Source organism: Teleopsis dalmanni, chromosome 2, assembly GCF_002237135.1.
Source record: "Teleopsis dalmanni isolate 2A chromosome 2, ASM223713v2, whole genome shotgun sequence".
NCBI lineage: Eukaryota > Metazoa > Arthropoda > Insecta > Diptera > Diopsidae > Teleopsis > Teleopsis dalmanni.
The window spans coordinates 229,604,350-229,676,438 of NC_051847.1; the positions used below are offsets into that span (position 1 = coordinate 229,604,350).

Here is a 72,089-nt window from a genome sequence, read left to right on the forward strand (position 1 = left end):
GATAAAAGTCCTTCTAAATTTGTGGAAGAAATAGTTATATTACACATTATGCATTAATGCAGCCAAGAAAAAATTCGAACGCAATCGTTAGTTAAGAATTTTATTATTTCAATACAGTCTAAACAAAAATATAGATCAGTGATTGATAAAAATTTATTTACTTATTGAAGAGAATACTGTAGCTTAGTTACCATAATCCAATAAGTGAAAATGTTTATTGTCACATCTACTATATATACCACTCTGCCAATCTTAAAGTTAATGAACTTATAAGAATAATAATCAATGTCATAACTTCTCTTAATATTAATTTCGTCGCACAATATCAAGGTCAAATAACATTTGGAATAAAATCTAGCTTCAGATCACAGTTTTTTCTAATCTTTTTAAATACTTTTAAAAGTCCATGTGACTCTTTTCAATACGAAAAGAAACTTTTGGCAATCAAAAGAGATTTTACAACCTCCACCCCTCCACCTGTTAGTGTTAGCATTGTCCTTATTTTCACAATGTGTTCTAATCAGAATAGTCACTTAATTTAAATTTACTTTATGCCAACGAATGATAAATACCAAAATCAATATTTACCATTTAAGTACCTTCGACTAAAGACTTTCCGGAAAGTTCTCCTCTTAAAAAGTCCTAATGAGCAACTGTCGCTGTTCTTTATGTCTCTCTGCCATATAGAAGGACAAATAGAGTGAGCAACTGGTTTCTCGATTTAATCCTAGACTTCTCAATTTCGTTCTAAATTCTTAGTAGCTTGTAATAGCAAGTGTGAATTTTTGCTTCATCTTGAAACTGATGTAAACAGTGCTGTTAACATTAATTAACAGTGAAAAAGTGGTTTTTAAGAAGACAAAGTCCTTTTTAACTTCAAAACATTATTTTCAACAGTGATATAAAGTTCAAGACCCTGAAATTGTTGTATTTCATTTGTTTTGTCCTCATTTAGCACAAAATCTATTTGATTTTCCTTTCCAGGACGGTTAGAGAACGCAGCGAACACACTGGATACAGTGTTATGTTTTTTTTATTTATTTTCTAGGTAGCCAACTACGGCTTTTATTAGTATATGAGCTATACAAATCTTATAGATTTTGTTAGCTATAACTGAAACCTTGTCAAAATATACCAATATTTTACATCATAAAAATCAAGTCAATTGAGGACAAATGTAATACGTAAATATATACTTGTATATATATATAATTATATATGTATATAAGTAAATATACTTAATTGTGCATTATTTTAGTTTAATGTATTTTTTGCATAATTCATAACTGATTTCATTATTTGTTTATTCTTTTTGCTACAAGTTTTTAATATTTTCACCAAGTTAACCCATTCACGTAACACACTAAAGATCAGACACTTATAAATAAAATCATAAACTAACTCAATTAAGATTTCTGCCTGAGAGACATTGTATAAGTCTTCCATAGGTGTTGGGGTCAGGGTGTTAAGCTTTTTTATTACAGTAAAGAGAGACTGAAAACTAAATTGCTTATATCTACGCCTCAAATTATTATTAAAAATGCAAAGGTTATTGCTTCGGTTAAGCTTAAAGTTGACATACTTTTTCACAACTTTTTGATTTTTGCTCAGAAACAGCCCAGATTAAAGTACATGTGGCCGGCAAAGCCATGGCCGAGAAGAAATTTGTAAAATGATGAAATATTTCACGATTTTGTTTGGGTTTTTAGAATATTTTATACTCGTAAATTATTAAGAGTTTATTTCATTTTCAAATCAAACAATAAATTTTATCCAAATATCTAACAATAAATTTAACAATAAAAAAGTTAGCAGTTAATTAGAGCTTTTCCAATGCTTAGACACCCTTCACACGAATTTGTTATAAATTTATAACTAAAAGTTTTTCGTGTCATATTAATAGCAACCATATCAATATCTGAACGAATCTGAATGTAACTATGCACAACGATTACAATATTTTTGTATCATATTCACATTTAACTATCTGTTACCATCTGAAAAAAATGTATCGATCTGAGGTGACAAAACATCATGACTGCAAGGATTGATAAGAGACTGGGACTAATATTCCCAACAAGTATCCTACGTTAGAGTACTGATTTTTCCATCTGATTTTTGGAACATCTCAATAAAAGATATTCTTGGATTTATTTGAACTGTTGTGGTGACTACTATGATTGCTCTACTCCATTGTGAAGAAATTAATTCAAAGAGAAAAAAAAATAAGATATACGTATACCTTAATGTTTTAGAGAAACCTTTATTGCGCTACAAATATCTTATTAAACTTAACATACTCCTTATACGCGTAAAGGGTGCAAAAATAATTAACTGTAAAAAATGTGAGTTGAATTATAATTTAGTTGGTAATATGGATATGCCTGATACTCTACTGATTGATAATGCCTTTGTTTTTAATTGTAATTACTTTAAGAAGTTACGTTGTCCTCTGAAATCTTGGATTTGTTTATATGTTTTATATTAAATATATAATTTAATATTAGTTGCTTATTTATTTAATTTCTTAACTCAAATATAACATTTCTAATAATGTAATATTAAGTTCTTAACAATTTCAAAAAGAAATAGTTATTATTTAATTTACGTAAAATGTTTCCAGCTTTGAACACAGGGGTAGAGCTTCATTCTCTCCACCTCTCTCTCTCGTACCACCTCTTTGTCTTTCTCTCTCTCTCTTTTTCTCTTTCTTTCTCTTTCTCTTTCTCTCTCTCTTTCTCTCTCTCTCTCTCTTTCTCTCTCTCTCTCTTTCTCTCTCTCTCTTTTTCTCTCTCTTTCTCGCTATCTGTCTCTGTCACGAAGCAATACAGCCTACTTTATAAACCACTAATAATCTAATTCTCAAACTTTCCGATTTTAAGGAAAGGCGTATAATTTTATAAATACTGTTAATAAAGTACTGAGTTTTTTCTTGCTGTTTATTTTTGGTGGCAAACTGAAAGTGAGCATATGTTATCTACATTTTCTTTTAAATTTAGGCACAATCAAAAAGTACCAAAACATAGTAAAAACACGGAATTGGCAATACTGATGTGACATTCTGCATAACATGCATTATGGGCATAGCCCGAGAGAGCCAATTGCCTTTCCATGTTATGTAAAGTGCCCGAGAGACTCTACATAACATGACCCTTAGTCTGCCTCCTGTAATACAGAGAATGTAAACAAAGAACCCTTTTCTTATATTTCTGATCAATTCCGGCGTAAATTAAAATTAAGTGACCTTCACTTTTCTTTAGAAGAATTTTCATATAGACAATATAATCTTAATGAATATAAAATATTTTCCTCAAAGTTTCGTTAGTTAATCACTTTAAAATGTTAAATAAGATTAAAACTGAAATTAAAATTATTCAAATTATGTTTATTACTTAATTTTATTTAATGTCGCACCTTGAACGTTTGTGGTTTTTTCTTAGGTAATTAAATGAAGAATATTCTGTACGATTGCTGTTGGGCATATGTAAGAGTAATAAAATTGGAGAACATGTTTGATTTGGATAATAGGAAGAGATAAATTTAAATTGCTTTATTTCTCATTTATATATCAACTGACGATTTTGTAAGTTATTTAACAGAGAATCTTAAAAATCAATTAAAACTAAAACGATTGGAGCTCAAGTGAAAATATTTTAATGATTTACCTTAAGCTGAGGTAGGATCTGCTAACATTTTGTCAGACTTTAATGAATTTGCAAAATAGGTTAAGTTAGATTAATCCGTGTGAATGTAAGCCACGCATAGACCTACCTATTCCTTCTCAGCATTTAAGGAGTACTTGAAACGCTATGTCTGAGTCTTTTTTAAAGATATTTGACGCATGTTTTCACACTAGACTGTGTACGATAGGTATAGTGTACACGCACCGTGCTAGCATGCGACCATTCATAATAATACCAATAACAATTGCAACAGATAATTGAAACAATATAATACTTACGTTATACTATAGGGGCATGAAAAATGTTGTGGTCCTTTAGATTTCAGCTGTACGTCGTATCAAAACTATACCAATGTAGTATTTATATGTTTTTATTTACAGATAGATTGCGATTCTTTGCAATGAGAAATCCTTCTTTAAAATTGAAGGGCAAATAAGTTGTCAGCTGACAGCCATAATCAATCAGCTTACAGATTCTAACTAATCATACTTGGTGCTACAACTTGCTACGTTGAATGCGAAGTTTGTGCCAAGTCTAATGTGTAATAGCAATATTTACAGGCACGACGAGCAGACGTACGGAAATCAAAATACTTTAATTCTTCGTACGACTTGCTCGTGTTTTTTCGTATACAATCGGATTTTTATCGGCTTACTTGCAAATTTTATTCTATTTTAAGGGATAGAAGCGAAAACATCGTTTAAATGTACGCATAATTTTATTATCTAGTAGTATGTTGTTATTTTTTGCTGATAAATGTTCAATATAATGTCGGCTGTGTATGATGTGTAATATCAAGTGACGTCGCACCAACTTCTAGCACCAAGAACTATGTGCATAAAGTACCCGCTTTATGGGAAAAATGTATACGATTACTGCTAACGAAATACGAAACAAAAAAGTAAGAATCCTTGAATTTGAATTTTGATTTTGATAGATTAGTTTAGGTTCAGAAGGCATGTGCTGACACTCCACTCGGTGGAAGTCCTCAAAAATTTTTCGGGAGAGGCGAGTTGCTAACCTTTGTTATCCTTCTTAATTGATTTTGATAAATATAGGAGAAATGTTATATTAGCTGTTACAAACATTATGCAGTGTTCGGTATTCAGATTGAAGTTAAGTTTAATTATTTTGTTTATATTTTTATATTGTTCTGATTTATATGTGTTATGGCTCCTTTTGGATTATGTAAACATTAAATAGGATGAAAACACCTACATATTTATATATTATCATGTACTCGTATATTTTAAAGCAAATTATTGTAAAACAATAAGAGACAAGAAAATAATTTTTTGAAGTATAACTTTTGAATTTCTATCACATATAAATTTAATTTAATGGATCAAATAATTCTTAATTAAATAATCTAATCTGTCAATCAATACCATTCAAAAACCATACATATAAACTCAAATTTTTAAAATATCTAGTCTATTGTTTTAGGCAAACAATTAACAAACTGTAAACCATAGCAGATACAAAGTGGTCACAAGCGAAACGATTAATATTGTCTGCGGTTCAAAGCCCAAGATAGAACCTAGGAGAGTGCAACACAAATAATTGAAGTAATCACAAGACGCGATGAGTGACAACGGACTTGCATGAGTAACTTTAGTTTAGATCAAAAAACGGCATTGACCCTCTTGCGCCGTGCAAAACTAAAAATTAAAAAATTATGTTTTTAGCAAATAAAAATACATTTAAAAAAACTTCAGAAAAACACAAAATTTTATAAATTTTTGTTATGTTAAAAAAAATTTTAATTACTATGAACCGCAGAGGAGCCAATATTTTACTTCACATCTTGTATCTCGGCACACATGAGAAGCGCAAAGCTGTTTCGCTTCCTCAATATTCGACTATCGATTTACACTTCAAATATCAATTTGCAATGCTTTTTGTTGTTTTTATTTGTTACTATTGACTTTTATAAAAATATTTTTATTGTTATTGCTTTTATCTTTAAAAATGTATTTTAATATTTCTTATTTTCTTGAATTCATTTCCTGACCAACTTCTTCTGTTTCTTCTTTTTTGCGGCACTGTCAGTATCGCATAGGTCGTCTACGAATGCGTTAAGATATTACCTCCCAATGAGATTGAGCCAACATTGACCTTATTTATGTATTCAGCCATTTCTTATATATTTTTAATATTTATTTTCGGAACGATTTACATATATGTTAAAAGTAGCTTAAACATTAGTTCAAAATATAGTTAAACATATTTTTTTAAAAATAAACATAGATCTATCTTATCTATGTTTTGAAAATAAAAGCTTACGACAGTATAATTCTTTTTGAGGGAAATAAGGACAATAAGTTTGAGATAAAATTTGTTTTCATGTGAACGGATTTTAAGGTTCATATCTTAAATAACTGCAATACTTTTGAATTAATTTAATTTCATTAGGTAGGATTATTATATCACAAACTGTTACTACTTTCAATATCACTGATTCCTCAATTGAATTAAATACTCAAAATATAGTTTGAAAATAATTTGACTGCATCCATAAATATGTATTATTATTATTCTTAACTCAAATTTTTTTTAAATAATTTAGATTTAGATGTATTATTGAATTTAAATAGATTCACATGGCTTAAACATTTTCAACTGAAAAGAATTAGCTGTGCCAAAATTCTTCATCACCTCCAACCGCTATTCAGAAATAAAATTCTCAATGCTAAGAACAGGAAACTGATATATAACCAAAAAATTCGTCCATCACTTCTATATGGATGTGAAGCTTTTAGCAAAGCTTCAAACACTACTATTCCCCAGCTAGAAATTGCACAAAGTCAGGCTCTGAGAAGACTTTTCAAAGTACCATGGTACATTAGGACGAATGACATCCTCAGGGACCTCAAAATTGATCCCATCAAAAAATACATAAATAATAGAGCCCTGAAATTATTTGTGAAAACTGACAAACTGACCAACACCGCGTTATCAAATCTCAGAATGGTTACGCGTTCCTCGGGGAGGTATGCAGATCTGAGGTCACTTATTGCTTAGTCTGATGAAGTGATTAACAATAATCCAGTCAAGGCGTAAAGAGGGGTTTTAAAAATACCTCGAGTTAAGCAAGAGTAAAAATGCTCAAGTGCACTGGCTGAAATAGAAATAAATAATAATTAAATAGTTTTAATTTAAAAATTCTACCTAAAAATTCATCTTCATTAATATAAGATGATCGAAAAGCGGCTTTGCTGGCTTGGTCTTGTCATGCGAATGGCTAGAAAGGTGTTTGATTCGGTACTCCCATATGAAAAACGCGGTAGAGGACGTCCGCATCTTCGGTGAAAGGACCAAGGAACCAATGATTTGGGGGCGCTCGGTATTACCAACTGACGATAGCAGGCAACTAATTGGGCTGACTAGTGGAGACTACTCGTCGCGGCCAAGGACGACTCAGGTCTATAATGGCCAACTATGTAAGTAAATAAGATCTTATATTTCAGTTACAAAAAAGTCCAGAAAAGGACAACTTTGCAAAATATGAATAGATGGAGTCAACAATAACCTACAGAGAATAAGCGTCGGAAATAGACAGAAGAAGCGAAAAATTAAAGACGTAAATAACTACGCTAAGAAAGAAGAACGTCTTAACTCTCGAAATCCATTACACAATTATTTCTGTAAATTTTAAAAAGCATTCAATTAATAAAACAATATTGAAAGAATATTATCGTTGACATTGAAAGAGTGGATGTTAGGACGTTACTCTACAAGTTAACTAAAATAATCCAAGAGATTAATTCAATAGAAAATTGTGATATCCGCAAAATTTACAGTTCGATATGTTTGTTGGTCAAAACGCTTTATTGGCTTTCCAATACTTTGTTTTTTTCAATAGAAATTTATCTTCCCGTATAATGTATATACCATTTTCATAATTAAATAAATTCAATTTAAAAATGAATTACCAACAAAAGTTTTAACTTTCTATTTCAAGTTTTTATTATAAAAAAAAAAGATATGTTGGTTTTTTTTTAAAATACACCAGCAATAATAGAATTAATACCGATAAAATAATATTAATTCTAATTTAAAATTTTGTTTCGTCTTAATATATTCCGCATATTAAAATCTACTTTGACACTGACACAGTGGTTGAAATACGTTTTCGAGTTTCGAGTTCTTGTTCCTCCAATGTACGAGTGCTTCGAGTCTAAATTTAGCGTCGATTATTAAACAATGTTTATGTAATCGCTGTCTGGCAGAGAGAAAAGCATCACAAGATCTTTCGGATCATTTAACACCCAACGAAGTGTGGCTTACACGCTGCTTTTGGGAATTTGTTAGTACATATATTATTTAGTAATTTTGGATATGTAAAACATCTGACAAAGTTTCGATCATTTCGAATTTATGTGCATATGTTCGAAAGGAATCTAAAATAAGAAATGTTCGAATACATGAAAATCTTCAAATATTCTTTGAAAACTCGTTTCCATTTTATTTAAATTCTTAAAATGAGTTTCTTTCAAATCAGCACATGAATTGAAAACAAGTTCTTAAATAATTCCCCGCAAGAGCTTAACATACATAAATGTATTTAGAGAGACCAGTATTCTAATCCTTGAATATAAAAATTGAAATATAAATATTTAAATAATTAAAAATTTTTAAATAATTCTATATCAATGGTTTAACCTTGTGCTATTTAAATAAAAACACTAAATTAGTATTCAAACAGAATACAGAAACTATCGAACATCTAAACCACATAATAAAGAACGGTCAAAATATTTTAGTTCAACGACTGTCAACAAACTTACAAAAATAGCCGTAACAGAATATCTGCACCCTACATATTAGTTAATCGTCTCACATGTAACAAAAAGTAAATGGCTTTTAGTATTTATAGTAATATATATTGCTTCCCCATATCTAACATTATTTACTTAGCACCATGTATAAGCAAACAATTTCATTTCCGCATTTATTAAAAATCTCTCCAAGCCTATATTGACATACTATTAAAAATAATCCCCTAAGTACATGTTGGAAGCGTTGATTATTTACTCAGCTTCTATTCTTAATGAAACATAATATATTGAAGACCAAATCTATTGATTAAATGCAATATTGTCCTTTAAACATGGCATGATATGTTATGATCTATTGTGGGTCTTTGTTGAGGTATCTTCCAGTCGTAAGCCAAGCGGTGAATCAAGCTAAGATATTATATGTTTATTTAATCGACTCTAGCAAAAAGTAAGATTAAGACAATGCAAAAAAAATATTCATTTCTCCTCTATTAAAGAAATAATCCGGACCAAATACTTTTTTGTATATCTTTTAGTACTATATATATGGTAATTATCACTGACCGTGTTGTCATAAAGATCACTGACAATAGAGTGAAAATTTATAATTATTAAGAAGGCAGGAAAAAGCAAATTTTAAATAACTAACATCTTCCAGATCACTTACACTGGTATTATACTCACTTAAATTCTTTGGAAACAGATCAATTCTCACAGCAGGTAATGCGTTTCTGTAGATCATGATCGTGTTATAAAATAAAATAACTATGAAATTATTAACTGTTTTATTAGATTGCGTTTACATTACATGCGAATTTTCTCGTGCGAATTCGTACGATCAATTCAAATGTTTGTAATTATATGTGAGTGGTTACAGTTGCGTTATTACAAAATGGAAGGTGTAAATAGTGAAGTTAAGAGATATGTATTGTTTTCAAGTAATTTTAAGTCTCAAGTTTATAATTGAAAATAAATTTGGAAACATATACTACTTTTATGAAATGGATTACGATTTGCTAATTTCTTTGTTTGAGGAATAGACAAACTCTTCATATTTATACCTTAAAGAATAAAAATCATGCATCCAGATTCATCTTTTGTTATTTGAAATTAATAATGATTGGTAACGAATTTTCCACTAAATATATATCATATTCACTAACCATTTTGATTTCATTTTCAAACAAAACAGATATGTCAATTCGCTAGTAATGTAACCGGAACATGCGATGTGTTCGCAAGACAAAACTCGCATGCAATGTGACCGTAACTTCGCACTTGACTAAATTTAACTATTACCGATTTTTAAATGGAATGGACAAATATTTAAAAAAAAAGTGTTAAGTCACCCTTCAATAGTTTTCCAAAAAATAAATTTTAATAGATCTATACACCAATCGATGTGAAGTGACACCAATCGAAAACATTCTTACCACATTTCTCTGCAGTTTGTTAATCATCGTGTGAAGTTCCTGCGTATAAAATAGTAATAGAAGCACCCTGTGCGGTTTTTGTTGTCATTTTATTTTGAAGAACAGCTGCTTCCCTTAACTTATTTGTATTTGTTGCATCTGTGGGAATTTGATAAAGCGATTATGTTTTTTTTATCAAAACTATTAATTGATAAACAAAGTATTTAGGAATTATGACTGTGCGCGGTATTGAGGCCTTGAAATTGTACTTTCCGCCACCAACAAACAAATCTCAAATTGATGCAAATATAAGAGAAGAAATAGGTCGTGAAACAAAGAAAATCGTACAGGAAGATACGATGACTTCTGTCGAAAGATACAGGTTCGTACTTAACAATACAAATCATATGTAGATTGTGTAAACAAAATAAATGCAAATATTCCTTTACTAAGGCAAGAATGGTGCCAATTACTAAATTATTTAGATGAAAATCCTGAAACCGTAAAGGAGCACGCCTTCAAGGGTGATTTGAAAATATCGAAATTTCGGAGCGTTTACTGGGCTTTGTTGTTGCGAGTCTTGAATACAGATCACAGATCCTGGCAGCAGCAAAGAGAACAACAAAGAAAACGGTGATAGATTACTAATAGTAAATACAAAAAATTAGTTTTCAAAAATTTACTTCTTTTATAAAGTTATGCACAGCTAGAGAAGGAATTTGTTAAGAATCCACATGACATGAATTTATCAAATGATGATCCATTATCACAATCCACACAAGTACTGTATTTTAATTCACTAATACATTCACTAATTCACTAATTACATTCTTTTACAGAGTGTCTGGAATCAATATTTTAGCGATCAAGAATTATTTACAGTGATACGTCAAGATGTTATTCGCACTTTTCCAGGTGTAGATTTCTTTCGTAAATCCATTATTCAGAATGCTATGGTAAGCCAAGAACAAATCTATTTGTTAAACACATGATACTACAATACATTCTAGAGTAATATCTTATTTTACTTTGCCCGCGTACATCCTTATATGGCTTACCGCCAAGGCATGCATGAAATTTTAGCGCCAATACTATTCGTGATGTACGGAGACCATCAATCTCTGCTACATTTTATTGAAATATCCAAAGGAGAAATAAAGTAAAAATGTCTAAAATGTATATATGTGAAAATAATTTTATATGATTTCTTTTAATAGTGCCACACTTTTGGATGTTGCCAATCCAGATTTCTTGGAAGCAGATTCATAGTAATTATATTAGTGCTACTGTTTTGAAAATATACAAATATAGTTTTTTTTAGTTCCATATTCTCACGTTTAATGTCTTCAATTGAATCATATTATCGTATTACACATTCCTTTCAACCTGAAACCAGCTACTTACAACTTCAGCAAGACGTAACTACGATTTAATTATCTTATACTGAGTATTTATTTTAATATTGTTATAGAGCTGCGGTCCGAACTCAACGGAAGTGGAAGTTATTGGTCAATTAAACTTTATACGAGACAAAATATTAGCTAAGGAAGATTTACACTTACATAATTATTTACTTAAACTGGAAATACCATTGCATATCTTTGGCATGTAAGCATAACATAATTTTAAGTGAAATAAACTGATATTCTCCAATATTGTCGAAGATTGACGCCAATTTTTCACATTAATATCCTTTACGAACCAATTAATGACTGAATTGCAGTAAAGAGGAGACTACTTCCACTTATTTGTATTTGGTAGAAAATAAATATACTTCGAAAACGCAGCCAATTTGACGGTATTCCTCCAATTGAGGGATTTGATTGAACCTAAATTAATTACTTTGCAAATAGTTCGTGACTTTAATCGTCGTTATTAAATATGTTAGAAACGAATATCTTATAGATCAAATAACCCAAATGAACCCAACTAAGCAATATAGGTTTAAACATATTTATTTTCTCATCCCCATGAGCGATAGTCACATTAAAGTGCTTCTATTTTTTTATAGACGTTGGTTACGTTTGCTGTTTGGACGAGAATTCCCTCTGCTTGATTTATTGGTGCTTTGGGACGCTATATTTGCGGATAGCGATCGTTTTGAATTACCGAATTATATATTAGTAGCGATGCTTATTCGCATACGTGATAAATGTATGTAAGACTAATACTAAAACAAAAATAAATGTAATACTTCATATATGTATACCAAAATCTTCAATGTATTCTACTTGTTCTTATAGTACTTCTCAGCGATTATACCACTTGCCTGACTTATCTTATGCGTTATCCAACGAATGTGGACGTTAATTTGATACTTCAACATGCACTACATATGCAAATGCCCAAGGTATAGTTCCATTAATATACAACATGAGTAACGATTTTACATTTAATGTACAATGTTTTATACATTTATATAGAAATTTGAAAGGCCACAAAATGCTTTCATTTATTTTACCATACCATCTGCCACGAAAAACAAGCAAGGCAATCCAGCAGGATTGCCAAGGCAATCGGCTGCAACAGGTGATGAAAAAATATCAAAATATATGGATTCTCAAGAAGAGAAACGCACGCGTGCGCGAACTACATCTGTAAGCAATGCGTTACGATTGGAGCAGCGAATAGCAGAATTACAAGCCAGAAATGCTGCTGATGCTGCAACTATAGCAAGATTAGCCACTAGTGCAGACTCTAATCGCATTATAATGGATGGTCTTTCCAAAAATGTACGCTGTTTTTCTATAGCATATTCCACTATAACATATTTTGTAATCTTTTATCTATTATTTATTTCTATATCTATTATTTTATTCATAATTAGAGTCCTGAAGTCCTTCAATTAGAATTAAAAAACGCTCGAACTGTTATCGCAATCGCGCATAGCAAGTTACAACTGTATTTGGACACAGTGCGCAAACACTTAACGAATCAAAACAATATTGAATTAAATCAAGCGCTCGACGGTATCGAAGAGCTTTGCAGTTTTCTGGATATCAAATTCATGTTTCCATTGCACGGACGTACGATCCCAATTGACAAAGCGACGGAAGCCAATGAAGCAAAAAGCGCCATAAACTTTTCATCTGAGAATGTGCCACCAAATTATGAAAACCAAGCAGTTCTAACGAATTTTGAAAACGGTATGCAGGGAACGGTCAACAGCAGCGCAAGCAATCCAAGTTCTGGAGAACAAACCAATAATTCAACAGGAGGCAAATTAACCAAATATGAGAGACCAGACAATAGTTTTATGTTGCGTTCGAACCGAATTTTGGGTCCCGTAAAAGATATTGAATTAATCACAATTGCAAGTGTGGAGAAAATTGTGGACCAACAGTTAGGTGATTCCCCTAAAGGCTGTTGCGAATTACTACAACAGCAAAAAGACAAATAGTAAATTGTCTATAATTTTTAAAACTTTATTATCTAATTTGACTGATTTTTAGCAATAAACCTTTTTAGAGCAGAGTATTTTTTAGATTGTATTCCTGTTTAAACATTAAAATAATGATAGGTCAGAACTTAATTCGTAAACAAATATACAAGAATTCTGTATTTATGTATGAATGCATATATACACTTTTAATAGTATCAAAAATAAATATAATGTATGAAATTATTTCGAATCAAAAAACAAAATTTATGCTTATGTAATATGTTAAAATTTTTTATTTCACATAATTTCTGGAATGGTGTTCTGCAATACATAATTGTTGTTACTTCATACCAGTGATAGTTCGCGACATAATTTACTTGTGTAGACTTTGATCGCTTTAGTTATAAAAAAAGCAATCTCTCTATGCATTGGTTCCTCCGCATTTTTAACAATACATCAATATAATTTTACATAATAACTGGAAAAAAAGATTTAATAAATATGACAAACATAACTGTTACCAACTTATAGTTCGAAAGAACTTTATACAATAACTTTAACTTTACTAATTAAAATTTCGCTCTTTCAAGCGTCAGTGGTCGACTTAGTACGTATCACACCATTTTTAAAGTTAAATAAGTTAGTTTGAAGAAGGTTTGATGTTGGCAGAGATGTAAGCTTAACTGGAAGCACTGCATTTTGTAACATAGACTCTAGACTTCGCGCACGCAAACCTGTGCTGCTTGCTTCAGTCATTTGCCGATCAGTTGGATTCAATTGATTAGAAGTTTGATTTTTACCCAAAATAATTGTCTCCGTTTCTTGGTTATCACCTAAATTTTCGATAGATTCTCCATTTGAAGTAATTCTTAATTGTTGTTCAGATGTCCTTACAAAACTGAGAAGTTTTTGGCTCGATGCCACTGGTGTCGATGATGAAGGTTTAGTAATATGTTTTTGTATACGCAGTTTCAATTTTGAATTAGGATTTACTGGTGACGCCGGTTGTCCTGTAAGTGGAATGGTACGAAAAGGTTGTATAGTGCTTATATTACCAAACGAATTATGACCATCAGAGTTGTTCATTAAATTATGATTTTCATTTTGGGTTATTGAATTTTCGTTTATGGTTGCTGTACTCAAGTTCTGAGAATCTACAATTTCTTGCTCGCGCTGCATTGCACGTACTTCAAGTTCATATATAATACTAGAAACCCGCACCTTGGCTTCAGCTGCTAAATCATTTGGAAGCTTTTTAACAGTTTCACTGACACTATCAAAAAACAAATCATAAGTATTTCTACTTGATTCTGATTTCGAAGAATTGGCATTTGTGCATTTATCTTTATATTTGCAAAGAATATTAATGGCATCATCTACGGATTGATGTGCTTCTGTGTACTTTCCTCGTTTAGCCATTATAGTTTCTTCTGTGTCTGAGTTCTGGATACGTTTTGGATTAGTTTGATAAATACTTCCGTCATCTTTCTCAACCCTTCAAAAATTAAATATTGAAAAATTAACATTATCAACAAAAACTTTTTATTTACTTACTTGATAAAAGGCTCTTCTAAGATTTGAACTTCGTCGTTAGTATCTATGTTTTGCATATTTTTCTTATGTTTGTCAGACTTTGGATCTTCAGGCATCAATATTTCACATTGCAATGATTCACTTATTATGTTATTCTCATTTTCCATATTATCGTAACTGAATTGATTTTCGATTTCTCTTCTATATACAACTTTATTAACTCCTCCATAATGTTTTTTTTCATGCTTCTTAACAGAATCCGAAGTAGGTACGAAAACGCGGTCGTTGCAAATAGTACAAAGGACATAATCAGGCTGAAGTTCTTTAGGATTGTATTGCACCCAAGGGTGATTTTTTTGTAAATGCATAATTTTTACTTTCATATTATTTATATCATTCGACTTTAGAGATTTAGTTTCAATACTCCGCTTAAAAACTCCAAGATGCAATTTGCTCTTACTACATATTTTCCGCGAAAATAGAATAAATAAAATATAGCGAAAGAAATAAAATACTAAATTCTTACCTCTTTAACTGATTTTTACGTTCTTCCAACAAACTACGCTTGACTCCCTGTTGGTGACGAGCACACTTTTCATGTTTGTAGCGAGAAAATGTAGGTAGCAATGGTACCTTACAATAATTACAATATATATACTGTGGATCGTCAGATTTTCGATAGCACTTGTAAACTCTGAACCATTCGTCGGACAGTCGTTTGATTCTCTTTTTTTGGTACCTAAAACATTATCGAAATTAGTTAACTAAATAACTTAGTTTTATAATCGTATATACGTTTTATAATCACTTTCTTCGTCCTGACTATCTTCCGAATTCTCTTCAGATTCGGAATGTGACACTTCATTATGTGTCTCATTCTTCATCTGATTGACACTTTCGTCTTTCATCTGATTGACAAGTTCGACTGGGTTCTGTTTACCATGAGCAATTTTTTCATGCACCTTCAATTTAGTTTCAGAGCAAGGATGGGTAATATCCTTGTTACAAACTTTACACAAAGCCACTAATGAGTTTTGCGGGTCATAAGAAATCCAGTCATACTTCTTCTGTAAGTCATCATTAACAAAGTTATTATTTTCAATAAACGACAACGTCTCATTTTTTATTTTATCAGCCGTTTTACTACAATTATAAAAATTCGTTAATTTTTATTAAAGGATTAGATATACCAAAACACTAACTCTGCAATAAATTCATCCTTGTGTATTAACGATAGAAATCTTAAATGATGACGTGTTCTAGTGTGTCTTTTGAAATTAATTCTTGTTATGAGATAATCACACAATACACAGTAACTCATTTTATTAGATTGTTGGAGGTTAAACATCCAATTTTTCCTAAAATAGAGCGCATATTTATAAAATATTATGATCTAATAGTTAAGAATATTACATAGTAAACACTTCATCACTCTCCACCGATTCATCGTCAGAAGGTTGAACTTCATCCTCTGTATTATAATCTACTTCATTTATGTCTTCATCAGCTTCTATTTCATAATTTTTAACAGCGTCTTTGTGTTTTTGCGATTTTTCATGACGTTCTCGTAAGTGAATATATTTTACATCAAATTTTAGATTACAATATTTACAAAATCCAATGGTCCCTTCCAAACGTTCAAGCCATTTATACGATTCGAACCAGCGATCCCAAATAAAATCAGAGAACTCCTCAAAATTGAATAACTCATTTCCTTTAGGAGGTCCGTTACCAGAATCGACTTCTTTACTTATGCACACATTCGAACTTAAGAAAAAATATATTATGTATTCAAAATTTTTAATAGCGTACCAAAAAATTATTCAATTACTTATTTAGTCCTTTCAATTTCTTGAACTCCAAATAATTTGATTCATACTCTTTATGAGAAATAGTGTTGCTGTGCTTATAAACCCTTTTGTCGTGCACTTTTGAATCACAATATGCACAGTAGTAACCTTTTTCTTTAGTCCAAACAATCCATTTATACTTTTTGCAAAGTGTATCCCAATTTTCAGAATATTCCTTTTCGTCATCGTTACAAATTTCATCGGAATCATAAAACGAATTTACTTCCTCATTATTTAAGGTTCTATCAGCATTTTGGATGTCTGTTTCCTCCAACAAGCCCATTGGGTCTGGAGATGCAGGTAGTTCATCCATTTCAGATTCGTTTATTACCTCTTGCTTTACAACGACATTCTCAAAACCGTCGGCGTGTTCAGTGGCCGAGTTGTCGTTGTCATCCCTACAAAACCATTTTTATTTATATTCGATGTTTAGGTTCAAACAAAATGTGAAATTGAATAAATAAATACTTAACGAAACAATTACTCACATCTTTTTTAATAAAATTATTATTTAGCAATATAATTTAACAAGATATCTCAAACCGCACCAATCCAATCCGCACTCTCGAAACACTACTTTCGCAATGACTCTGGAGATCGCACAAAATGCCGCTGAAGTTTTACTAGGGTTACCATAACTTTTTCTTGGAGTATTTGCTTATACCATACTGTAGGAGGAATATGTTTGAAAGAGAAATAATAATTATTGACTAATAATTAGTTGGCTATATAATCCGTATTCTTAGTGAAATATATTTTTTGGATTTGAGGAAATAATCAAAACTTATTTTTATGGCTAAACCAGAAAGAGATAATAAAAAAAAGAGTAAATAAAACATAATTTAGTGTGAGAACGGATAGAAAGAAAACACACAAATAAAACCTTTTATGAATACTCCGATAACTAAAATATATATAAATAAAAAAAATAATGCATACGTAATAATCTTTTAAATTAATCATATTTGTTATACATTCACCAATAACAAATGAATGATTAACCATGTGTTGTAAAAAGCGCTTGCACATATATGCTGTATATATATGTAATTTTTGCTAGTGACATCTTCTATTTCCCAAACATTCCCCTCTTCGATACATAGTGTTTCTATCGACATGTGTAGAAACTACTGTAAATCATTTTTTTTCATCAACTGTGTAATGTTATATAGGATATGAAACACATTTTTGAAAGTTCAATTACATTATTTTCAACAATAATTATGCAATTAAACCCTTATAAACAATTTTCCGTAAATGCATGTAGATCATTAAACTTAGCCAATCACCAAATGAAACTAGAACGCAACGCAGTGCAATACCATCAAAACATAGTACTTGTAAACCCTAGTATTCAAAGAATTCGTTTGTTTAGCGTCTCAGGAAGAAATGTTCCCTAAATACGTTTTATACTATTCTTAACATATGAATACCTGAAAATATGAAAAATTCTGCCATCCACCTCCATACCAAAAAAAGAAAAAGAAAGAAATTAGTTTCAGTTGAAGAAGGTATAAATTTTGAAAATTACTTTTTTTGAAATTAACAACTCCTATTCGCGTATTTTTAAAGTCCTTCCTTTTATTTCCATATTAAAGAAGAGAATTTATGGTAATGGTAATGAGATAGATAGATATAGTTTATATTTTTCTGTCGGTTATATACTTTATCAAAAAATCTATACATAATGTTTGACTTTGATAAAATGTGAAACATAATTTACGGAAATAGAAAATCACATTATTATTAATATTGCATTACATCACCTAAAATTTTGTTTTTGTGGGATCAAGCAGATTTTAGTCTGAAAAATCCTAGAATCAAAAATTTTTTTTGAAAATTGCTAGAGGAAAAAAGATTAATGTATATATATTTATCACTGCAAAACATTCCTATCTTCTATCGATATATGTATATATGTATGTATGTATGCTTCTAAATGATGGTTTTAAAAATACCAAATTTTTAATCATTGTCGCATGAAGACAATAGAAGGATTCCTGCTTATATAGTGAACATGTAAAGAAAGAGCTACACTGCTTATCTCACAAGAACGGAGCCACACATAAAGTAAGATCAGATGTGTGTACTATAGGACAAATGTAGAGGCGTACGTCGCCATTAAAACTGAAGCTGCAATAATAGTTCTTGTTGCAAGAGAGCCATTTCTGTCCGATGAATTTACAAGTTATACAGGATCTTAAGGAAGTATTAGATAGTCGTCAACGACTTTGGTAGCTTTCTACGTTATTTATGTCTGACGGAAGCCATATGAGAAGAAACATATCAATCATATAAATTCGTTGATTTTATTAAATCAGAATTTAATAAAACTTAGAAAATCAAAAAGAACTACATTGCTGCGGTTATTTGTATATTTCTTCGTCTTATTTAGCGCTACAGTTCATTGGGGCCTTAACCTATTTACACAACCTGCCTCCATTTGTTTCGATCTTCTGCAGTTCCTTTCCAATTTATTAATATATTTTTAAGTGGAATTTTATTTGTTTTTTATTTTAAACACACTAGTTACATTTTACACTTATGCTATTATAATATCATTCGAATTATATAACAATTACTTCAGCTAATCGCTTCAAATTCGTTATCATCCTCTTGGTGTTGTGATGAATGCATAACTAGTGGCGAAGTTACAAGATACGATCCTTCTACACTATTACAGTCTGGCAAAACTACTGTAGCTCCATTACTAGTTTTGATTAAGGATCCATTCTGTGTTTCGTTCGAATTACGCACTTCCAAATCATAAAGCAGTTGAGAAATACGCATTTTAGCTTCTGCAATAAGTTTCGGTGAAAAGGACTGTACAGTTGAGCTGACACTATCAAAAAACAGCTCTACATGATTTTTTTCTCTATGTGGAGAACTTGACTGATGTGTATGTGACCCTATCAATTCTCTGTATGAGTTCATCAGTTCATCTTTATCTTTTTGTATTTGCATAAGTAATTTCATGCGTTCTTTTTTAATACCCTGTTTTGGTACATTTTGATTTTTGAAACCATCGGTTAATGGAACTCTAGCTTCGTCACTAGATAAATTCTCATGCTTCATAAATGGTTCATTTGGATATCCAATAGGTGTTCCTTCGGTCTGAACGAAATGGAATGAAGTTTCATTTTCCAGCTCAACAGTACTAAAATGAGAAAGTTTTAAATAATTCGTTTTAGGCATTTGTTTGCTTATTTTTATACTCATCAATATAGTCATTTGCATCTAAATCTGCATCAGATTGTTGAAATGACTGTCCTGAAAAGTTCAACTTCTTACGCTGTTGGTAATATTTACTTCGCTCTTGACGTATGCTCAAATTTTGACGAGCAGCTCCTTCACCTTTGTTAATAAGTATTTCAAGATTGCGGGCATGCTTGGTCGTTCGTTCATGGCGTTGCAAGTGACAGCGATTGCAATCTAAACGACATTGACAAGCACGACAGAACGGCTTGTTGGGATCATCATCGCAACGAGTCAACCATGGGTCAAATATGTTTAACCATTTGTCACAAAACCTTTGCTGGTATTTCGTTTTTGAATTAGATGATTGAAACACTTCGCGTTTGATTGCAACTTTTTCAGACGTTTTTGATTTGGATGTTTTCCTACTTAAAATAATACAAAATTTGTGAAAAGGTACTAAAGTAATTTATTTTGTACCAGGTGCACACTTACCAGTCTGGATCAGAATCCTCACTACAGCTCATTATTAGCGGCTACACTTAATATTATTTAACTGATAAATATTTTTTATAAAATTGTATTTAGAAAGAAAAGAAATCTGCTTAAAATAAGACAACTAAAAATTAAGTTCCACTTTTAGGAATTGTTGTTCTCATGTTTGCACATACAGAGTTGCATTTTTGTAAAAATATTAATATTTTATAAGCTTGACGTATGTGTATCAATATATGCAGCTGTTGTTATACTATATGCCATACATAAAAATTACAGTAATTTAAAATAAATTCAGTAAAAACAAATAAATGCATCCATTGGTTTTAAAAATGAACTTTCGAAATAATCATTAAAAATTATTTGTAGCCGTTATTGATCAGCATTGCCTTAAAGTTTATATATTTACTTTTAAAACCAGATAATAATTAATATGCTAATTTATTACTTGGCTACAAAGGCCGTGCGAGTTCGAGTAAATTTATGGTAAATAGTAAATTATGTCGGTATGGCAGCGAATATTGGCATTTACCAGAATTTCGAGTAGGGTATATTAGATAAAAATTAGGTAAATTAGGTGTTACCATTGTCAAAATTTTGTAAGATGTTTAATAAATACATAAATAAATATTTACATAAGTGCAGTGCAAAAAATCCCTAAGAAATTTCAATTTATTCGAACTCGCACACGACCTAAATGGTGATGAACCGTAAAATTATTCCTACAAAACATATTTTTGGTAATGCTGTATTATATTATAGATGAATGAATAAAACAAAAGGGAAAAAAAACCAAAATGAATTGCTTATATATGAATAACCACTGTTCAATAACTTTATTTATAATTTGTATTTAATTTATTGTAAATATAATTATAAATAAAATTATAAGTAATATATATATATACATATAAATTATAAATATAAATTATAAGGTTATTGGTATAACATCATCACGTTATAAAACTAAACAAGGTATATGACTGAAAATATCAATAGTTTGAATAAGGGCCATCCTAAACACCAAGTCGTATCTTGTAAATCCAACCATACCAACTAAAAATCTTACCATTTCTCATAAATACATGCTCAACAGGTTGCTTCAATCATTATTGGAGGAGAAGAATGCACGTAGAAAACTAATTTGTAATTTAGGAATATAAGAAATTCAAAAAAATATTTAAATTTTATTAACGTATTAATATGCGCACAAGGGCATATTTTTGTCGATCGATATTGTAGATTTTTCGGCAATTTATTCATCATTTATCAAATAATATATGTATTATGTTTCAAACTCGTTTTAATTAGAAATCATTTTTATCCTTATACTATACTGCCTATCACAATCTGATTTTATAAGATTTATTAATACAAAGACATCGAGATCGTTTGAAACGAAATAACTCAAACTTTATTTAAAATTTCTTTTTTAACAATTTAATATATTTGAATACTTTTTAGTAATAACTTGAGTTTATGCGTTTTTTTCCGGATTTATTATGAGTTTGTTCCTGATTTATATTAAATAACACATTTTAAATGTTAAATAGTGCCAATGAAGTTTTTTGATGTTATATTTATATTATAAAACTAATTAATAAAATTAAATAGGATCTAATTTATATTAAATATACTCTGATTTGAGTTGCGTGTGTTATAATCTGTTTATTCGTAGTTGTGCGTCTTCGCCATAGTATAACGCTCACTGAATTTATTCTACGGTACTGAAAATAGAAATGAAAATTAATCAAATGAAACTTTTACTAATATTAACTGCTGTGTTTACTTACACAATACGCATAGTATTTGTAAATCCAGATCCTTGTTTCCATCCTGTTACTATGACAACTGAATCACCAGCCTTGATAAATCCATTCTTCTTGCCTACCTGTAAGCCGAATTGTACACGTACATCAACATCCTTCAGCCAGTCGGATAATGCAGGTTCTGAAAACAAAAACAAAATTTATAATTTCATATATCTCTTCTTCCATGTTAGAGAATTTGTTACCTGAGTAAACAACTGGCACAAGACCACGATATAAATGTGCTTGCCTAGCTGTTTGTGGGAAACGAGTAACTGCAACAATTGGGCAACGAGGTCTGTACTTACTGATCAAGTAAGCTGATTTACCACTTGTTGTAATAACAATAATAGCAGCTGCTAACGCTTTAGATGCAGCTTCAACGGCAGCAATAGCTACGGCGTGAGCAGCATCCAATGACGAAGTGTTACCTGCACGTACCAAATCCGCAAATAAGTTTCTATGCCACAAAGCAGCTTCTGCTTCTTTGCATGTTTTTGCCATTGTTAACACACATTCCAAAGGATATTCACCCTTGGCAGTTTCGCCAGACAACATAACACAGTCAGCGCCATCAAGTATAGCATTGGCTACATCAGATATTTCGGCACGAGTTGGACGTGGTTTCTTTACCATTGATTCCAACATTTGAGTAGCACAAATAACTGGTTTTCCTGCTTTATTACAGCGTGCAATCATAGCCTTCTGTGCCAAAAATACTTTCTCCGGTGGAATTTCAATACCTAAATCTCCACGTGCTACCATTATACCATCAGAAGCAGCAATGATTTCATCCAAATTATGCATGCCTTGTTGATTTTCAATTTTAGATATAATCTTAATACTTTTGCCCTTATCACCAAGCACTTTACGAATTTCGGTAAGAGCGTCAGCATTACGAATAAAAGAAGCAAAAATCATGTCAACTTCCTGTTGAACGCCGAATTGTAGATCGGATTTATCCTTCTCTGATACAGCTGGCAAATCCACTGGTACACCGGGTAAGTTAACACCTTTACGAGACCCTAGGGACCCACCGTTTTCAATTTGACAAACAATGGTATCTTCACTAACATCCTTAACAATCAATGATATGAGACCATCATCAACAAAAACTCGGTTACCAGGCTTCACAACATTAACGATGTTAGCGTAATCAACATATATGCAATCTTTATTACCCTTCTCCATATACTCCTTGCTTGTAGTCAATTTTATTGTATCATTTTTCTTAAGTTCAATTTCTGCAGTACCACTACCTTCAATTAAACCTGTACGAATTTCAGGACCTTTAGTATCCAAAGCAATAGCAACTGGATACTCATAGCCAACCTTAACGGAGTAGTTTTTGGCAGCTTGGCGAACATTAGCTACAGTTTCAGCATGATATTCATGAGAACCGTGCGAAAAGTTCATACGAGCAATGTTCATCCCAGTTGCCATCATTTTTTCCAACATTTCAACGCTGCGTGACGCAGGCCCAATAGTACAAATAATACCCGATAAACGTACATGTGGTACAGGTGAATCGAATTGCAAACGGCACATGTGCTCAAGTTGAGATTCAGCTTCGGCGGCCATCATTTGAGGAACTTCTCCCATCTAAATACATATAAAAACATTGTTAGTAAAAATCGTAACTATCTCACACTCATACATATTATACAGTTAATAGTTATAAAATTAGTAAATGCGCAGATGGTTATTATTGATAGATTAAAATGTATGAAGTTGAGATGTGTGAAGTGTAAGTTAATAATGAATTTATCAACGAAGACAGATGTAGTTTTATATATTAATGAAACCATAAGTCCGAGTTCTATAGAATTTAATGATGAAATCATGAAAATTTATAACTTAAGTTTATATATGTATGTGCTATTGCGATTATTAACCGCCCGAAAATGAAGACGGGCACTAAAATTTTATAAGTCCGACCATAGATCTAAATTTTAAGAAAAATTTGGTGTTAAAAGTGACAACCCCCGCTGTCGTATCATAATTACTGACAATCTTAAATCTTAATCATAAAAGTACTTAAATTTTATTGATTTTTAGGCTTACAGAAAATATTTTTTTTTTTTTGGCATGTTGGACAAAATAGAGCGAAAGAGGGTGAGGTACATTCGTATTAAGCTTTCAACGTTAGCCAAAAATATGTGCAGTATATAGTTTTCTTTGTATAAAATTGGGAAGCAATTGTCTATTAAAATCTCGCTCTTGCGTCTGAATGCAATTGCATAACTTTACATATCATATATTAACGCTTATGTACATGCATGTATGTAGGTATTTTTGCAGCACACTGAGGCATGCACATTGCTCTACTTTTAAATTGAAAAATAGAAATGAAATAGCCCAAATCATGACCTTTTATGAAGGTTAGGAAAATTGTTTCCTTATCCCACTTCATATAAAAAAAACTTTTATCATTAGCGCAACGTCAATGCTCGTTGTGTAATCACAAAGTGAAATGCATTTGTTCTTCCCTTCGATAGGAAGGGAATTCGTAATTTATCAAATACCTTTAGTTTCGGTGCCTCATCGTAAATTGTTGCGTGCACCATTCTGGACAACAAATTATAATTCGTCAACGAACTTTTCACTGGAAATTTTGTCGCTACAACGTAGCGTTTTCTGTCGAAAAAATGTCCTACTAGTGATAAAAATCCCTTTTTAGGGATTAATTCGCCACACACAATCCAACTAATTATGCGCTGTTTTTGCAAATTAATAAATTATATTACTTAATAAATAAAAAAATCACTACTTAGTGTTCACAGTTCACAATTGTTTTGATTTTATATAAATTTCGATATTATTTAAATTTATAACAGATTTTGAACGCTTGACGAAAACGTCAAGGCAACTGTGTAATAACAAAGTCCGAACGCAAGTGAGAATTTGCTCGGTGAAAAATGTTCTTGCTGCGCTTTGGATAACTTTTATTCTGTTAAGATACCAACAACAACAATGATAATAATAACAACAATTAGTACACAACAAATTTGCGTATACAGGGTATACACGTACCCGGAGCAAAATGCATGTTCTGTCGCATTAGAATAAAGGGTTGGGGGAATTTTTTTTTAATAACAAATTCTTGCTGCTGCAATTTTAGTTTTGTTAATCATAAAATGTTATTTAAAAAATATCAATTTCAATATGTTTTCACCTGACCATGAAAAATAAATCGATTTGTAAAATTGTACGAGAAAGCTTTTCTCTCTTTTAAATAAATAACATATGTACACAACAAAGAAAAAACACAATAAAAGCAGTGGCTGTGTGTGTCATTTCTGTTTAATTAAGGGTTAAATTTTTCTAACAAATAAAAAAAATATAGTCAAAAAATTTTACAGCAGTTTTAAAAAAAGGTATGTGGAAAAGTTTATACCAAGTGTTATCTGATCATCTGATGTTATCATATCATAGTCAAAACAATATTTAAAAAAAAGTTTATTTGAAGAATGTTTAAATAATTACGTATGCTCTATATAAATAAATTATACAGATATTTATATCTGTGTTGTTTGTATAACAACTGATTATTAATAAGGTGTCATTTACTTGTTAACAGACGACCGTATATATGTATTGCATCTATTTTGGAATACGATCATTAATCTGCAATTGTGAAATTTAGAAAACTCGATCTCCTGATATTGCTAATCAACTGCTGATTACAATTATAATAAATCTCGTGCTACAATAGTAATAAATTTGTAACAAAATAATATTAACATATTGGATTAAACTCATTAACGCGGTAAACTTTTAGGTATTGTTTTTATAAAAATATATCGCTATCAATTTACACAATAATAGATTTCTGAAAAAATCTTTCATTATCGAGGAAATCAATAGCTGATTCGTTGTTCAGTATACTTTTCAATGAACTTGATTCTTTCAAAATCATTGCTGATTTACTATTTCTGAATTTTACAATATGTACAATATTAACTATATTATTATATATTAATTAACTATATTATTTTTAAAAAAAATAAAGGAATACATGGTTTATTACTTAAATGAATACAGAGTTCAATCTGAATATCAACATCAGTATTTTTATATATATTAGAATATTATTGCATAATCAGCATTTTTACCTAAATACTGTGAAACGGTTAAGTGTAATTAAGTTTAGCACACACAAATTAAACAATTTTACCCATGTAACAAAATATATGTGTAAATTTGTTAACTACCAATAATTTAAATGAAAACTACGTAGTGGTACTATTTAGAGCTGAATATATATTTTTGTTGTTTTCTAACTGGTAGGAACTAATATGTACTTACTGTAACAAGAAAAGCATCGGCGTAACAAACAAGTGTAATCTGTTTGAAGAGGTGCTCAGTATTTTAAATAATCTAGATAAAAATGACATTATCTTTACTATGGATATATATGTTAGTTAACCCTTTCATATATTTATATATGTCTATTATTTTCGAAAAGAACGCCCAGATTTTTATGGTTTTTCACTAGAAACACGGTTTAATCCATGATAATTTAGTGTTACGCAAATTTTATATTATTTAAAATTCTGGCAATTTATGGTAAAGTTTCAATTTTTTTCATTTCACACTCCAATAATACTACTTTGTAGTAAAAGTTGGTTGATTATTTCTTTCTAAAATTGTTTAAAAAAAAATATAATACAAATTGTGTTATAAAACTGATGGCCGCCGTTAACTATCGATTAATTGTTTTATTAAGGCCGTGTGCGAGTTCGAGTAAATTGAGGTAAAATAAATTAAAATTTCCTAGGGATTTTTTTGAACTGCACTTATGTAAATATTTATTTATTGCACTTATTTATTATTTTTGTTTCAAAGTTTTCAAATTTATTTATTTGATATCTCATAAAATTTTCACAATGGTAACACCTAATTTACCTAATTTTTATCTAATTAACCCTACTCGAAATTCTGGTAAATACCAACATTCGCTGCCATACCGACATAATTTACTATTTCCCTCAATTTATCATAAATTTACTCGAACTCTCATACGGCCTAACATATTAATAGACTTACAAATATTCCGCTGCGAATACAAATTCTTAGTAGAAGCTATATGATTTTTTTTTTTTTGTTTTTTGTTTTAAATTACAAAATTCTTCATTTTTTCTTTTCCGATAAAAGATTCATGTTTACATTAATTTAACCAATAATCACCCACGTCAAATAATAATTGTTAATAAACGAACAAAAATATTGATCGCTGTAAGGCCATTTCCAGATGAATTAACAACAAATATTTCATACACCTTAGCTTGGTACGTGGGAACCTAGCTTGTTTTATATTTTCTTGTGATTACACAAATTTAAACGTGACATTCACCTCCTTGAAAATTGTTAAAATATAAAATATATATGAGTAATTTTGAATGTATCCCACATATTACCAGATTTTATATCATTTGCAATTCTAGAAACAGTTTAAATCTGATTGGTATAAAAAAACCAAAATGTATGGCTTAATTGATTCATGTCATTAAGTATAATACCTTCACTGAGTTACAAATTATTCTATTAAAGCAGGTTTTGTTTAATTTCAAACATTTGGAGTTCATTTTTTATTGGTTAGTACTGCTAACCATGATCACCCATCGTCATGATCACCTCACCTAGTTGTAGAAATTGTTCTAAGAGAGTGTAAGTATACAAATACTAATTGCTGGAATGAATAGGATTTTTTTGCTTAGGCGCCAATAAAAAAATCACCACCTTGTATATACATTATATGTAAGGTTGTTTCTAATTCACTACCATAGTTATTAGGACTTCGGTACTGATTACTTTATATAAGACGGAAGCAGAAGAAATCATAATGTTCAGAACTTAGAATCTACCAAAACCAATTTGATTTTTCACTAAAAATGATGTAATTAAATGTTATGTGATTCGTATGTTAATGATTATGAACATTGGAATATGTGTGAGTAGAAGCACTTAATTATAAGTAAAATAAAATAAAAAAAATAAAATAAAAAAAATAAAATAAAAAAAAAAATAAAAAAAAAAATATAAATAAATAAAATAAAAAAAAAAATAAAATAAAAAAAAATAAATAAATAAAATAAAAAATAAAATAAAAAAAATAAAATAAAATAAATAAAAATAAATAAAATAAAAAAAAATAAATAAAATAAAAAAAAAAAATAAAATAAAAAAAAATAAATAAAATAAAAAAAAATAAATAAAATAAAAAAAAAAATAAAATAAAAAAAAATAAATAAAATAAAAAAAAATAAAATAAAAAGAATTTTAAAAATCTTGCCAATTTTAAAACGCCAATTAAAAATTATTAGTGTTTCGCTGGATTAGGTTAGTCCAACAGCGCAAAACTGAAATTTTATAAATAAATTAAGAAGTATTATAAAAAGTGTTATAAAAATTAAATGAGATAATTTAACCAATATAACGAGCACACAAAGATAAATTCAAAACACAAAAAAAATTCATCTCTACTGGAAAAGTCAAAAGACGCACAAAGCAGGTATCATAAAAACAAATTACGTATCATTATTTAAACAAACAAATTTTCTAATAAAACATTATAGAACTATGTATGTAAACAAAAAAGTTTTTGTTGATGACGCTACTGGGCACAGCTGCTCACAAAAAAACCTAATTAATTGCAGATAACGTAAGCCGGTAGACAACCCATTTTGCCATATGCTTTGTAAGCATGTGTGCGCGGAATTATGACCTTCAAATTGTGCACTAACAAAACAGCTTCACGCGACAGAGCTTGGAAGGTTTATATCGTTTTGTGCATGTAAAAGAGGGACAACGAAAACGCACACCATCATGATTTATCTTGATTAATTCTACTCATTTTAAAAGTATTGCAGAAGCTGCAAAAATAAAAAATTGATAAACATGCGCAATAATCGTGATTTGAAAAGCTCTGTGCTTTAGGGTGGAGGGTGGAAGTTTTTTTTTAACCAATAATATATTTTTGGAAACGTCATCATAGAAAGTAAAAGCCGTTTATATCGCAAACTAAATGACGTGAATGTCCTTGAACTTCACACAGAGGACATTCACTTAACATTTACTACTTGCTATTTCTAGTAATTCCTAATTCAACACTTTCAAATAAAAAGAATTTCCAAATTTAACTTAATTGTTGAGTCATTTTTTAAATATTTATTCAACTGATAATGACAAATTTTGGGGAACACTAGACGCAATCATTTAATTATTTATTTACTGTTGTTAAGGTTAAAATTGCTCGAAATTGTGTCGTCAACGCTGCTGTTATGAATAAGTGATAACGAACGGCATCGTTCGATTTACAAAAATATAGCAATTATTGCATGCATTGTAACTTTAACAAAATTTCCTCATCCGATGACTGTAAGCGCAGCAATAAAATAAAAATTCGTTGACTTTTATTTCACCTCTGCGTACGTATATGCTTAAACATATCCAACCGCAAAATAGCCAACACAACTCACTAATTTATTACTTTGAACACTTTGTGTGAAACAAAAAAAAAATAATAAAAAATCCAGAATTTCTATTTTTTGTATCATATTTCACAAAATACAACACATACACTTATATCTTATTACCTTGTGTAAATAAATGCTTAAGTTTCACGAACAATATAAAATCTACAACAAATCAACCACTTCAACGATACTCCGAAACGCACCTATTGCCTCAAATGCTGCTTGAGAACTAACCTGAAGTCAAATTCGCATTCCATGAAATGCGGAACTTTTTCAATAGCACTACAATTGGGAAGAGTGAAATTTTTGTCCAGTGAAACGACTTAAAAATGAGCTACAAGCGCTTTTCATGTTGAAGTTATGTATGAAAGCATGATATGAGCTTTCATTTATTATTAGGTGTGAATTTTTCGTTCATAATGCAAAATTACCTGTGACAAAGTTAAACCAGAATTCTTAAAGGATAAATTGAGCAAAAACTTCTGTAATAACCATGCTTTCACTGCCTAGAAATTTTGTTGCAACAATTTGTTTTATAAATAATAATATATATTTAATGCTATGGATAAACTATTTTCCTTAATTCTACACATATGCCAAAATTTTGTATGAATTTGGTTAAAAATATACTGAAGGAGTTCGATAAGTTTAAATGTAAACATAATAAAAGGCAGATCTTTATGATTTATGGTGTCAACTGCATATTTTTGATAATCTAACAACCATATTATCAATTATAAAAAGAGATATCCTATATTTGATATAGGAATCACAATCTGTAAAATTTAAATAAATATTATCAATTTACTGCAATAACCCACAGTCGAAAACGTTTTTTTTTTCGTATACAGTATGTCACTAAGTAATTTAAAAGTGATCTCACAGTACAAATTTTTATTTTTTGAATTTTAACCTTATGAAAAGTCTCTTACTAAAGATAGTATATATAGATAGTAATTTCATATAAAGAAAATATTGACTAAATATTAATATTAAATCAATGAAATACTACAAAAGACGCAGCAGTCATCAAAACTATTTTGAAAACATTTTCTAAGGAAACCAACAAGAAGTAGAATAGTAAAGTAGTAAATACATGCCCAATTTGATAAGAAGGCATAAAAAACCTGTTTAGGATAATAACTGTTATGCTGAAGTTCCAATGATTTATATGTAGTATATGATGTCAGCATTGTTTTCGGCCTGTCTTTATAATATCAATATTAATTTTGTTAATGAAATTTAATATTATCTAATGAAACACTATATCTATGCTATATCGTAAAAATTAATAAAATAACTTATGAAATGATTTGTGGAGTCACAACTAAAAGACATTTATCACATTTAAAACAAATAATTATTTTATATAACATTAGGTGTATTCTTTTGACATGAAAGCAAAAAAATACACGCTTAAAACTTAAAATGCAAAGCAAAAACAAAATTCGCAATAATAAGTCTACTTTTCTGAAAATTCTTAACGAATAATAGCTTCTGCACTACAATGCTGCCAAGTCTTAAAACTGATCTATTGTTAATGATTTTTGGAAAAAAATGGAAATCTCTAGATAGCTGTTTATTATTTAAAACTGTTTCGAGTGTTAATGAGTAAATTTAAATATTTTAAAAAAGTAATTTTATAATAAAATTTGTGAAAATGACTGACAGGTTAGTAATTGTGAAGAATCTAATTATTTATTAAGGAATTTTTTATTCCTGTGTTCTTACATGAACAAATACAATACACAATCATTAATATAAGAGCAAAAAGTTACAAGCCAATTGAAGAAAAATAAAACAATGTTGAATACTGCTCATTTAGCATTATCTAGTTATGTTGGAAGTTTGAAAATTAATTAAACGAATATAACCGCAATCTCGTGTTGCCTATATGTATATTTATATAAAGAACTTTTTCATAAAATTTAACCCCAAATTTGATTGACTTTTTCTTACTTGTCATATGTTTACTGATTTAGGCAGTGATGCCAATTTATTTTTAAGTACCAAAAGTTGTTTTATTGGAATATTCATGTCAAAAGAATATACCTATTAATAAACTGAATCACAAAAATTAATATTATTTTATTATCTCTGAAGGCACATTATATATATAACTTGGCAACCCTACATATATTTTACGCAGAAAAAACTTTATTTATAGTCAAAACTTATGTTATTATGAGAATGAAAACAAAGTGCGTGCGTTTTCTCAGTTGGTATTTTCTCTCATTTTTTTATTAAGTACTTTTGTTAATTACACTTAGCATATTTATATGCAATAAATTAAAGCTTATTTATCTATCAGTTAACGTACTTAAATGCATTTATGACAATAAAATACATAAACAAATAACAATAACGTTTATATTAGGTATATTAATCTAATCGTAACAAACATATATGTACATATGAATGTGTGTACGTGTCCATTCGTTAACATATGGCGTATTATAAATATTATGAACGTATTTTTAGTTCAGTTATAAATTTGTATGTGAAAAAGCCGGTCCAATATTTTTTAGTATTAAAACAAAATATTTTGTGCAAGCCTGTATAGCTGTTATATGAGGTGACATCACGTTAAGCACATGGGAATATACTTATGTGGATATTTATAACATATTTTACTAAAAAAACAACTCAAAAACTACTTGTTTTCTATTCTGCCGTCCTACATTCAGCTTTTTTCGTTGCCTTTTAATTTGACATTTGAGGAACAGAAAAAAGCTTTCTAAAAGCTCAATACTTTGTGAACTGCGTACAGGTGCGGTTTATACTGATAAATATTTTTCTTTATTTTTTGTTGTGAATTTTAAAATTATATTGTGTTCTATATATTTTAGAAAAATAAATCTAAATGCATCCCTCGAAAAAGTTCATGGAATGTTTGCAGTTTGCAGCTGTGAAACACAGAAATCAAAGACGTCTTGACAAGATAAAGACACCTTATATCAATCACCCCATCAATGTAGCTACTATATTGTCCATTGAAGGAGGAGTTAACGATGAAGTAGTGCTAATGGCAGCTTTGCTACATGACACTGTGGAGGATACGGACACAACTTTTGAAGAAATTGAATGTCGTTTTGGGAAAGAAATTTGTAACATAGTTCGCGAAGTAACTGGTAAGTACAGGGGCTACAAAATGTATTGCATATTCATTGTATATAAAGTTATAAAGTAATTCAGAAATCAGATATTGATATTATCTTCAGAATTCACGACTTTTTTAATAGTGTCAATGAATGATAAATTAATTAAATATTTTAAACATTACAAACGCAAAATACTATATACACGTTAAAACAGTATTAACCGTTTATTATTTTAAACTAATACGCATTCGTATAAGTAAATATAATATTTACAATATATTTCGATAAAAATAACAGAAATCGAATAGCTAAATTCTTGTATGTGAAAAATTGCATATGTAATTGGCTATATTTTTTCCACTAAATGAATATATTAATTAGATATATATTCATTAGTGCAGTTTTTTACCGACAATTTAATAATCGTCGACCACCACAATTGTTGTCGCTTTCAATTTAAGTTTAAAAATTTGAAACCATTGAAAACCAGTTTGACTTCAATTAAAATTCCACTCACCCCCAATTCATTTTGATCCTAAACAATCCCCTTTCGTCTTACACTACCGTAACCTACTAGCATACGTTTGATAAATCTCAAAGGGTCGTCACATCAACAACACCCATTTGAGCACTTGCATAGCATGGCCCTAAACGATCCAAAAACATCTATGAAAATATAATAAATATTTTTACTTATCTAATATTAAGTAATATGCAATTTTTGATATTAACTTAGACATTTTTTTATTTTTTACTTGCAGATGATAAATGCTTAGAAAAGCAGGAACGCAAAAGATTACAAATAGAAAAAGCTGCTGATACAAGTCCTAAGGCGAAGTTGGTGAAATTGGCTGATAAATTGGATAATTTAAGAGATCTTAGCTCTAACTTGCCAATAGGATGGTCAGAGGTAAAGCTGATCTCTGTACTTATTATTTGCAATACTTTATTTTCAATTTATAGGAACGTCGTGATGAGTACTTTATTTGGGCCAAAAAAGTTGTGGATAATTTACGGTGTACCAATACGCAACTAGAAAATTTATTAGATGACATTTTTAGACAACGGGGATTGCTATAACATTCAATCGAATAAAAACAAATAAAAATATTATGTCAAAAAATATATGGAATTATTTGTTATTGTTTTCATAGAAATTTAACATTAAATTTGCCAAAAGTTTGGTTTCGGCAACAGTCATTGCGTTATACAGAGAAGCTCTAATACCACCCACTGAGCGATGCCCTTTTAGTTGAATCATGCCCTCATCTTCAGCTTGGCTTAAAAATTTCTTCTCCAATTCTTCGACGCCTGTAATGTTACCGATACGGAATGGTATATTCATGCGCGACCGTACTGCAGTGTCGACTGGGCAACTATAGAACCCGTTAGATTTATCGATTACATCATATATAAGTTTTGATTTAATTTCAGCATTTGTTGCCATGCCAGCTAATCCGCCATTCCTTTTCACCCACTGAAATACAAGTCCCATCACATATATACTGTAAATGTAGATTAACGTAAGAATTTTACATAAAAATTTTTAATCTTAATTTTTTTAATTACCCAAATGTTGGTGGTGTATTCAACAAAGACTTTTCTTTGTCCATGAGTGAAAAATTTAAAATTGAGGGTGTGTTCGGCATGTGATGACCAATCAAATCTTCTCGTATGATAACTACAGTTGTACCTGCAGGTCCAATATTTTTTTGCGCACCAGCAAAAATGACACCAAACTTGTTAACATCTATGGGACGCGAAAGAAAATTTGAGGACATATCGCACACCAATGGTACACCATTTGCGATTTCCGGCACAAAGTCAAACTCAACACCGTGCACTGTCTCATTATCGCAATAATAAACAAAAGAGGCATTTGGATCTAATGTCCAGCTGCTTTGTCTTGGTACACTAGTATAGTTAGACATTTTGGGTAAGACTAAGTTAACTTTGCCATATTGTGCAGCCTCTTTTGCTGCTTTTGCTGACCATGCACCTGTTACCACATAGTCTGCAGTTCCTGTACGACCCATGAGATTAAGACAAACTGCAGCGAATTGTCCGGTTCCACCCCCTTGCATTAACAATATTTTATAGTTATCAGGAACATTGAGTAATTCCCGCAAGTCATTAATGGCCGCATCCTGTATTTTTGCGTAGTTTTGCGAACGATGCGACATTTCCATAATGGATACACCACTACCATTGCAGTTAAGTAAACTTTCCTGTACGCTCTTCAGCACCTACAATTAAAAAGTCATACGAAAAGTCATTAATTATAAAAATTATTCTGTTTTTGATTGTGCGAAAACAGTCAATAACCTCTTCTGGCAATTTCGCCGGCCCCGCACCAAAATTGATAACCATTTTACGACACGTTTCTTATGTTTAGTCAAGCCACAAAGCAAACAAATCGCACAACTGACCGCAGTGAACTGAATTTTTAATAACCGGAAAAAATCGAAGACTCCGAGATTAAGACTGAACGAAATCACGTAACTGTCAGCGAGGCGAGTGAGCGCTTGTGTTGTTGCAACGAAGCAAAAATATTAAAATGAACTAATTTATGCACTGCCTGAAATGCTGATATGTCGCTATGCAAGGCACCTTCATTTCGAAATACGTACTCGCCGACTAGAACAAAGACCAGAACAAAAACAACTTTCTGCTTTGCTCATAAACAAGAGCGAAACGAGATAATTTAATCTGTGGTATACGAATTGAGATAATTCTATATCTCTAATGGAAGTGTGGAAGCCTACTTGGCAATTGAAAACAGACTGGAAGTTAAGCTTAAACTGAGAGAAATACCCAGATGCCATGTACTTTATCAGTTGTGATAATGTATAAGCTTCAATTTCATAAATTAGACATATATACATACATATATGCATAATATATCTCAGACAATTAATAATCTAACCAATAATTTCCATAATAGATTTGTTATTAATTATTTGTTTAAAACTCATGTATCAAAAATAGAGTTCACGAATTTTAGGCTACAAATTCTAATTCTAGGAAATACATATGTACACTTAAACAAATTATTGGAACTTTATGTCCTAGTATGCAAAAAAAAAGTATCAAACCAATATATACATATGTATTCAATTTATACAAATCGGATGGCATTGATCATGTGCGTGCACATATTTTGTGTAAAAAGTACCCAGAATTTTTAAATAAAACACAGAAAAATCATCAATCGATCGCTTCTGCGCAAACCCCAAGTACAAATTAACTATGCCAGTACTGAACCTAATCCTCCACACATATTTTGCAGGTTGAGTGGAGTATGACCTCCACTTCCAACGCAAATTTTTTTTCCCCACTCGACGTGATATAACGACGACTTTAAGCGATTACTGAACATTTGAAAGTATATTTGCAAAAAAGCTGATGTAAACACACTAAGCAACAGATCGCACTTAAATTTAGCGTGCGAACACAATACTGACAAGTGCTTCCAATTTACAAAAAAAAAAATTATCTCGTATCTTTTAGATGTGTTTTTCTAATTAAAAATACTTTTTACACATAATCAATTATCATTAATTGCTTTTGAATTGCTTCACTTCTTTTAAGCAATTAAATAGTGCTTTTTCCAAGGCATGGCTTCATCACTGTTCTTATCTTTCCATCAATCGGAGCAGGTTAGGCTGCAATGTAGCTGGCTATAGTAACTAGAAATATAAGTAATATCGAATGCACCAGAAGCACTAGGCACGATTGAGTAACATTCGTTAGCAACTAATATTCAATATAATTGGACACAAATAAGAGACTTTAGCTATTGTTGGTTCTAATTGTTGCTTAATTATGCGTTGGGTATATGTCTCTGTTCACATTGGAGAGCGGACGAAACGGAGAATTAATTTGTATTAGAAATATTGTCTAACTAAGAACAATTTTTTATCTTGTTAAAAATCTGTAAACAATATAAATACATTTTCAGTTTTAAAATGAAAAAATAACCTTAAAATATAAAATCCAAGCCTAAAGTTCAAACGTTCAGATCATACAATAATTTCAAGTATTATATTCCACGTTATATTTCCGAAACTAAAATTAGTTATAATTTAATATGTAGCAAGACTGAAAACAAACTATATATATATAATAATATTAAACCAAAAAACTTTTTCCTATTAAAAGAAATTGTTGTTTTTTTATATACATACATTTAATTTACATATTTACACTCTAATATTTTTATGACAATTTTTATTTATTCAGCTTGAACCTTTCCAACAATGTCACTCCAGAATGTACCATAGTCTTGAAGAACGGTGCCGCTAGAAATATAACAAGAGTATTATATAATTGATGTATATGCATATACATATATATATAGTAGTATATAAGTATTGAATCAATTATTACTTCGAGATACTAACTCAACTTTTCAGTAGACCATATAAAATAGTTTATTAAAGGGTTAATAGTTTATTAAAGACTTATGAAGTTTTAATTTTAATTGCTTTGAAAGCGTTTATACTATTTTAGACGCAGTAACAAGGCTTTAATCAGTTTGTGAATATTATTGAAACAAAATCTCTTTAATAAGAATTTCCAGCATGAAGTAAAGGAATATTTGTTCATTATTCAAACGTGATTGTAACTAACGGTAATCATTTACTTATTTCGACGATTGTACTCAACATTTGCAAATGTTAGAATAGCCCAATTTCAACTAAGTTTAACGATATAAACTTTCTAAAAGTAAGAAACTTAGCCCGTTTAAAGATAATAACTCTCGCTTTAAATGTTTGAGTTTAATATAATTTTTTATCAACAACAAATAAAAAATGATTGTGCAAAAGTGTCTCCAATGGTTTCTTGATTTAGTTTTAGTGTGAAGTTTTACAATTTGTGTAGATTTAGTTTTGCTAAATCTCAGAGCTCATCATGATTATAATAATCTCATTGTTAATATGTAATCAGTACAAAGAAAATATTAGACATTATAATCCCATATTGCACCGCATCCCTAATTGTAATATGTTGCTCATAGTATTAACATATGACTATCCCTATTACCTACATGAAGTACATCAAGTTCCAAGAGTTTTTATTTATATGCTATTACTAGTAAAAGAAGGTTTCTTTATCAAGGTTTGTTTTCTTGATCATTTTAGAAGCAATAATCGCTTAATGATGTTCAATAAGTTCTAATCTTTATCTTTTAAGTGGATCTTTATCTTTTTTTTGCTAGTCTTAGCAAAAAAAATGATTCCTAGGTCTATAATTAATCTTTGTGTTATAACACAACACTATTGTAAATAAATTTTGATTAAGAATTAATTAAAAATATTTCTGCAGTGAGTTACTGGAGTTTTTCCAGTAATTTAGTATGATTTGTTTCTAAAATACTAACGAAGAAAAGTTTAAGGTCCAATATTTAAAACAAAAAATAATTTTTATATGACAGAAAATGAGTTTCTACTAAATCAACGAAGCAATGGAAGAGCTGCAAAGATTGAAATCTTCTTTCTCAAATCAACGATCCATTTAATATTTCTTAAACCAGTAATTCGATAAGTTACTTCGTGTACGAGGGAAATAATCCAAATCTGGCGGTGCAGCATTTGCTGCAGTAATTGGAGTTTCTTTTGCGAAACTAAATTCTGAAAATGGCTTCATCGTCATTGATTAGTCGCTGCGCCAATTGCGATCTGAAGTAACTTCGATTGCATGATGTTGCATGTTGGATGTTGGGTATTGGGTATTCAATACAAATGAGTTTAATGGGTCATTAGTAAAGTATTTGTCGTCTTGAAGTAAATGCCATTTCAACAGAAAAATCGTAAACGGATCCGTTAATTAAAAACACGTACAAAGCACAAATAAATCACGGATGTTGAAATCTTGTTTATTTTATTTCAAATTTGGTAAATTGATTGTGAGCGAGCCCGAACTATAAATGGATTTGTAATTTTTTATCTTTTGCCATTTGTATTTCGTTTTGCTTATGCAATTTTATCGATTGTTAATTGAGTTTTTGATGCTTTGGAGTTTGAAGCGAAGAAAAAGAGAGAGATAAAAATGACGGTCTGGCTACAACATGTAGTAAAAAAACAACAAATGTTAGGCTACATTAAGTTATCAATATAGAAGCTGAAGAAGTTGAGGTGTTCACTTCACTGATGACTGATGACTGATCACTAATGACAGATGACAGATGGAAAGCTGAAAAAACCTTGGTAGAACATTCGAGTAGAATTTTATACCGGATTTTTTTATATTATATTAGCTGCACATATTTTTCGTTTATCAAGGCATACTATACAGAGTCGAATAAGTAACTTATTTTGAGTTCTATTTTCTCTCCAAGTTAGGTGAGAAATACAATTATTACTATTCCTTATGATATGGTAAAATTTTTAAATTCTATAAAAAACTTACGTGAAGTAAACGCGACCACGTTTATGTTGCGGAGCTTTCCATATGAATTTAGCACCCAATTTGTCTCGATTATCTGAATGTGTTATAGCTGAGCACTCTGGAATGGAATTTGTATTTTCGCTTTGTATAAATTCACCAATCCATTCATTTGATTCCACATCACGGCCCTGTATGAGGAAACCGCGGAAAAGTTTATTCTGATCACGAGGATAAATTACAACTGAAAGTAAACGCGTTCAAAAAATAATTAAATTCTCGAATTAAAAGCACTATTCTTCCGAAAGCATACCAGAAATTTCCTGTCCAGGATGATAGTATTGTGCGCTGGCTACCACTTCAAAAGGATTTGTATGTAAAGGCTGTGAGCGTGCTTCACCATGATGGGGCTGTTGAAATCATTTTGAAACTTATAATTTTTGAAACAATCGTAATAAACAATTCGTTATAGCTTAAGGCATAATCGATATTATTCACTGTACCTGATTCACGCGTTTCTTCACGCACGCATCCGCTGGCGCGCCATTTGGAAAACCGTTTAGTACCGTCACCGAAAAGGTCAATACACAAAATGCACAAATTGTCAAATTTAATTCCATAGTTGTACTATCGGCCTTCTTTGCAAGTCTATTCAAGACGAAATTGAATCTATGAGTGTCTGTTGTGTTATGTACGATTTTGGTCGGAAACTAATTTTGTTCTCCTGTCGCTGACCGTGAGGCTAGGCGTTTTTAAAGCCTTTGGGCTGGACGGCTTGCAAGCGAACAAAAGCTGAGCTTTGCTTTTTGGTTTTGCCTATTATTGACTTTGTCTTTTTTCTCTTCAATTGACAGCATTCAACAATTGTTGAATGCTTGTTTTTATTAAAAGAGACTTTGGCCTAAACTTTTTGTCAGTGTTTCGAAGCCTACAAATAGCGTGGTACTGCTGCAAGCCGTGGTTAACGCGATAAACTTTTGCTGATATTCGGAACTTTAGGGTTGCGTGACTTTAGGGTTGTGCTTTATATTTAAACGGAAACTTCTGAATTTATTTTACAATTCAAAACTTTATTTTTTATTATCATAAAATTACAAAATTTTCTGAAAATGCTTTTGCTGTGATCAAGTATATTTATAGTATGTACCAATTGTAAAAGATACCTTAGATATATCTAAGCTACCTATAAGTATAAGGAATACAATTAGTTATTAGTATTGGAACTTTTACAATTATGCAAAATGTTTTGAAATTTAAGGAGATCAAGCTAAGAGAGGTCAAGCGAACATGACATACAAAAAACTAGAAAGCTACAAAACTACACGATTTGACAACCCAAGAAAGCCAAGTTCGGAGCTATTTTTTATACACGATTATCCATTTTATAGTTGCAGAGTAAATGTAAATAAAACAAACATTTTTTTAAGAGTTGGATCAACTCTTAGAGTATATTTATATTGGACCTTGTCATTAGATGTGAAATTGCATTTAAATGCAATCTACCATACATTTTACTGTACTAGAAACTTTCAAGGTAATTTTCGATGACTTGTCGGTACATAGCCGTCAATTACGATACACACGATCGTTTTCGTAGTCTCAAAAAAAAAGTTCAGAAGTGACAAATCTTCGTAGTCCATTCACATCACCAAATATTTATAATATATGTATGAATAAATATATTTATTTATTATAATATTAATTTATTATCATATTTATTATGTATTATATATTATATTTATAATAATATGCTACCAAATCATAATCACGAAATGGACAACCCTTTACAGTTTTGAAAATATATCGTCTGAGAAAAATATATATATAAAGGAATATTTATTTATTTCGATCTCTATTTTTCTGTTTTCTCTATTTTTTCATTGTATAAAATTAAAGAATGTTACTTTCAAATAAAAAAATTTATTCAAATTTAACAGTCTAGAAGAAACTTTCATTATCCCTTACAAATTCATCTGTTCCAAAATATACTCCAAGGTTAAATAATTTGGTGAGCCAATACCATAGAACCCCACCTCAGCTATGGCGAAATGCCTTCACTTAATTTTATTGTTTACATTTTTCATGGTTCAACGGCTGCAACTAGTTTTGCTGCTTAAAGTAATTGAACGATTCTGTGTGTGAATATCATTTATATGAATTTTAATGACTACTGCATTTATGTTCCTAACGTTGCATGCCTCCAACACACGCATTCACAACAACAAAGTTCCCTTCCCCAAAGAGAGAAGTTGCAGAAACCAGAAATTGCACCTCAACTCGCAGTGCTGAACTCACAACCAAAAGCTTTTCGGGTGTCGAATGTGGAAATATTTGTCTTTTGAGTTTGGCAGTTTGGCATTTAACCAGTTTTTAATTAATTAAGCGATTGTCGCTGCGGAAATCGCTTTAGAACTGCAAGTGCGTAAAAACTGGGTCACTTACCGTCGCATTTATGCACTTTTTTGTTGGGCGAATGCGTGCCTTTTAAGTGCCTTTTGAGTTTTTTCTTAATTCTTAACTAATAATATGTTAATTTAAAAAAAAATTTTATAAGCTTATAATTCTGAACTATTTATATGTTAATATAAAAAAACAACAACTTTATTTTTTTAACCATAAGCATAATTAAGAGCTTCTTTTGTGTGTTCTAAAAAAGTAGAAAAGTTAAGTTTAAGTAGAATATTACAAATAATTTGAATAATTTAAACAACATATCATAATTAAAAGTAATAGATTTTAAAATTCATACTTAGGCCGTGTGCGAATTCGAGCAAATTGATGGTAAATTGGTAAATTGAGGGAAATAGTAAATTATGTCGGTATGGCAGCGAATGTTGGTATTTACTAGAATTTCGCGTAAGGCAAATTACATAAAATTTAAGTAAATTAGGTGTTACCACTGTAAAAATTTTATAATATGTTTAATAAATAAATTCGTAAACTTTTAACCAAAAATAATAAATAAGTGCAATAAATAAATAAATAAACATTTACACAAGTGCAGTGCAAAAAATCTCTAGGAAATTTCAATTTACTTTGCCTCAATTTACTCGAACTCGCACACGGCGTTAATTTAAACTTTAAAACAAAACAAAAACTTTTTTTAAATAGGCAATATGTAAAAATGCTACAGAGTAAAAAATCGTAAATGCATGAAATGAAATTGTCTATCTCAGAAAATTGTTAATACGATTGTCTCAAATACTCGCCTGTAAAATACCGAACACAACGGAGCGCCAAACAAAAACCAATGCCACCCTTTTCGATAACACTTGACATGATAATATGGAGGGCGCCACTTTAACCCCTAAGCTAGGGCTAAAATTTTAACCCAAGTAACAGATGGTGTAGAAGTGAACCACAATGCATAATTATTCTGGGAATCAATGTGGCAGTTAACGAGAATGGTGACAGCGACGACAGCAACAGTGTCAGCAAAAAAGAAATTAATGCAAACGGAATAAAGCCGTCAAGTGAGCAACAAATTAAGTGGCAAAACTGATTAGTGTTGAGTGTTTTGTGCGTAGTTATTCGGTATTCACTTATTCGCGGTATGACAACATGACTACTAACATTTAGCATTAATAACAAAGGCAATAACCTAACATCCTATTTTATTAAAGGTAGTTTGTCAGTTAACACTCTTTGAAAATATAACGGTTAAAACATCATTTTCAACATAACCTTCTGAATAATTGTCTAAAGAACAATTGTTCAAGTACACCAGACTGAATCGTTCTATAATAAGTATTCTATAACCAATCAATGCAATCATTCCTTCAAACGCATTTTCTCAATTATTTTGTCCTGTACATTCCTTTTTGAGGACTAAAATGCATTAACAGATATTCTGCAGGCGGTAACTTAGAAACCAAAGACCTTTGCTGTCAAATCTGTAATGTTAATCATATCTAGATTTTCAGTTTGTTGTTTAGACCGACAACTGTATTAGCATAAACCTTCATGTGTTATTTTGAATTAAATATATCACACTTTAAATGTTTATTACGTTTTGAAGTTTAAATATTTGTAACTAACATCAATGGAATGGCAAATATCTTAAATGATAAAGCTTTATTCACTTTTAAAGTACTCAAATGCAACTTCTGTTTCTAAAGTCATGACACCAAACGTATTTTTCATTATGTTATAATAAAATGCATTAGAGTGTCTAATGTATAAATGTATTTAAAGCTTATTCTTGATATCTATTTATTAAAATTACCTTTTCCAATTCACAAAGCACTTCATAGATCAATAATGCTTTCAAAAACCAAGAATGTGGATAGAATATACTTTACATACATATTTAACCTGGAGAGATGCTTGTATATCTGCATGCAGAATATCTGCATATCTTCATGGGAAGTTTATGTCACACTGCACAATTAATAATTTATTTGAACATGTGTTAATCGATTGTATATCAATTACTTCCAATGCACTTCTTACATTAAATCTAGCAACAATCAATTCGCCTACTTTTCGTTAAAGATAAGTAAAGATAAGTAATTCTGCAACAATTTTTAAAGAATCGTTTATTTTTTTTTAAAAATTTTAAGACAATTTAAAAATGACCTAAGTGTGTTTTTCTAGTCCTTATAGTGGTGAAATTTATGTATTTTTTTTATTATTTTACATTTCTTAAACTACTGCATTCTTCACCTTTTAATTTATTGAAAGAAATCCCTAAGGATGCAATCATTTATTAGACAATTTTGCCCCACAAATGATTTAGAAGGCAGACGAGTAACAAGGTTCGGTCAGAAAAACAGATTTCTGCACTGTTGGTGCTCAAAAGGGAATGAAATGAAATGATGGAGTGAACGAAAAAGAAAACAATTTGTGTAGGGAATAAAAGCAATTTGTGCACTGAAATTAAAATTGAATTGCAGTTAAGAATAAAAAAAAATTCAATATTATTTTGCATTTATAATTTAATTAAATTTTGCGCATAATTATGAAATGGAAAGGGAATGGACCTGTGATTACTGCCGATTTCACAAATAACTGCAAGTAGTATATTATATAAATATATGTATATGTATGTAAAGCTGACTACAGATTTAAACTATGTAATTTTTATTCAACTTAAGTGGATTATGTATCCTTTCACAAAAATAGAACGAAGTGGCTTGGCTTTGTTTAACATTAAAATATTCTGTGTGCGCAGCAAATAAATTTGCATATTGTGGTGCGATTTTCGTGCTTGCAGTGTAAGCCGCAAACCGAGCCTTTGCTTTGAAGAATGGAGAATGACGTGGAAGTTTCGTCGTTACTACAGTAACTGTAATTGTGCATGCATTGTGTGTAGCTGGCACATTACTCACATTACTCACATTACTTACCATACATGCAACATTATTAGCACATGGTAGCAATATTTTGTGCTTGTGACACACGTACATGTACTAAGCTTCTAAGCTTGTCATGCAATGTGTTCCCTGCACTGCAATTGAGAAACTTAACACCCTGTAATATATTTATGAGTCATTATCACTACGCTACTTGAGTCATTTACATTTGTCATATTTGTACATATCCATATGTACATTTGTCCTTTGTGTAGAATTTACTATATGTAAAAGAGTTTTTTGAAGTGTGTTTCTTTCTTTAACAAATGCAACTAAGCAAATTGCAAATGATTTGTTGAAATAGTAGAATTAAAAAGAAATTTATTAAATATATTTAAATCCTCATACTAAGGTCAATACAATTGTCTTTGGAATGTGTATAAATTTATACATAATTCGTCATATAAACAAAGTTTGCCAAAACTATGTCAAATTGTGCCTGCAACTAATTCTGCACAGCGCATGCCCTTTGACGCTATGACGGAAAATTGCAAGAGTGACACTTTTTTTTAAACAATTTTTATATTGGCGAGCTATTGCCGCGCTATGCTTAGCTTTGAAATATTATGTGAAAACAGCAACACTGTCAAGCAAGCAATAAATGGCAGTTTGGCTGACCGTAAATTTAATTTCATAAGTTAATAAAGTAGAAGAACGATATATTATACATAAAATTAACAATAATTTTTGGGGATGTTCAACGAAGCAATATTTTAGAATATTAAGTAATAATCGCTTAAAAATATTATTTTCGCAAACAATTATGAATAAAAAAATCGTTAATAAATGGCTTCAATTTAGGTTCCAGTGTAATTAATCGTTTTTAAATAGTTCATCACAATTTCGTTATCAGCAATCATCAATAAGCAATTATTTAGTAACCACATATACTCGTAATCATGTAATTATCTTATACTGGATTCAAACGAGAGTTTTGTTTGTAATTGTAGCTGTCAAATATTTTCATTTTGCTTTAAAAGCAACAACAATTGACAACTAGAATTACAAAAATAACAGCAAAATCACAAAGAAAATTCTGTGAATCCAATATTACATTAAAATGAAGTGTGTTGTGTGACAAATCTACATATAATTGTTTCCGATAACATTGTTTTCCTTTTGTAAATCACGTTTAAATCGTTAATATTTGGTAACTTTAAAATAAACCATATATAACAAAAAACAATAATACTAAAAACACTAAAAAATATTCCGGTGAACTGTTCAACATGCAAACCTTTTTCTAAAAATTAATTTTATTAACATGATGATCTTAAAATATATTTTTGATAAATAAAGTCTAGAGTTCTGTTGTAAAAAATCTTATTGACGCCTGATTATATCATAGTGCACTCGCACTGCTCAGTGCATTATTTTTAAATAATTTCAATAATTAATTATTAACTTGACGCTCGCAAAATATATTATAGACAAAGAATTTAATTATTGTTCATATTGTTGGCATCAGATTATACCATAATAAATTATATTATCACATTAAGGAATTTGTTTTTATAACATACATTGCTGTTTGATAAATAGGAAATAATGTTTAATTAACTCGTAATTGCATTTACTTCACAAATTATAAAGCTCATATGTAGTTAAATATAATGCCATGATACTAAAGTGATTTCATCTCAACACAACCAGTGACAACGAGTAAGGGGCACTAGTTCACAATAATCACTGGGCTAGAAACTCCACTTTACCCAAAATAGTTACCTTTGAGTGGGTAGAATGGGCCATAAATTCATTGAAACCCAACATATCACCAGGACCAGATGGTGTATTCCCAGCCCTAAACTCTAAAGGATCTGTTACACTGAAATATATTTTGGTTGAAATCTTCAGATCCAGTCTAACATTGGGATATCTTTCAAAGATAAGGCGAGAGGATAAGGTAATATTCTTATCAAAAGTAGGAAATAAACCCTCCGAATTTTCCAAATCCGCTTACAAATCTTCACCAGGGTTGAACACGCTACGTATATGACCCACGCAATAGACCACACAAACTCAGTACTCAATTTCACCAAGAAATACAGAGTCATCTTCCCATCAAGGGGGGAGTAGAATGTTAATTCAACATGGTTACATGACGACTCGCAAAAATAATATACATATGGGTCCAAAACGCTTCAAAGTATAGGAGCAAGAATAGTGGGAGCCAGAGCACACAAATCAATTACAATAAGCACAGACTCCACAATTTTCCATGCGGAACTGGAGATCTTATCCAAAAGAGGACTAAAGAGAGTTAAAATCAAAATATTCTCAGACAGTCAATCAGTACTCAAACACCTAAATAGCTACACATTCACATTAAAAGTCCTTGTAGAGTGTAACAATGGACTCAATCAACTGGCCACCTACAACCAGGTCTCTCTGATTTAGGTGCCCCGACATGAAGGACACAAAGGCAACGAGAAGGTAGACCTTTATGCCAAAAAAGGGGTAAAAGAGCTATTCATCAGCCCAACTCCTTTTTTTGGCTTCAATAAAAAGAACATAAAACAGGAGATCAAAAAATGAATCCAACAAAGTATCATCGAATATTGGAATGACACAGACAGCTTAAATCATTCCAAAAAATTTTTAAATTTTGATGAAAAAATGGCAAACATCGTTCTCAACCTAAACAAGAAGAGTCACGCCGCCTGCAATAAACACCTACACAAAATAAGTATACCTGACACAAATATTTGCAAATTCTGTTGTGATGAGGAAGAGAGTATATGGAACATCTGATCACCAACTGCGATGCGCTAGCCCACAGAATATTAACTAGAGGATGAAAACCTTCAAAAACTCTTTCTAAAGGAGCTGGTTCGATTTCTCGAGATACTAAATGTCTAAATACAAAAGGGTGCCTAATAGATCAAGCTGGTCGCAGTGCAAAAAGGCCTTAACCTAACTAATAAACTGTTACATTACATTACATGTGATACTTTACAACTTTAAAAAATCTCTTGTTAGTCAATATGACTAATTATTGTTAATTTAAACTTTGCATTTTGTTTAAATTTATAAAAAAAAAATTACTTAACAACTACAGAGCGTATGTGTCTCATAACTATGAGTTATATTTGGGGTGCTGAACTAAAATTAATTCGAGTACTTGTCCAACTTTTAAAGAAAACAATACGTTTATTTAACTAAATTTTGTATAACAGATTTTGACATGAAACGGTAACAATGTGAAGAATTTAATATGCGTGGACATGAAACGGCAACAATGTGTAGGCTCAAAAGCATAACAGCAGAGAACTTGAGCAAAAGATGAAGTGAGCACAAAGAATTGAGTGCATTGAGCGGCAAAAGAACTAACAGAATTAGGACATGAGTTCATTTATGTTGAAAATAACTTAAAATACACCATTTCAGAATGATGTGAACTGTCGAGGCGCGTAAACGTATTTTTCTGTAAGCGCCATTTTTATTTAAATATATAAATATTAAATAGAAACTGTAGAGTGTGAAGGTGCTGATAAAAACAATATATATATACAAACAAATTTTTGAAAATGAAATACTATAAATTAACTTGTTTTTCTGATTAAAAAAAGGTTTTGTTTTTTTAGTGTTTTTAAAATTGAACTGAAAAGTGTTTTGTTGCAATAAAAACAAATAAAAATATAAAAAAAAAATTAAATATGAAAAAAAATTAAATATAAAAAATCAATTTCATTTTTGCCATTTAAAATTGAATTTTAATTTTTTTTACCAAATTTATTTTCCCTTTTGTGTTTTTGTAATGATTTACTTCACGTGATCTGCTGCCACTGCGGAATGTTACCATTTCAGCCCAAGTCATGCCACGTACGAAACTTTACCGAAACATTCAGAAAATACAACAAAAATAAATAAAAAAATGAAGCAAAATGTAAAGTAGTATTTCTCATTTGAGCGAGGAAAACGTTTGAACGATTTCAAAGGATAAAATGTGTGCGTTTTGCTGTCTTTTCCTAAATGCTTTTGTGTTGGTGTTGGCACATGTGTTGGTTCAGGATTTCCACGTGTGATTTCAGTTTAAATTATTTATTTATGTATTTATATAAACATGGAGCAACAATATTGAGCACCTCCTCAACCCAATATTGTGAATCATTTACAAAGTTATGTTATATACATTTGCTCTGATCTTTCGATATATTTTTATTGCTTTCGTTTCGATATTCTTCAATAAGAATGTAGAAGAGGAAACGGAAGTGGACAGTAAATAAAATAGCCAAAGCTGCTATTAACTTCCTCAACCCAATATTGAGAATCATTTGAAAACTTGAAGAAAATTATATACACATAACCCGATTTAGTGATAAATTTTTATCGCTTATGTTTCGGTGTTTGTTTTTATATAAGAATGAAAAAAAAAACGATGGAAGGAGGACTGTAAATAAAAGAATTAAAGCTACTACTGACTGAGTAATTATAAGATCTTATATCTCTCTTAAGTCTTCTCAATATAATCTCTAGATTTGTACAAGATTTTAAATTGTGAAATATAGTATATTTTATTCGTAATCTTTATCTCCTAATGGATCACAGAGCTTCCGTTTAGTCCAGCACTTTCGCATAAGTTTTTATCCATATTTTCCAAGTTATCCATATTTTATTTTATAATCCATTTTTAATATCGCGATATTATAACCAGTATAATCCTATTTAGATGCATCACTAATGTCTCCAAACCGTGATTTCTGATTTGATTAGGAATATTTTTCTACTATAATAAGCATAAAAAACTATCCATAAAAAGTAAAAGTGCTCTATTCAATCATTTTTTTTTGTATCACTACAAAAGCACTAGCAAACATTATTGAAAAGCGACTTAATATATGTATAAATAAAATCACTTTAAGTAGTAAATTTAATCTTTATTCTTAAATAATAATAAATAAATTTAAACTTCTTTCAAAACAACGATTATAGGATATATTGAAGGACATGCATGACAAAAAATTTTATTTTTTAAATATATATATTCATATTAATTTAATAGTTATATTTTAAATATTGCTCACTTGAACTCACTTGTAAGCAGGCACTATTTCTTTATCCTTCAACCGATTGTAAACCAAGTGGCAGACAGAGACTGACTCTGTAGTTTTTCTGTTGAAATAATACAAAACTCATAGGAAGTGCACATTTAACTTAACATGCAGTCATTGTTATTTTGTGATTTCTGAAGTCTTTCCATATAAATATAGGACTGCATTCTGCAATTCAACGTTTAAAAATAGTCTGCGCTATTCTCGTGCTGACTGCCAAGTTATGATACATACGTATCATTACTTGTAAGCATACGTGAGCTGCTATCTGAAGCGGTTAACCCAACCCACACGGGTGACTTATAAACTCTAGCCATGAACCCTTTTAACCTTGTACGCTACTCGCACCATACTTGAGGCCCACATGCGACAGTTGTAGTAACAACAAAAGCAAGACGAACAAAAGATAAGACTGCGTTGGCAAATATGACACGACACGGCAATTCAGCGAATCAATCTGCAACTGAACATTTCCTTTGGCATTTATGTTCCAACAGACTTAAGTCTTGTCATATGACAGCTTTCTCATACTTAGTGGCTCTGTGCACTATTATTGGATGTGCTCTTTCATATCCGTCTAATGCGTATATTATTCCGTTTCCAAGCGGAAATTGGACATCTAATCGCTATAATCGCCTTAAATGCCGCATTTAGTTAACATCTCAATGCTAAGCGAGTGTGCAATGTTTGACTGGACAGAACGATTATGAGAATTACAGTACTCAACTCAAATGCTCAAATGCAAATGTCCTTATTAGTCCTTTTCGCTAGTTGTGCTTGCAAATAATTGATCGTTTGCATTCTATAAAATTGGAGCATGAACTTATGAATGACGATTATCCTTGGCGCTTTTCTTCAATAATCGTTTATCATGTCTTACTTGGTCTTGTGGATTTTTATGCTCCATTAACTTTTTTTTTTTCAAATGAAATTAGAATAGAAGCGTACATATTCTGCAAGTAGAAATATGATTTAATGAATTTTTGTTTATATTTGATGCAGCATAAAATTATAAAAAGTGCGGATCCTTTTAAAATTATTAAAAATTAACTAAAAAAAAAATATAAAAACCTAAAAGAACTGAAAAAAATAAATTATAATAATTCGTTCAACTGTATATTCGGCTGAGGCAGCAATAGTGTAACAGGATAATCCTTCAGGTAAGTGAAATGTAGCGTTATTTTTGTGAATCCTGCGTTTTTGTATTCCGCAATTGCAATTCGCATTCGAGCTTTTGGCACTAAGCCCAAGAAATTTCGCCCAACTTTTGACCTTTTAATGGCATCCTTCATTCTGAAGCTTTTACCCGTTTTATTGCTCGAAAGATACTTATTCGGAATGTGGGCTTCCTTTACGTTCGCATTTGTTTGCTTTTTTTTAAAATACTTTAATTTAAACATTTCATTTCCGGTCGAGTTTTTATGTGCCATGGCAGATGCCGTGCGAATCATTTGCCATAAAAAGGTCGAACTGTCGTCTGTTCAAATGATTTATTGTGACCTTGTACGAAGGATGAAAAACATAACCCAAAATTGCCAAAAGAATCAAAACAGAAAGAATTTAATATGCGAACAACAATGGAAGAAAAAGGAAAGGATAAAGGCAAAAGGACATAAAAATTTAATGTTTTATGTACGCTTTTGTTCTGCAAAAATAACTTTAACTTTAGCCTTAAATTTCGAAATTTATCATTCTGTGAAAGGACGAAGTGAGCCTGTAGTAGCTGTAGCTTTGTTAATATTATTCAGGTGACGGCAATTTCTCTTTTATCTCTGATTAGGCCATTAAGTTACTTAATTATTATTCCCAATTATTTAAATATTGCTGGAGAGGAAAATCAACCTTCAAGGCAAATCAAATACGTGAATCAATTCATATTTAATACCCAGAATATTGCACAATTAGGTAACGAGAAATATCGCTGAACATTCAATGAGAGAAATATCCTTTTCATTTAAGTTATAATATATTTTATTCACAATATAAAGGTTGAACAATATATTAAAATATGAGCTCTTTCTGCTGATATATAATGCACACAAAAATTCACTAAAAACGCCACTAAGAGGATGTGGTACAACGAGTACATCTTCCACTCATGTGGTTCAGTTAATGTGTTTAATATTTTATATGAATTTGAGTTAAATATTTACACTCTAGGGCGACCTTAACCACGCTTTTAACACAAACGAAATCCTTTTCATTGCATGACATTAGTCTAACGATGAGTGATGAAGGTCAAAGTTCTACAAGAATGTAATGGATGAGTTTGTCTACTTAAGAGTAGGTTAGATCGAGCCAGTGTATATTACGTACAAGGGAATGCATTAAAGATATTGGTCCATAGTAAATGAACTCCTCGTAGTCAGCGTTAATCTTTTGACATCAATAATCCTGAGCAATTTTGCTTTTGTGTCATTCCAACTGAAAAGGTTATTCAGTAACTTCAATAAATGGATTGTAAAATTGTTTGAATTCAAAAGCGGTGCATGCTTTGTGGGATTTTAGTACTCAATTAATATCTAAGACCTTAAAGTTAATTGGCTTTATAAATACTGAACATAAAGATTTTTACCCTAACTATATAATATCAAGTTAGAACCATATAAGACTACTGAACTAAAAACTCTTTATAGCAACTAATATAAATTTAATAAAAGTAATATTAGTAATCTCGGACGTCGTAATCTTCACGGTCAGCTAAGCTGATGTTAAGTCTCTGACAGGCGTTACATCGGCTTCTTTTATAATTCGAGAATACCTGCTTTCCCGAATCTGGACAAACAAACATCTTGAGCAACTGTAGAATAAACGAACTTGCCTAAACACTTAATATTAGTATTCCTCTAACAATGGTTAAACTGAAATTAAACATAAATACTAAAGGTTGGAAATCAAAGCTCGGGTGAATGAAAACTCTTGTCAGTTCACAAGATTTCCCTGGTCCAGATTGAGCAAAATTCACCCCAGTCATCTTGCTCAACTAAACCGGAACCTACTAATCACTATAGGTTCAGTACTGACACATCACAAAATACTAGGAAGACATGTAGTAAGACTTTTCTACCCGCTGACAACTTTTCTCGGCTTGTGCCTCTGTTGATGAGTAGGAATCTGTACTCCAAATATTTAAAATTCTTATTACTCCTTTTCTAACTGACTTAACAGAGCTGTCATGCTCCAAAACTAGGTACATAATCAAGTTTATGAACTTGTCAGGATGTTTCAATTTTACCTAATTTTACCTGTATACGCAGACTACCTCAGTATTTATAAATATTTTTGTGGTCTGGCGTGTGAACAACGTTTTTATCCACAGTATCACAAGAATCATTATTTACCCTCAAATGGGTATGGATGTACAGGGCCGTAACTTCACCTCACTTAGCTTAAGTTATTCTGGTCAGAGGACTAATCAAATAATTTGATCCATTAATGATGGATTTTAACAAAACGATGACCATTATCTTGTATCGAAAGTACAATTATACTAACTCATTAAGCTGAGTACTACTAATTCTACTTAATAAGACAACCGATCAGAAATAATAAAAATATAAATGTGATAGAGAATTAACCATATTAGCCAAGATGTAATCAGTATACAGATAAGTTTTATGTGCGAATTATTGAAATTAGAAAAAACAGATTCAAACTTAGATGTGAATACGCTTCAGAAAAAAAGGTATTGAGAAATTTAAATAATTCGTTGACGCCATATAGAACCATATAGAAGAAATAAAAATGGGACTATTGTAACCGTGGAGGCATGTTAGGCAGACAGTCAAATCACAATTGTTAATTTTAAAGTGCCGATATATGCAGATAAAAATATACATATATGTTATTAAAATAAGCGAATTTCGACTTTATTTAGTAAAAAACTATGTTTTGTCTAACGTGTCAAACAGGGTCTCTTGTTGTTAATGTCAAACTTTTAATTTATGTTGAAAAGAACAGTAATGCCATTTCATGACTCGATCATGACTATCTACATAACATAACCATTAGATTTCAATATCTCTTCGAAGTAAAATTTTTCCTACAACAAACTACTTTATTTCTTTCTATTATATATATTTCTTTTTAGATCTTTTTTTTATTAGGTAAATAATCTCGCTATTTTGCTACTTAACATTTTTTATAATAGCTTTTCCAAACATATTAACATAAACACAAAACGTATAATAAAAACAAAACCACACATACATATGTTTGTTACACCAAACATTACTTATAATTAATAAAAGAGAAAATACATTCCTCTTAAAATATACTAAGGTTCAGAAAAAAACTGCACCGCGCTTTGGGACTATGTTCAGTATTGAATAAATACAAAACATACAAAGAAATATAAAAATAAAAGAGAAAACAAAAACAAAATAATCATAACTCTTAAATTAATGCGTGCAAGCGGTTCAATAAAAAAAGTGAACCTCCAATGTTATGCAAAGTAAATACAAAAGAGAATAGAAATGACTGAGCGAAAATCGTTTTTCATTTGGCGAGAGGTTCACTCGACCAAATTGAACCGCAAGTTCATACAAAGCGTGCAAATACAATCAAAGTCACGGTTGCCATTTTATATGGGCAAATGGTTCAATAAAAAAATTGAACCGCTCATAGTAAATACAAAGTAAAAGAGTAAATGAACGCATGAGAGTTTTTTACTCTTATGTAAAGGTTGGAAATAAACCAAAAACAAAGTCATTATTGCAATTTTATACTAGCAAATGGTAAAAGTAAAGAAAAAAATTAAAGAAATTTGAAGTGAAAAATAATATTTAGAAATGAATTAATGTGTGATTAAAGATTTCATTCAAATATCTTTTTTTAAACGATCTGAAAAAAAGGTGTTAATTCATAAAATGAATAGACGAACTCCAGATATGAAGAATTTGGTACCTGTTGTAAAAATGTCGAAATCTGTGGTATGTCGCCGTTTTCCTACAGCTATTTACCATAAAAACCAGTGGATCACAGGCTGCGAACATTTAAATAAATTGTTTTGTTTGTCTTGGACGCTATTTGCTTGGGGAAGGGACAAAACTCAGGAGTAGGGGGAGTACGTTATAGTTGGAATTCTGTTTTGATCAAATTGTGAACACCTTGCCAAAAAGCTGACCCCTCGCTACTGCCATCAAATTATATTTATCTCAGGTATTACAAAAAGTATATTTTGCTATTTCTCAAGATATTTAGTGGTTTGTTGGATTGTTGGATTTAAAAATTCCTTCAGCTGTTTCTCCTTGATATCAAGGAATATCGCGATATCATCGATGTTCTTAATGTAAATTTGTGTTTGATATAATTTTTTACTAGAGCTACTCATGGGTACAATATCCAAGTGAAGTGCCAAGGAAAAAAATAAATATTCTCTCAACACCTTTTAAATTAATATTCCCGTCTTACGAATTTCGTATACATTATTATTATTACTTTTTTTGAAAGGACGTGCTTCTGACGGAGTCATTATTCATAAGTTACTAGTAGGCTGTTCGCGGTACTTCGCATACCAAATGTCTGCTTATGGCACTAATATCACTTACAATAACAACTACAACAACAACAACGACCCAAATTAACTGTTATTAATATAAAAGTTGGTTGCATTTGCATTTACGTGACTCTATTTGAGGCACATGTAAGCCTTCCGATGGCGCAATGAAAAGGGTTTATTTAGGTCACTCGTCATAGGGAAAAACTCTTGAGTCAGCTAGTGGCAAATACACTGCGAACAAGGAAATATACGTAGACCCACACGAATCTATACTCTTAAGTACGTAAGATTGATTGAAGAATTGGTTCACCCTAATATATTTAAATTCCATTACGTATAAATAAATAAATAAATTTATATAAAATACGAAATATTGCTTCATTTTAAATAAAGTACAAAAGCAGCAATTGAAACAAATAAGCAATTTAGGCATTAGGCATTCGATATTCGACATTCGGAAAGGCATTAAATTGGGCTGTGGGCGTTTTGGCGTGGTCTAAAAGGATTATGGGCCAATGGGCCAATTTTCATGGTATTCCGGCGCTGACACAAATGGGCAACAATTAATTTGCATGACCACTAATACAAATTATGCGTACAAAAACTAAAAAAGGAGAAAAAATTGCCTATTAAGTCGGCGCCATTTGTTTATCATTCAATGGTAGTGCGAGTACTTGTCTCCATTGCCTTCGTCACTGCCTGGTGAAATCCTTTCGTATCCTATCCTTTGCTTGCATTTAGCGCACATTGAGCTCTTCCCCTCCCAACAACGCAGTAATGCCAACGAATCTATTCTCCTGGGCTCTTGTGCGAGGTGGCAGATACATTATGCATATTATTCACCCGTTTACAGTCATTATTCTACAAAATTTGAAAGCTTATTACACAGTTAAGCATGGGGCATTGGCACTGTGCACTAGCACAGGCAGAGGCACAAGCTCTATTCCCAGTGCAAAAATAATAAATTGCGCATAAACGAATTTGGCACAAAATTCATTTACAAAATTGTTCCTTGCAATGTCGGTTTTATACGATATCAAATGGAAGATACATTGCGAGCAATTCGAATATATTACTTTAATGTCGTATATCCTTCTAATTACTTCTATTTTAAACTGACATTCAAAATCATATTACAAATTACAATTACCATTGCCCGAATTGTGAAAATTCCTTTTAAGACAAAGTGTAAATTAAGGAAAGAAAATGAGATCACAGAAATTTTCGAATATCTTTATTATATACTTCTCTCACGTAGACCGAAAACTTAAATATCCTTTCTATAAGCTGCATAAGTGATCACAGACTTCTTTTTTATAATGCCCCAAAGAAATATACTATTATAGACAAAACTTTAATAAATTTGTGATTGGAACTATACGTATTCACACTATGTTCTTTCTTTTGTGCATTCTCTTTCTTTTATCTTTGCTCCTTTTCTTGTTTTTTCATTCCTTACTGCCTTTGTTCATTTTCTCGTCTTACATTATTTTGTGGATTATATGCTTCTAGTATGGCACTGATTGGTTCATTGAAATAAAAGTATAGCTCACTTTAGTTTAGGAGTATAGAACTATTGCAGGGAAACTCCAATCTTCATCTAATCTTTATCTTCATCTTTATCTGCGATTAAGAGCGTATCTACTACTCAGTAAAGGATATTCTATTATTGCTGTGTGAAGCGAGTTAAGGAATGAGAAATATGTGTTACATTTGATTTTTCGGTATTTATTTCTGATTATGTTTCTTTTTAACACCATCATACCTATCTTCTCATCATACCCGCTTCAAACTATAGGTATAAACTGTGTCTGACAGCTTTATATTGATAAATAATCTTGAGGAATGTGAAATACTTAAAAAATAGATACATTTTTATTTAATGGAAGTAGAAAGTGCAGAGACACCTCACATTAATTATATTTGCATTTGTCTAAGCGAAGTGCCACTATAATTTAACCCTCGAACGAAGTTCCCCAACAAAAAACAACTTGTGTCAATGTAAAGTGATAAAAAAGTTACCTTAATTTACTTCTATTACTCATATTTTTTACAATTACTAATTGTCAAAGTTACTTTTTCAAAATGTAGCCTAGAAGTACGTTTGTTCGAGTAGATTAAAATGTATCTGAACTTGCTAATGTGTTCATGTCATCGGTCACAAGAGCGACAAATGATTCCCATAGGTAACTGGGCATGCCAAAATTAGTGTTTACGCATTCACCTAAACAATATTAATTAAAAAAAGGTTGTTTTAAAAATATGAGCACCCACTCACCTCTTCACCTGCGCCTGTACATACACACGTTGCATGTATCCTCATATGAAAGTATCTGCGCACTTATAGACGCAAACATTTACAACTATTCACTCAAGTCTCAAGTACTTCTGTTCTCTCATTGGCGGTTTATGTTGTATGAGAATTATTTTTTAATTAAATATCTGTGTGTTTGGAACTTATCACTATTGTAGTTTGGTATTTGCGGGCACCAGATACAGCTAGAGCCAACTGAGTCTTTGGGGATGCTCTGTGCTTTGTTAAGCGACGATACTTCTACTTAATTTGCACTTAGTGTTTGTACCATCGAAATTAGTAAATAACTTGTGAAATATATTTTAATGAAAGATATTTAACGGTATGAAATCATTTTAAAATTTGGGTTTTATATAGGACATCTCCTTTTTATCTTTCGTATGAGAATGGGAGCGCAAAAGTAATGGAGAGGAAGCATGTTTATATGCAATTTCACTGGATTGCCAACTTAATTGATGCTTCTTTAGGGAATTAAAAACATTGCAGTTCCATTAATCCATGTCAGTATACTTCTCCAAGGCATATATAATTATATTCGATCCTTTAGGGTAGACGATTATTTGATCGTCTGCATCGTATGGCCCTTACAGATTTGTAAATTCTTGTTGATCTGTTTTATTGTGTGAAAAAAATGTAGGCGTAAACAGTACCTAATATTAAACACACCTCGAGATTTAAATCAAGCTTATTCTGTAGATATTATTGCTATATTCGTAAGTTCCAAATGTATTAGTGTTTGTTTTTTTTACTTATGGACAACTGATTAAAATTCTGACTTTTCAGAAGTATTGCGCAGTAAAAATATTTAATTAGAATGAGATTATTCTTATTTCAAAATCAAAAAGTTATTTCAAGAACTTATTTTTATGTGATTTATGTCTGCTTATGCATTGCATTTTAATTAAACTTTTAAATATTCTTTATAATTAAATCAATTCAAATTAAATGCTTTGCATCAATATTAAAGATCAAGGTTATTAAAATCTTGACTAAATAAATTAATAACAATAAATAATGCAAAAAGTATTTTCTTTATGGTCTTGATTTCGTCTTTTTGACTAAAGTTCCTAAAAAGGTTATAAAAACATCGTTATCATTGAAATAGTAAGAAATATGCATATTTAATATTGATTTGATATAAAATTAATTTTAAAATTTGTGTCCAATATTATCACTTTGTTCATAAATAAAAAGAAAGTATAGAATATATTCTTTTAGGTTCTCAATGTCATTTAATAAAATAATTCAATCATAAAAACGTGTCATAGGCAGTGCCCAACTTTATTCAACTCTTAAAACTTAAAAATAAAACCGCTTCACCTCAGCCACTTATACAATCACACTGAGTTTAAATATATACGTAAAAACTAACAAAAGTCAAAGTGACTGCTAACAAGACCGAAAAACTAAAAATTAAGAATTAATATAAATTAAGAAATTGCTAACTAACTGCACTAAAAATTTGGCATGGAAATGAGAAAAAACAGAATTGATAACAATGTTTTAGGGAACTTTTTAGGAAACCTTTTCTCTGTGGTATTTAAAAAATATTAAATCACGTGCAATGATATTAAGTGTAGATTGGCTTTGTGTAATAACACACGGTGCAACGGTTCAAAGTTGTCAGGGTTCCATTTCTTGACGCTTGTAATCTGAAAATTATAAACGGATAATTAAACCAGCGGATGTTTCGAAAGATATTTCGACGTTATCCAAAACAGATCTATGGTTAGCCCAAGGGTTTTTTTGATTAGTTGAGTTTCTTTTAGATTAGAAAATATTCTCAATATTACCAACGTTTTCTATTAGAAATAGATTTTTGTCATATGACAAAATTCTTAATTATAAAAAAAACTAAATATATTTTTTTTCTGAAAAGGGATTTTTTACTACATAAAACTCCTTAAGCACAAGTTGATGTATGTGTTCGAATAAAAAATAGAATAAGTTATATACTCTTCATTTCATACCGAATGGTTACTCCCTCCACTTTGATATTGTTTATTCTGAACAGAACTGAAGTTGGGTAAACCACATAAAAGCCGCCACACAAACTTAAGTGTAAATAAAAAAATTCTGAATCCTGTTCCTTTAGACTAACAACCAAGCAACTAACCGCAAACAGATTAAGCCACTATGGCCGTTTTTATATGATTCGAAACTATAACTCAAAAACTGCATTGAAAAAAAAACTCATTTAATTGAAGTTGAAGCTTTTGCTTCTTTAATTGTTAATTTTTTCGACATATTTTTATATTTGTCGCATTAATAAACCAAAAATATACCGCATCAGAGTACGCAACATGTACGTGCAGCCGTCCACATCCGCAAGCAATTCTGGAGGCACTGAATCCGCCCGGTAAACAAAGTCATGAATCGCCATTTGCCACGCCATATTTCGTGATTTTCGTTTTTGATATGAAATTCTTCTATTGTAATTTCTTCAGCATTGTTATTATTTATTGTGGCATGGATGGTAAGCAATATTTGCTTTAATTCGTGCCATACTTTTAGGCATTTAATGCTTTTTATTTATACAATTTACACAATTTACACAATTTTTAGTTTTTGCGTACTGCGCTGCTGAGCTAACATAAAGCAATTTTATTATGTCGACGACTGCACACCAACAACAACTACAACAACAACACCAACGAGAAATTAATAACCAAAAATACAAAAATAAAAGCAATTGCGCCGCACAGTTGTGTGCAGCATTAAGTGGGTTAAACATATACGCAAATTGTTGACAGTGAGGGAACTAAGCAGAGTCGAATCAAATTGATTACACCATGCAATCCTTATAAATCATAATGAGCGCTTTGAGTTGTTGTTGCTGACGACGGTGTGTTAGTTTGTGCACTACATAGCAAAATTATTTGTAGCATATTTTCAGGCATGAAATGAAATAAACACCATTCTTCTTTTGTTTCACATTATGGGAATGTATATATTTTTTGTTTATAATATATTGCATGCAACAAGGAGAACAGAAAAATCTATTACAAAATAAATACGCCAAGAGGAGGAGGTGTTCATTCATGTTCCAGATTATTATGAAATTAGGTAAAAATTTTTATGAATCACAATAAATTCTAGCAATTAGAGTCTAATACGAAAAACAAGGTGCATAAATTTACACAAAACATTTTTTACAAATCATTAAAATTAGCATAGAAAAACCCTTTAAAGTGATTAACATAAAAAAAATATGTAGAGCAAAAACTAAAGGTTTAGTGAAACTTTAATATCGTTACTATCCATATATTGTTAGGTGAATAACTAACTTATAAATCAATTAGTTGCTGTTAAATAAGTTGAAACCTTAAAAAGGTAATTTGAGAGTTTTTACTTTTGTATTCAGAAATGGAGTATTTGCAATGAAGTTTTGCCATATAAATTTATTTTGATATATAACAGATTGCTATTAAAATCCATATTTCGATATAACTTAGTATCACTGTTCGATTACGACTTCTGGAACATCGCAATTCAACGACGAATTATTGTAGCGCTCGTCATTGAAAGTAACTTTCTCTAGTAGACTATATTTCCATGTAGCTTGGTTCACGTTGTACATAATTTAAAATTGTTGGCTTTTTGCATTTCACATTATTCGACTAGGCCCGTAAGTTGAAAGTATTATTTTTCCTAATTATTTCAATATTTGCATTAAATAATTTTGAAATGAGTTTAGATAATAATAGCTAAATTTTAAATTTGTATCTTAAAGCAAAAGTGCTAATTTAATTTGCATTTAAATGTTATTATTTTCACATCCTGACCAGGTATCCTGACCATATTGCTGCATGTAAGTTAAGTGCATGCAATTATATTGCATATAAATCAGCCTTAATAACACCCCACAATGAACTACCAAATAAATAAATAAATAAACGTACAAATACATTAACACCTAACACACATGCAAACACACAGTGACACTTGCTCGAATTTGCATAAAGAAATTTATTGAAAGTAATCTGAGGAAATATCGGGCCGAAAGCCGTTCTTGTTTGTCACACTTTGGGGAAAAAATATTTTCGAAGGATTTGTTGTAAACTCTATACGACACATACATAAACACGCACTCAGATTCACGTATGTGTATCGGTGTGTACCGTTTAACGTCACGAATCAATAAATTTCATACCTGGTCTGAATATTGGACTCGGTGTACCCAAGGAATTTACGCCTTGGCAATTTGCCATTTTCTGGGTTTGTTGGTAATTTCATTGTTTTGGTTACACACTCGATTACTGAAATTACAATTTAGCAACGTTTGTGTCGGTAAAAGGGTGTATGTGTGTGTATATATATTTGTTTGATACTGATACTGCTTAGTAGACATGCAGATAGATACGAGACAACTGCATGGATATCCAAATTGTGCACTTAAAAATGTTGTATGTGACCTTCAGCCCATCAATTGATTGGCATTAAAAAAACGAAATATTTTTAGAGCTAAATGTGATTAAAACACAAAAGATATTTATTAAAAAATGTAAAGATTTATTTATATATCCACGGATGAATGCTAAAAATATTTAAAGAGGAATCCATTTTAATATCGTTAACCGACATCAAAGCCAAAGGATGCGTTGTAGGAGGATTTTGTTGCATATGCGAATAGTATTGCAAAGGTTGTTGTATAGCATATCCTATTTTTAGGTTAATTAACTTAAGGGGTTTTATAGTACCACTTAAACATCAAAGTCAACTTATGTGCAAATAGATCGATGCGATACGATGCATTGAGATGATTTAGATCAATTTTTGATTACCTATTGTCATGCTTTGAACAATAATAAATATACGTTGTACTATATATGCGTAGGTATTTCTACAAAATATATATATGTGGATTTTGTGCCACTAAAACCCATATACTAACCCTCGCTTTAATCTGGGAAAGACTTCAAGATTTAAGCTAACATAATAACATCTCACATAGATGTTTAGTAACAGTACCTGATACACCACAACAAAGTCCTCTAAACTGCAGAATTGGTGGCGTGTACAGAAAAGGCTTATGGAGTAGACAGATCTCTATTTCAATCTATACTGAACTAAGACTAAATGGAAGTTTTGTTTCGAACTCTAAAAAGTTCTTAATTATAGAAATAATTTTGTAAAATAATTTTTCAAATTTTTGTTAGTGTCCACATAGAAGTCAGGATCTTCTGCTTTGCTTATTATATTTTATTAATGATCAAATTATAAGGTCTCAGACGTTTAATTTAATGTTTGGCTCTTCACATATTTCCACATCACAGGTATCTATAAATGTTTCTATGAAGTGACTTCCATCACAACTGTGGTTTTTTTCTATTCAGCCATGTATTGCATTTGCTGTCGATTTTCGGACAAAACTTGACAACTGAAAACCTGACATAATCTAGTGGTCTTTTGTTTCAAGACTGTAGTTTTGAAGTATTAATCATACCGAAGTAAGTGACACTCGTTTCTTTTACGTCAAGTTACCATTGATTAAAGCATTGACATTGAAATAATCACATATCTTAATATCTCAAAATTTATTGTTATTATTTGGGACCATTATTTAAACACTAAAGATCAATCATGATCACAGTGTTCCGCTCGCTGGACGGTAGTACCTCGTTTATTTGCAACTTCACCATTATTTACATTTATTAAAGTTATTATTCAAAAAATTTTAAATCACTGACAAAGTCTTAAATATTCTAATAAGTGTATTAACCTAATTTAATTAACAAAATCATTGTAAACTTAATTTGTAGTGTTCTATTAATTTGTAGTGTTCAAAATATTAAGGCCTAAAAATTTAAAATTTCCTCAAACACTTCACCAGTTTGAACTCTTTTATTCAAAAACTCAGTTTGATGGCGATTTTTCATGTTTTATGTTAATAGTCAAATTCACCATTTGCACAAATCTTAGTTATCCTCCAAGGATATCATTCACTATTGCCCCAACAATTCTGTTTTTCTTCACTGGAGCTGTTGCCGTTTAACAATTTTGTTTACAGTTCCCACTCGAGTCAACGACATTTGTAATTCTATCCTTTAACTGCGCTCATATTTTTGTGCCCTCTTGGTTCAGTTAAAAAATTGTTTCCTTCACATTTTCAGCGCCGGCTCCAGTGAACCTGAAAGAAAAACTGGTGCCTGTGAAAATTGTTTTCTTATTCATGCTCGGATACGCTTAGGGACATTAATTTAGTTTTTCTCATATTTTCATATATTTCGGTGTCCTGTGCATACAAGTTTGTTTGACATGCCAACCTCTTCTCTTATTTATGACCATTCTGCAACCAAAGGATATTTGATGGCGTCTTTCTATTTGCTATTTATGAGAAAAATGACATATGTTCTTGCTTTTGCTCATTTAACGTGCTTATTCATGACTTGTCTTTGCAATATCAATATGGTTTGGTATCATTTGAAAACAAATATAATCTGAGAATGAACAGGTTGCGAATAAAGTAATGAGAAGCGAAAAAAATCAATTGATTTTGTGAATAAATAACATTAGCCTCAAACCAAACCGTGTGTCATATTAATATAAGTTATTTCGCTTCTCTTCCCTTCCCTTCTCTGTTATGTCCTACGAATATCAAGCTGTTCTCTTTAGCTTAGCATTTTATTAAGCTTAGTTATTTTCTACTTTTTCTGTTCATTACCTACCACTTTTCTCCGTAGGTTAGTTTAGATTGGAGTGACAGCCTTGTGTGAAGCTCACTTAAGCCAAATAATTTTCCGTTCGGATGTTACAGATAAAACCATTTGTCCATTGAACCATTTGTCCAATTCTGACGCGCCATGCACCAACATCTCCTATTACTATAATCATATCCTTTACTATCAATTTTCTCTTTTATTTCTATATGGACAGAATGACAAAAGTGCTTCAAAGAAGAATCTCTTCTTTCGCACCCAAAAGCATGGACCTGATTAAGAACGCAGTTGAGAAATCTAAGCATGTACTATTTGTATTTAAATAATAATTTACAATTTTTTGATTCTTAAGAAATAGTGAAAATATTTTAAAAAATATGGAAACGTTCTCAATACGTTGTTGACTTAAATTTTCTTGTGAATTTGTCATCCCGTTTTTGGTTTCTTCAATATGTACAATATGTACAATGACGTCATTCTATAATATCGCGATCTTAACTAATTTATTTGTCATCAAAAAATATAAAAAGTGTGCAAATATTTTACATCCTTTATAAGATACTCGTGTAAAAGCATTATTGACCTAATCTAGCATGGGGGCGTGATTGGCAGAGTTTTCAATAATTTATGAAATTTCTATTGAAGCATTTGTTATATAAAAATATAATCGAAATTTCTCATAAATCAGCTACGATTTAATATTTTATAACAATTGACTTATTTATGAAGTAAAGGATAATAGAAAACCCATTGTAATAAGTTGGAGTTACTTACTTACTGCATGTCGTGATTTCGAAAGTTAATTGAAAATAACTGAAAAACGAAACGTAAAAATAACAAAAAGTATATTTTTAAGTTTTATTTAGAGTATAATTTTAATTAACTTATTATTTCTTAGAGAAAATACTTAAATTATTTATTTTAAAGTGACTGGTGTTACTTTAACATTGGGACCACATGCCGTATGAGTAACGCCAATTAGTATGCATTCATATTGTTGTCACTTAACGCAATGCACTTAATTAGCTTTAGCTGTAATTTTGAGCACATATCCTTTTAAATTATTTATTAGCGCTTTAAAATACATTTTTTACAATTACGGAACAATGTATGTACTAATTTAATTACCAGCTCGACCACGGTTGGGCATAACATGTCATCCGACACTTCTGTCGCGCTAATTCCCAAATTTAATTTCCGCCAATTTATTCCACATTTTTTACGCTGTCATTTTATTTAATTTATTTATTTTTTTTATTTTTTTATTTTTTTGTTTTCTTATTTAATTCGTTTCAGTTTTACAGTTGCAGATACAAATGCTATTTAACGTATGTTTCATGCCAAACCCACTTTTCAAAATTGTTTGTCCTGTTTGAACTAACCACGCTGCGCTAATGCAAGCCCTGCAAGCCCAGCAAGCCCAGATACGGTGTTGACTTCACCGTATCTGTGAATACGAAGTGTGTTCATATTTCAACTGCAAGTTTTGAGTTCTAGCTTTAGCTTTGTTTCTATGTTATATTTTGACCCAAGAGTGCGGAAAAACACGTAGTATCTGAAATTTGTAAAGCAACAGAAAAATATTTCCTCTTTCACCGCAGTTTGGGCACCACATCCACGTCGGTAATTAGCAGGAAGGGAAAGTATAGCAGCCCAATTAAAAGCCGACACTCTGACAGACGTCAAAATGACAACTACAATTTGCCACTTTGGCTGAACTTATTCACATTTCCTTCAAAATATTGTGGGCGTTCCTCACTGCCGTGCCAATTTCGGCATATATTTAATGTCCTTTTGTGCTGTCGTCTTGGGTTTCACTGCTGCCTGCCCCAAATCAATGCGGCGGCTTGAATTTCAGTAAACAGAACGCACCTTTTTAAGCTCGAAAATTGTTTGCTGTCGTTTAAATTTTTTACTTCAATTTTATTTAAATTGCACTTGGAAGGTGTGTGTAAATAAAATTATAAAGCCATTAGGGCTTTAAGATATAAATTTAGACTCATTAAGTTATTAGCAGCGAAAAGTTATTAGCTGTAAGCTTTTAAAGAGAAATTGTATTAAAATATCATTTTACCGACTTCTATTTATTTTTATGTGAAAATAAGAAGGATTGCATGTTTAATACTCCTGTTAAGCCTCATACTTTTCCTCGAGCTCTAAATTTGATTTTTTTCTGTGTTTAAAAGAAAATATGAAAACCATGAAATATGAGATTAAACCTGTTCGTTGGGAGCAAATCAATATAAATATGTGACAATTCTTCTTATTCTTCATACTTCTTCTTCATATATTTAAGAACAATAGAAAAGGGATTGCGCTGTCTTGTTAGGATATTTGTCTTTAACTGACCTATTATTATTCCTTATTATACCAAATTTATTTGTAGTTTACAGTCTATAATTGAGAAATGATTTGATATAATTTTAAAGACCCGAGACCTTCAAAACAAGTTTTTTTTCTACAATGATTTAGATTTTTTGTTGCTTATGGTTAGTAACGCTATGACCACAACTTCACCGATGACAAGATATCATGTTGCATTTGCTAAAGCTTGACCTCATTAGTCAGAAAGCTCCTAATTCCCAGACATTTAGGTTGAAGGACACATTTCTTAAGAAATTCTATTGGTCTATTTCTATTCACAAAAATTCTGCGTTTTCCTTAAAAATGTAGATTACATCTTATATACTCCAGAGTATTTCTAAATTTATATGACATATTTTACAAAAAGAGTGATTAACGATGATAAGTGGAGAGGAATGCAGTATCTGCTTTACTTTATAAAACGCAAACTACAACAATTTTTTCAAAATTCAAGTCAATGTAGGGTTTTCCAGGCACAAATTATTAAATTTAGAAAATTTTAATATATATCTAAAGGTTGATAGTTAAACCGAAATAAACTATATAAATTAATCCAATTTATATGTAAGAGAGTGGTGAATTATTATATATACATTTTTGAATCACGTTTTAAATATAGTCCCCTAACAATCTCAGAAAGTTATAACTTGTCTCAATATGGATAGTCAAGCCGAATTAAACAATATAAACACAGTTCAGTTTTTATCTAAGGAAGTGGGTAATTTTCATATATAAATCTGTAAACCTGATATAAACGTTATAGGGTTTAAATACAAAAAAAATTTGATATTTTAAGAAAAATATGGCATATCTTCTTTGTTGGTACTGCATACATTTATTCTGCATACATTTATCAACGTCTTATAAACCTAATAATTTATTGATTAATGTAATAAGTTTATACAGAAATGGTTTTAAATGAAAATCAAAGGGAAATTCCTACTGTTTGCAATGTATTTAGCGCAGTTTTTGATTTTTATTACAAAATGTTTGCCTTGTTGATTGTAGTTGACATTAAAAATATTATTAAATTAACCAATAATGATAATATGAAATATTTTCCTATACAATAAATACTTTTATATAAATACTTACGAATTGTGTGTACATGTTTTGTTCCATATTCGAGAAAATAAAGACACTTGATTATTGCTTGAGAGCAGTTGTGAGCACCATGTAATGAACTTGTTCTGGGGAGTAGAGTGCATTGAAATATGTATTTGTTATTGATGGTAATGACATAATTCTCGAATATTGACAAATATTGATTGCAATTAAAGCGGTTAATGTGAACTCATTCGTATGCAATTACCAACTCAACTCGAACGTCAATTACATTATAGTTCATATAGATTCATATACATGAATGTGGTACGAAATAATCCATTGAAACATATAAAGATGCCATAACTGAAATATAAATTTAAGCATAAGGAGCAAATGACTACGATTCATTAAAATTAATAAGTAAATGTATAAAAAGTTGAACATAGAATTTTTTCAATCACATTTCAAAAGCTATGTAAAATTACATATCTATTAGTTTTATAATTATAAGCTCTATAATAGAGGGTATATAATGGCTTGTCACTTTTAATATGCTATCTTAGCTTAAATGAATTGTAATATTTAGAAAATTGACTTAATATTCATAATAATATTTATAATTAATCATAAATATAAGAAATAACAAACATTAAATTAAAATTTAATTGATAAAACATGTAAGAGTAAAAAGGAGAACAAGAATTGAAATTACCAGGCAAGACAGGTATGAGAAGACATAAAGAAGCAAAAAATTCCATAAAATAAAATAAAGGTGTCTTTACATTGCGAAATTCTCTAAAAAAACTCTATGTAAACATTTTTCATATTAAAAGTTATGAAAAATTTTTTGTGTTAATGTCAATTGCCATACGCTTATTGAAAATAACAGATGGCGCTGCATTGGCAAAATTTTCTTCCGTTCTAATGTATGACGAAATGTAAAAGATTTTTGATAATTCAAAACATCATTTAAAAATAGTCTCTATAAAACTTAATTGACTTCATGAAATTATAAATTTCGGAATTATTTCCACCAAAGAAGGTAGAACCTTTCTAAAATTATTTATACGTTTATTTTTCCAGTAACGTTGGAAATCCTGTACATAAAAATTTGCTTTTATAAAATGTTACAAATTTAATAAGTTGCAAAGAATTTAATAAACCTACCAGACATCTCCCTCCACTTCCTCCAAGTAGGATCGGTTTTACGGCTTTATGTTGTACACAATTGTTAATTTTATAATAAGTTCTGACTTTGGTAGTTATTGTTTCAAGCCCAAAATTGTGCGGATATGCGTTGCTAGGTACTCACTCACTTCACCCTCCAAACTGGCAGTTTACCCTTAAAAAACACCTCAATTTCCGCGTGCACAAATTGCCAAGATAAACCGACTTTCCACAACAAACTCATAAGCTCCGACCATCTAACCAACGTTTGCACGGGAGCAATAAGTGGGCTTAGGAAATATAAAAAAAAACATAAATTCAGAAAATGGCACCACATCCTTTTTGTTAATAGGGGAAACGACATTTGTTATGCTAAACTAGGCAAGGTACCTAAAGTGGCAATAAGCTCAACAACGCAACAAATTGCAACCACAAACGACGACACTTTCAGCTCTCCCGAACTCATCCCTGTAGTACCTTCTGAGCACGAGAAAAAGTCAAGTGTCGCTGCCTGCACTACTCAGCCAATTTAATGCACGTTTAGCTGCCTAATTGAATATTATATACTTGCCTGTACATATCATATACCTGCGTATTAACCTGGTTTTTTGTTTTTCCTCTTTTCAGCGCCACGATTTTTCGTTCGAAAATCAACAAACTGCGGACCGGGAACAAAAGTCAACAAAATCTAAGCAAAAGAAACACAAAAAAAGCACGAATAATAACAACACGAATATAAGCATAAAAATCCAACAGCATGGATGAGGAACACGACGACGAGAGAATATGAGATTAGATGGGGCTTTAGTGGAGCCCCACCACGGAGCTCCCGCCATTGGAAGCTCCTTTGGTGTTAAGAAATATCGCGACAAGCGATGTAATGAAAACTCACACTGCAACATTACTAGTGTGGTGAAATTTGGTGTAAGTCGCAACAACAATAACAAGTATAATTATAACAACAAGAGTAAGAACAAACAGAGCAATAAAAGCAATCAAAAAAATTACTTGCTTTGTGCACAAAAACAGCAAAAACAGCAACAACAACAATTGTCAGTCGAAAATAAAATTACAACAACACCGCAACATATTTTTGAAAATGTACAAGAGCACGCAACGCTGAGTGCAGAAATTGAGGAATTAAATAAAAAACATAACAACAACACTAATAACAATAGTAGTAATAGTAATAGTGACAGTGGCGGTGACGGTGACGGTGAAAACAATAAAAATATTGAAATTAATGAAATATTTTTCGACAGTACAAACGTTAAAAATCAAAAAAGCATATACGACAATTTCCATATGCAACAACAAAAACAACAAAAACGAGACAAACAAGAAAAACAACAACATAGCAATGCCTTTGTTCTGTCTAAAATGGCTGCCAATACTGACATAGTTGCCGATGCTGACATTGACGCTACAATTAACTTTGATGCAAACGCAAAAGCTAATGCTGCCATCAGATTCGCCAATTTAGGTAATAACGGTGTAGCTGTAAGTGGTAGAAACATGTCACTGTCGTCGTCGTCGTCGGCGTCGTCGTCGTTGTTGTCAGTTGCCCCTTTAATTGACAGCATCCACATTGTCGCATCTAAGATTAAGCGTGTCCAACAATCGTTAATGCCGGCAACAGTTTCTTGCTGTAAGAATATCAATTTCATGCGACGCCGCTGCTTGACGTTGCTGTCGTCGTCGTCGTCGTCGCCATCGTCGTCGGCGTTGCCGTTGCCGTTTATGCTGTCGTTGCCATTGCCTTTACGTTTCTCTACGCTCGTATGGTGTGTTTTGTTTTACACGGTCTTGCTACGACCGAATTGCGTACGATGCGACGACGATAATTTCTTTTCAGTTAATAGCTTTAGCATGGGACCCGAAACAACAACGCCTAAATTTGGTACGTATAAGCAAATATGAATATTATTTGCATGCGAAAGTCGAAAACACAAATACAAATACGCAATAGAACAATAGATATATAGCAAATGCGAAAAAAATAATTTGCATAGATAAAAATAATGTATACATATAGCAAATTACGAATTATTGAATACATGCAAAAAATATTAAATACAAAATATTAGAAAACGAAATTGGATAATAAAAACTCAATCAAAGTTGTTAATATACAGTTTTTTATAGTCAAATGCAGATTTTTTAAGGCCAAATGAAAATAAAAAAAATAATGATCTTAGAACGAGTTAAAGCTACCAAGCAAATTCCCCAAAAATAATAGTTAAAAAAATTCCACTAGAAAACACAATATTTTTAATAGAACCGAACTATTTTTCTATCGTCTGTCGTCTTTTAAAAAAACTCAATATAAAGTTAAACTGAAATTAATCCATAATAAATATTAAAAGTCCTAAAAAGTCACAAGATATAATTAACATATTATTAAGAGTAGGAATTTCTTCATTTGAGCATCTCAGTTTGGCTTATACTTATTACTCGACGGTAGTATTTAATATATTTCTTTGACAAATTGTCACTGTTGGCTTTCCTCTCACCCTCACATTTACTTACATACTTCTGTTTAGAAATCCATAATTTTTAAAATTAATGTAACCTCTTCATAATTTTGCAAAATACTCAAAAGGTAAAAGGCTGAATGTCTATCTGAGTTAAATGGAAAATATAAAAATAGTTTTTAATCACTCAAACCGAAGAAACAAGTTTATAACAACTTTTTAGAAAAAATGAAAAAAAAATAAAATAAAAAATTCTGCTTCAAGGACATAGACACATGCTATTTGTAAAAGAAGAAGCACTTAAAAGGCCTTTAAATACAGAAAAAGTGAACAAATAGCGCAAAAGGAAAAGGATTTGCCATAAGCAGCTTTTGGGCTATATCCGTTTGCATTTTTTTTTGCATTTCAAAATTTTCCTCAACTAGTGCTTCAATGACTTGGAAACGTTTGAGTTATTTGCAAAAAAACTTAAAATCTGCGATTTCGGAAGTATTTAATGAACCGCAATTCTCGGAAATGAAGTAAAACTGTAAAGTCAATCTCAGTTCGTCAAATGAATTAAGCGAACACAAAAGCTCCATAAAAGACCAGAAAGCAAACAGTTTACAATAAAACATCCCCAGTTATTTAACGCATCCGTATCGCAATCCTTCTGTCGTAACACTTCACTTCGTACCGCGTCGCAACCTGTATTTAGAATTTTTACGTTGCTCGCTTGCAATTAAAGCGAGCGAAGCTCTGAATTGCGGCTGCTGACTCGAGGCTATCAATTCTAGCACAAAATTCTTTCTTTATTATTTCAGTTAGGACTACCGGGGAAGGATCTGCAGCACATCCTCTTTGTTAAAATGTTTAATGTATTTTAATTGAAGCTCGACACTTATGTTAGTTTCGTTACCTTGCATATTAAATTTTATACAAGAAAAAAACACAACAATGCCGTTACATACACTATCCTATCTATTTTTTTTTGTATTCTGATTATTTTAAAAAAACAAAAAACAAAATTATAGTTATATTATTGTAAGATTCTTTTTTTTTCATAATAAACACT

General features: G+C 30.7%; 8 protein-coding genes across 13 annotated transcripts in view; 3 read left to right on the plus strand and 5 right to left on the minus strand.

Annotated features, from left to right (window-relative positions):
- The first annotated feature begins 10,013 nt into the window (after positions 1 to 10,013).
- Positions 10,014 to 13,490, plus strand: LOC119678417 (TBC1 domain family member 5 homolog A). Its single transcript, XM_038090232.1, has 12 exons — positions 10,014 to 10,258; positions 10,330 to 10,509; positions 10,573 to 10,657; positions 10,716 to 10,832; positions 10,887 to 11,035; positions 11,094 to 11,144; positions 11,198 to 11,294; positions 11,348 to 11,484; positions 11,888 to 12,030; positions 12,120 to 12,226; positions 12,300 to 12,608; positions 12,704 to 13,490. The coding sequence occupies exons 1-12, from the start codon at positions 10,110 to 10,112 to the stop codon at positions 13,274 to 13,276; spliced, it is 2,097 nt and encodes a 698-aa protein (XP_037946160.1). The 5' UTR covers positions 10,014 to 10,109; the 3' UTR covers positions 13,277 to 13,490.
- A 30-nt stretch (positions 13,491 to 13,520) lies between these two features.
- LOC119678416 (protein suppressor of variegation 3-7) lies at positions 13,521 to 17,227 on the minus strand. The gene is made up of 8 exons (XM_038090231.1): positions 17,130 to 17,227; positions 16,623 to 17,039; positions 16,205 to 16,558; positions 15,994 to 16,149; positions 15,587 to 15,934; positions 15,318 to 15,530; positions 14,813 to 15,250; positions 13,521 to 14,753 (listed from the first exon to the last, which is right to left on the minus strand). Coding segments are annotated over exons 1-8 (2,838 nt in total). The 5' UTR covers positions 17,132 to 17,227; the 3' UTR covers positions 13,521 to 13,843.
- Positions 17,228 to 19,134: 1,907 nt separating this feature from the next.
- On the minus strand, positions 19,135 to 20,482 carry LOC119679861. 2 transcript variants are annotated; one of them, XM_038092439.1, is made up of 3 exons: positions 20,332 to 20,482; positions 19,857 to 20,261; positions 19,135 to 19,798 (listed from the first exon to the last, which is right to left on the minus strand). In XM_038092439.1, exons 1-3 carry the CDS (start codon positions 20,361 to 20,363, stop codon positions 19,225 to 19,227), a joined length of 1,011 nt encoding a protein of 336 aa, XP_037948367.1. In that variant the 5' UTR covers positions 20,364 to 20,482; the 3' UTR covers positions 19,135 to 19,224. The 2 variants fall into 2 exon arrangements, with proteins under 2 accessions (XP_037948367.1, XP_037948366.1); XM_038092438.1 differs by having other exon boundaries at positions 19,857 to 20,264.
- A 1,329-nt stretch (positions 20,483 to 21,811) lies between these two features.
- LOC119677705 (pyruvate kinase) lies at positions 21,812 to 29,858 on the minus strand. 3 transcript variants are annotated; one of them, XM_038089163.1, is made up of 5 exons: positions 29,738 to 29,858; positions 28,435 to 28,501; positions 22,346 to 23,741; positions 22,125 to 22,281; positions 21,812 to 22,058 (listed from the first exon to the last, which is right to left on the minus strand). In XM_038089163.1, the coding sequence occupies exons 3-5, from the start codon at positions 23,739 to 23,741 to the stop codon at positions 22,046 to 22,048; spliced, it is 1,566 nt and encodes a 521-aa protein (XP_037945091.1). In that variant the 5' UTR covers positions 28,435 to 28,501; positions 29,738 to 29,858; the 3' UTR covers positions 21,812 to 22,045. The 3 variants fall into 3 exon arrangements, with proteins under 3 accessions (XP_037945091.1, XP_037945092.1, XP_037945090.1); XM_038089164.1 differs by lacking the exon at positions 28,435 to 28,501; XM_038089162.1 differs by lacking the exons at positions 28,435 to 28,501; positions 29,738 to 29,858 and adding an exon at positions 24,665 to 24,959.
- A 2,107-nt stretch (positions 29,859 to 31,965) lies between these two features.
- LOC119680732 (guanosine-3',5'-bis(diphosphate) 3'-pyrophosphohydrolase MESH1) lies at positions 31,966 to 33,843 on the plus strand. The gene is made up of 4 exons (XM_038093688.1): positions 31,966 to 32,387; positions 32,467 to 32,748; positions 33,480 to 33,628; positions 33,682 to 33,843. Exons 2-4 carry the CDS (start codon positions 32,481 to 32,483, stop codon positions 33,796 to 33,798), a joined length of 534 nt encoding a protein of 177 aa, XP_037949616.1. The 5' UTR covers positions 31,966 to 32,387; positions 32,467 to 32,480; the 3' UTR covers positions 33,799 to 33,843.
- Positions 33,827 to 35,088, minus strand: LOC119680731 (probable phosphoserine aminotransferase). Its single transcript, XM_038093687.1, has 3 exons — positions 35,044 to 35,088; positions 34,288 to 34,964; positions 33,827 to 34,223 (listed from the first exon to the last, which is right to left on the minus strand). The coding sequence occupies exons 1-3, from the start codon at positions 35,086 to 35,088 to the stop codon at positions 33,851 to 33,853; spliced, it is 1,095 nt and encodes a 364-aa protein (XP_037949615.1). The 3' UTR covers positions 33,827 to 33,850.
- Positions 35,089 to 36,952: 1,864 nt separating this feature from the next.
- LOC119686389 (putative defense protein 3) lies at positions 36,953 to 39,832 on the minus strand. Its single transcript, XM_038100963.1, has 4 exons — positions 39,609 to 39,832; positions 39,419 to 39,515; positions 39,130 to 39,349; positions 36,953 to 37,019 (listed from the first exon to the last, which is right to left on the minus strand). Exons 1-4 carry the CDS (start codon positions 39,723 to 39,725, stop codon positions 36,953 to 36,955), a joined length of 501 nt encoding a protein of 166 aa, XP_037956891.1. The 5' UTR covers positions 39,726 to 39,832.
- Positions 39,833 to 50,538: 10,706 nt separating this feature from the next.
- Positions 50,539 to 72,089, plus strand: part of LOC119679109 — a 43,987-nt gene continuing 22,436 nt past the window's right edge. For all 3 annotated transcript variants that reach the window (XR_005252388.1, XM_038091287.1, XM_038091288.1), the window contains exons 1-2: positions 50,539 to 50,670; positions 69,189 to 70,461. Coding sequence is in view for 2 of the 3 variants with exons in the window: in XM_038091287.1 (XP_037947215.1) it covers positions 69,348 to 70,461 (1,114 nt within the window). In the remaining variant the exon portion in view is untranslated. The remainder of the gene's footprint in view (positions 50,671 to 69,188; positions 70,462 to 72,089) is intronic.

Coding starts and splice junctions, on each gene's coding strand:
- LOC119678417 (XM_038090232.1), top strand. CDS start 10,110: ATGACTGTGCGCGGTATTGAGGCCTTGAAATTGTACTTTCCGCCACCA. Junction 11,485..11,887: donor CCATTGCATATCTTTGGCAT/GTAAGCATAACA, acceptor ATTTTTTTATAG/ACGTTGGTTACGTTTGCTGT. Junction 12,031..12,119: donor TATTCGCATACGTGATAAAT/GTATGTAAGACT, acceptor TTGTTCTTATAG/TACTTCTCAGCGATTATACC.
- LOC119678416 (XM_038090231.1), bottom strand. Junction 15,251..15,317: donor CGTAAAAATCAGTTAAAGAG/GTAAGAATTTAG, acceptor GAAAATATGTAG/TAAGAGCAAATTGCATCTTG. Junction 14,754..14,812: donor TTAGAAGAGCCTTTTATCAA/GTAAGTAAATAA, acceptor TAATTTTTGAAG/GGTTGAGAAAGATGACGGAA.
- LOC119679861 (XM_038092438.1), bottom strand. CDS start 20,363: ATGAGCTGTAGTGAGGATTCTGATCCAGACTG. Junction 20,265..20,331: donor GAGGATTCTGATCCAGACTG/GTAAGTGTGCAC, acceptor TATTATTTTAAG/TAGGAAAACATCCAAATCAA. Junction 19,799..19,856: donor GCAAATGACTATATTGATGA/GTATAAAAATAA, acceptor TTCTCATTTTAG/TACTGTTGAGCTGGAAAATG.
- LOC119677705 (XM_038089162.1), bottom strand. CDS start 24,706: ATGGTGCACGCAACAATTTACGATGAGGCACCGAAACTAAAG. Junction 23,742..24,664: donor ATGAGGCACCGAAACTAAAG/GTATTTGATAAA, acceptor ATATGTATTTAG/ATGGGAGAAGTTCCTCAAAT. Junction 22,282..22,345: donor TGTGCCAGTTGTTTACTCAG/GTAACAAATTCT, acceptor TTTTGTTTTCAG/AACCTGCATTATCCGACTGG.
- LOC119680732 (XM_038093688.1), top strand. CDS start 32,481: ATGCATCCCTCGAAAAAGTTCATGGAATGTTTGCAGTTTGCAGCTGTG. Junction 32,749..33,479: donor CATAGTTCGCGAAGTAACTG/GTAAGTACAGGG, acceptor TTTTACTTGCAG/ATGATAAATGCTTAGAAAAG. Junction 33,629..33,681: donor TGCCAATAGGATGGTCAGAG/GTAAAGCTGATC, acceptor TTCAATTTATAG/GAACGTCGTGATGAGTACTT.
- LOC119680731 (XM_038093687.1), bottom strand. CDS start 35,088: ATGGTTATCAATTTTGGTGCGGGGCCGGCGAAATTGCCAGAAGAG. Junction 34,965..35,043: donor CGGCGAAATTGCCAGAAGAG/GTTATTGACTGT, acceptor TTTTAATTGTAG/GTGCTGAAGAGCGTACAGGA. Junction 34,224..34,287: donor AATACACCACCAACATTTGG/GTAATTAAAAAA, acceptor CTACATTTACAG/TATATATGTGATGGGACTTG.
- LOC119686389 (XM_038100963.1), bottom strand. CDS start 39,725: ATGGAATTAAATTTGACAATTTGTGCATTTTGTGTATTGACCTTTTCG. Junction 39,516..39,608: donor TGAAGAAACGCGTGAATCAG/GTACAGTGAATA, acceptor TGATTTCAACAG/CCCCATCATGGTGAAGCACG. Junction 39,350..39,418: donor TCCTGGACAGGAAATTTCTG/GTATGCTTTCGG, acceptor GTTTACTTTCAG/TTGTAATTTATCCTCGTGAT.